The sequence below is a fragment of the Nymphaea colorata genome, chromosome 5 (genome assembly GCF_008831285.2).
Source record: "Nymphaea colorata isolate Beijing-Zhang1983 chromosome 5, ASM883128v2, whole genome shotgun sequence".
Classification (NCBI taxonomy): domain Eukaryota; kingdom Viridiplantae; phylum Streptophyta; class Magnoliopsida; order Nymphaeales; family Nymphaeaceae; genus Nymphaea; species Nymphaea colorata.
In genome coordinates this window covers 11,457,682-11,529,770 of record NC_045142.1, presented here as the reverse complement: position 1 = coordinate 11,529,770, position 72,089 = coordinate 11,457,682, and the positions used below count along the sequence as shown (strand labels likewise).

The 72,089-nt window shown below is 36.6% G+C and overlaps 2 protein-coding genes across 6 annotated transcripts in view; both read right to left on the bottom strand.

Annotated features, from left to right (window-relative positions):
- Window positions 1–21,278: 21,278 nt before the first annotated feature.
- Window positions 21,279–48,937, bottom strand: LOC116255182 (uncharacterized). 5 transcript variants are annotated; one of them, XM_031630964.2, is made up of 13 exons: window positions 48,819–48,937; window positions 45,162–45,300; window positions 41,867–42,048; window positions 40,808–41,755; window positions 36,831–36,908; window positions 35,992–36,319; window positions 35,683–35,882; window positions 25,886–25,962; window positions 23,127–23,228; window positions 22,836–23,025; window positions 22,645–22,757; window positions 22,453–22,560; window positions 21,279–21,516 (listed from the first exon to the last, which is right to left on the bottom strand). In XM_031630964.2, the coding sequence occupies exons 2-11, from the start codon at window positions 45,268–45,270 to the stop codon at window positions 22,668–22,670; spliced, it is 2,304 nt and encodes a 767-aa protein (XP_031486824.1). In that variant the 5' UTR covers window positions 45,271–45,300; window positions 48,819–48,937; the 3' UTR covers window positions 21,279–21,516; window positions 22,453–22,560; window positions 22,645–22,667. The 5 variants fall into 5 exon arrangements, with proteins under 5 accessions (XP_031486824.1, XP_031486826.1, XP_031486825.1 ...); XM_031630966.2 differs by having other exon boundaries at window positions 22,453–22,539; XM_031630965.1 differs by lacking the exon at window positions 48,819–48,937 and adding an exon at window positions 48,500–48,582.
- Window positions 48,938–69,681: 20,744 nt separating this feature from the next.
- The window catches only part of LOC116254840 (protein RETICULATA-RELATED 5, chloroplastic-like), an 11,379-nt gene continuing 8,971 nt past the window's right edge, over window positions 69,682–72,089 (bottom strand). Inside the window, exons 8-9 of the mRNA XM_031630447.2 lie at window positions 70,015–70,178; window positions 69,682–69,891 (exon numbers count right to left, since the gene is read on the bottom strand). Coding sequence (XP_031486307.1) covers window positions 69,840–69,891; window positions 70,015–70,178 — 216 coding nt within the window. The 3' untranslated portion in view covers window positions 69,682–69,839. The remainder of the gene's footprint in view (window positions 69,892–70,014; window positions 70,179–72,089) is intronic.

Genomic DNA, 72,089 nt, shown 5'->3' with positions numbered 1-72,089 from the left:
AGCTAAGGAAAATAAAAAATTTCAAGTGAGGAAACATGGGAGCTTCCTCTATGGTTGGCTCATGCTCAAGATAGAGGATTGTGGGGTATTTAGAGATATTTTGGAGCTAAAATTTGAAATTCGAATTCAAGATTTGAATTCAAGAAGGAAGAGTTTTGGAGCCAAAATTTAAAATTCGAATTCAAAATTTGAATTCAAAAGGGAAGAGTTTTAGTGCCAAAATTCAAAATTTGAATTTAAGATTTGAATTGAAGAGGGAAGAGTTTTAGAGCCAAAATTCAAAATTCGAATTTAAGATTTGAATCCAAGAGGGAAGAGCTTTGGAATTCTCGATTTGGATCTAAACTTGGATTTTGGATCTAATTCGGATTTGATAATTGGATTTTGAGTTTGAAATGCTAGATTTGGATCTAAACTTAGGTTTAGAAATTTATTTTGGATCGAATAGTCGCAAATTTGTTTTAAATTCAAATAATAAAATAATGGTTTTTTTTTTGAAAAATTTGGGGCGATAACAACAAGTCCTGAGAATGATCAATGTCTGGTATACTTACTTCAAAGGAGCTCACATCTTGAGAAGATTCTGGTGGTCGACCATGAAAGGGATCCTACCGACAAGTGTATACCAATGGAGGGTCCTGGAACCTATTCATAGTCAGAGTAGGGGAGGAAAAAATTGCAATAGGACTGGAGGGATAGGTAGAGGAATAGGACATGGCATCTCAGATGACACAGAAGTAGGACTAAAGTAGGACTGAGACTCGAAGAAAGTGACATCCATAATGATATACTCTTTGTGAGTTACCGGATCAAAGCACTTGTACCCTTTTTGGTTTTGAGGATAGCCAATGAACACACACTTAATGGCTTGAGAAGCAATTGGTACTTTGTTGCCAATGGAGGATGACTGTGAACGATTTGTCAAGCAACAAACCATGAATATGGCATCACCCCATAAATATGCAGGTACATGATTATGAAGCATTAGAGTATGAGCAACAGTTAGAAGTTGCCTATGTTTTCGTTCGGCAACTCCATTATGTTGTGAGGTATGAGAACATGTAAATTAGAGAGAGATACCATTTTTAGCATAAAAGGTCATTAATATAAATGATTTGAATTCAAGAGAATTATCAGTGCGAATACACTTAACCAGAGAACCAAACTGCATTTTATTTCAATAATCAAGTTTTTGAGAATAGGTACTACTTCAGACTTTTCTTTCAAAAGAAATGCCCAATTAACTCGAGAGTAATCATCGACAACAACCATAAAATACCGATAGCAACCCTGCTAGGACCACACACATCAACATGAAGAAGATCAAACAACCATTGACTTGATGGACTAAGACTCGAAGGAAAACTACTACGAGTATGCTTGCCAAGTTGATAGGCCTCACACTGAAATGACTCTGGGATTGAAAGATGAGGTAGGATGAAACGGAGCTTGGACCCTGAAGGATGACTGAATCTAAGATGCCACTGAAATGGTGTAGAATCTGATGTAGAAGAGGCAGCAGCAAGACCCATAGGGGCCGACATGATGTAGATGCCCCCTTTTTCATAGCCACCAATAATAGTCTTCTCAGTTTGCAAGTCTTGAAATGAGCATGCACCAGGGTAAAAAATAATGCGACAGTAAATCAATAGTCAACTGTTTAACAGAGAGCAAATGAGATGGAAACTCAGGAGCATATAAGACATGTGGAATGGTCATAAACTGAGAAAGCTTTACATCTCCATAACCCAATATAGGTGACATTCTACCATCTGCAATTTTGACATGACGTGGCTGAGAGAATCTATGCAACATACTAAAAAAACCAAGTCTATTGTAGAAATGTCTCGATGCTCCTGAGTTAATAATGCAAGAGATACCTGAATCAGGCGTGGATGTACCCGTAGAGAGAGCTTGATCAATCAAAGCAGTGGAACCTAAAGCCTGTGAGGCTTTGTGTGCCAAAAACTACTCATACCCAAATTTGTCAATGCTAACTATGACTGTAGATCCAAAGGTGAAGGGATTCCTAGTTCCTTTATAATCATTGCCACCATCTGGTTTGCTAGTCTCAGCCATAATGAATACAGCAAGGAGCACCAAAATAGTTTTACAGTAGTTTGAACACACAAAAGAACGTCCAACTTATAATCAGTCAATCAGGTAAGGGGCTGATCAATAACACAAAACTCAACAATATCACTCGCAGTCGCAACACCAATATCACTCGTCAAGCTGATCAGCAAAGTGAAAATCAACAATATCAGATGCAACACCATTGCCACATGCCAGTAATGTCACAGTGATGATTATGTGAACATCTTCTAAGTATATGTATACTTTTTCAATGTCTGACGTGAGCAGTAATATCATAAGTTGTGCACAGAATTAACAATAGCCAACAAAAGAATTATTTTCAGGCAACTCCATAATTTTCAACGTGACCTCAGACTTCAACGACATAAGAAAACAGTGATGTGCATCATTCCACGACTTCCACTACAAAAAAAAAAAGAAAAAATCAAACTTGCCTACACCAAATCTACCCAAGATGTGAGCAGACTTGCTCGCAGAAGTCTGCCCTAGAAAATAAGATGTGAGAGAGTGGAAAGGAAGTACCAATAGATTGGGTAGGTCCCCAAATGTTTATGTTGCAGTCAGTAGTCTTGAGAGAGAAACATCCTTCAGACATTAACCAACGTAGACTGCCACACTGCTGCGCATATAAGTTTATGTCGATGTCCACGGCTTCAATGTATCGACATCCAGATATTGATATTTTTTATCAGATCTGATATGATCCACATTCCAGAACTGATCTTGTCATCTCCCACAAAGAAATGATCAACGTGATCTGGCCTGTCTTCTTCAACAGTAGCAACTAAGAAACTTCTGATCCAATCCCTTGCAGTCTTCTACGTGCCAGATTAGAAAAAAAAATGTTCCATAGCAACTCCCACGTGCAACTTCCACGTAGTTGCTTATGCTGCACTACATCCACGTTGGGGACCTAACCACACATACCTCTCACGTGTGATTAGGTTCCCCTTCCACGCTGCTCCACTAGTTTTCGATCAGCAGAGAAGAGAGAAAGGAAGGGTAGAGAAAGAAAAGAAAAGAAATAGGAAGAGATAGGAGAAGAGGTCGCCGGAAAATCACATCAACCGTCGCTGGAGAAGGATGGAGATCACCGGCTCTGATACCATGTTGCAAAAGATGGAGAAAAGAGAGGGAACAAAAGAGAGAGAGAGAGAGAGAGAGAGAGAGAGAGAGAGAGAGAGAGAGAATAAACTTTCGTCCTAGGACTTTGTTTAAGTCCATAAATTGCCTTCTTCAGATGACACACTTTTATACACTTAAATGGAAATATGATAATATTATCAAATGTTCAGCCTAAGTCTAGACAAGTATGCGTGTTCCAAATCCTCTTATTGTAGTCCAACTTTGGGCATGTCAAACTACTAATTTAATAGAACTCAATATATCATGAACAATGCAAGCAAGAAGCGTAAACTCAACATTACTTATAAGGTCTATTTGGGTGCATGTAGAAATCTTGCAGGCTGGGAAACCAATTTAGGGGAATCTCTTAAGTACAAAATTGGCATGAATGATGGGAGGACATTCTATTACAATTAAACAAAGTATATGTAAATGGTCAACGTTCAAGGGAAAGTAGACACAAGGGAATACATATACTCTCTTGTTTTTATTTAATATTGATAACGTGTTCCTTTAAAAAATGGCTCTCAATGGTTTATATAACATAAATATGCTATTGTTGAGTTGCATACATAGGCTATGAAAATGTCAGTCCACCATTGGTGACTTGCATACATGAGCTATTGAAGCATCAGTCTACAATTGGTAACCTGCATACAAGGGCAACCAAATTAAACATCATTCTGATATTGGCAAGTTGCATGCACATGATAAAAAAAATGTCAGTCTAGTTATAGAATTTACAAATAATTTCCTATCAAATATCGGTGATGTGAAGTTGGTTCCATAACAAACACTATAAGACAAGGTAAACAAGAGAGTCTATGATTGGTGATATTACAAGAGTAAAGTGTTTTTATTTTATTTTAATATTGTTAATTTATTATTTGTTTAAATTTGGCAGCTATATTGTCAATGTTACGCGTTCTCAGCATTGTTATCAACAATTCTTTCCATCTGTCATCTTCTTTATTTATACATCTATTTCCTCAACCACAAGCCAGTTCTTTTGCCATCCCTTGGAGCTAACGACATTGGCAATAAAAGCATGTGTTTTTTCTTCATTGTATAAAAAGATACTTTATTAAGTATCTTCAATTCTTCCTAAGGTTCCTAGTTTTCATGCTGCAAATCAAACCCTAAGTTTCCTAGTTTTTATGTTGCAAAACAAACAATTCACTATTGGATGTTGATGAAGATGGAAAACCATGGCAGTGGCCTATGACCACAAAAGATATGTACACCAATGTCATCCAGCTAATAGAAAGAGAACTGAGCAACCTGGATCCATTAGTACTTGGTGCCAACTACTATAGCTTCTATAGAATACTATATTTTTGGTATTTTGTACAACAAGCACTCAACACATTGGCTAATGGATCATAATTTAAGCTGCAAATCACTGATCACTGTCGCAAATAGAGATACACAAGATATCCATTGCCTTGATACATAAATGCAAATATGTACTTTCAATACTTTGTGAATCATTATTTCACATATTAATCAATTGTTACACTTATATATTTTCTACAGCACGTATGATGTTGCCAACTTTATGGGAGTTGAAAGAGGACTTAAGTTTTGTACATGGTGAACTTCATGAATGAAATCATCACCAATGTCACCCATGACTTACACAACATTGTTTATAAGTCGTTACTGTTTTAGCTATCAATCACAGTCTCTATTAACTAATGACAATCTTATACTAATTTAGGTTTTTTTTTTTGCCAAGAAGTGGGAGTAAATCCTTGTCAATTTAGCTACCACTATGTACATGCCAGACTTCATTCAGTGTTATTGCAATTGATGAACTTTCATTGTCAAGTACATGCAATTCATTTTGTTGGATGAACCTTTGTGCTTTAGCCAAGGGATATGATTAGGTTTTAAGTACCATTCTATGAGGAGATCATCATTACCTTTACCAAACGGATGGAAAGAACATGGCTGCCAAGTTATGATAGGTTAGAGGGAGAAGTAGAGCATAAAAATGACATAGTGTTTCCATATGAGTGGTAGACATAAATGGTGTTTAAATGAAATATAAACTGTGGAAAATATATACATTTTAATATTATGTTTTAGCTTCCTCTTTATTGTGCAAAGAAATTGAAATTTTTTATACTAAAACGGGCTTAGCTAGTTCATCATATCTCCCCATTACATACTAGATGATGGGCAATACTTGAGCATGCTTGGGGTTGGATATCCTAGAAATAACCCTAAGGGTATGCTAGCCAAGGCTATTTTGGACTTTTATTTGTTATGCTAGACAAAGCCTTTTGTAAGTTGGGACCTATTAGGATTATGTGTGGGAGGACAGAACTATTGTTACTTGATCCAAGGCTTATGCAAGCAGATCTATGGCCCCAAGATATCTTGATCTACATATGCTAAGATATATCAAAGTCCATGCCCAAGAGTTCAACAAGATTGTGATCTAAGCGCCAACACAAGTAGGTGCAAATAAAAACATGCAATGCTTATGTGATTTTCGAGGATGACATTTGCAACAAATGGAGGCAATCAATAATCATAAGGACGAGAGTGGTTAAACAGCTACTTTGCAAATGCAAAACCTTCAAGAAAAAAAAAACATGATACAATCTATGGGTGGCTTGGTCATATGCACCATCACTTCTAAAAATGGAATGCATTCCTTGAGCTGCTCATATGGGAGGTTGCTTTCTTACAATGGCTGCCAATGTCCCTAATTTTCGAAAATCATTTCCAAGAACCAGCTCTCTAATTCAATTCTCATTCTAAACTAGATTAATGTTGATGATTCAAACATAAATAATATGCTAAAGACCAGGTGGAAATATCAAAATATGAGTAACGTATGCTAATTTGATGCTGAATGGAAATATAACCTAAAATGGATGTACTAAATAACCATATATTATGTTGGTTCTTCTACTAGAATTTTAGTAGACAAAAGAGCAAAGCTCACTTTAGTTTGTTTACCATGAAATCTGGAAAATTTCTTCACACTGACAAAATGACCAAAACCCATTAGCTTGGGAGAAAAGTAGAATATATGGAGAGGAATGAATAGTGAAACGTAGATGTGGTTATCAAAATCGGGAAGTCTCAAGATAAAAGGAGGGGAAAGGCATGGCTGGGTGTTTTTCAAGGTATTGAAATTGAAGAGCTCAACCCCATAAATGGTGTATTTATAGGCGGAAAACCTAATCTAACAATTATCAAATTGCAAAAAACCACATCTCTTAAAACTATTAAAACCTAAGTTCAATAGGTGAGTTTGATGCTTGAATGAGGGTTTTAAGTATTTAACATCAAAACTCATCTTCAATTGGAGTTTGTTTGAAATTAAATTTTTTGTTCATGTGAAAGTGACCACTCTACATTGCATCATAAAAAATGCACTGTTTGTGCTCCATTTTGATGAAATTTGAATTGAAGCTCGATGATACTCAATGCAACATCAACCGCTACCTAAAAGATGACTAAATGCATATGAAAAAAAAAGACATTTCATGTATTATTAAATTCTCTCATGCTTAGGTGTTGCTAGTCTTCGAATAACACTAACATTAAGAAAAGCAAACTAAATATACAAAAGTAAAAGAAAATCAACTCAGATGAAAAATGTAACTCCTAGAACTCTCATTTGGATGAGTCACAGTTGTATTGAGCATATGCAACAACCAATTAAACCTTTGGATTATTTAAGCAGAAAAGTTAGATTAAGGGTTTTCAAAGATTCCACCTGTAAACATTATTATTTAGTATGTAAATAATTTTTAAAAAATCAGTTAGTCAAAAAAAGAATCTTAACCAACACGTCAGCCATTTGCAATCATAAATAAAAATGAAAACTCATGCTGCCATAGTAATTGTTTTTTTTTTAACCTTTCAAAACACAATTATTTACCTGTCATTTGCATAGACTTTAACACATTTTATACTTATTTCTATTTCAAGTTTTCAATTTGTTTTCTTTTGGCCTGTAGTTTTATTATTAGACCTTGCAACCCATGTAACAAGCATTAAGTTAGTAACTTCCAGGTTGAACAATTTTAGGCCACCGAACACAGAGTGCCCCTCATACTTAATAAGACTAGATACTAGGCCATAGACTTCTATAGTATTGTATAGTCCCTGTTGTGTGTAATCTCACTAAATATTAGGCTTTATATTTGGTTATTATTGTGAGGTTCAACTAATGTCTCCCAAATCAGTTGGTTTTGAGGCATCAAGCATGGAACACATTTTTAGGTATAAATACATCTAACAATAGGCCACAAATAATAACTAGATTGATCTTTTGACCTCTCAGTTGCCCCTTTCCTATAGCAAAGACACTTTAGCTCATGCCATAACCTATTAGGTCATTATAGTAAGCTTCAACTGATGTCTCCCAAATCAGTTGGTTTTGAGGCATCAAGCATAGAACACTTTTTGGCTTATGCCCCTTGATATTGCTACGTCCACCTGCTGACCTTCATCCTCAACCTCCATAGTCAAGGCATCCGTTGGTGGCCTCGCTTCCTTCCACTCTGCGTTCTCCCCCTCCCCCTCCTTGAGCTGCTCTTTGGAGAATTTAGGAGCACTACGGTGCTTCTTGAAACCACTAATTTCTTTGCATTTTAGCAGATTCTTCTTATGCTTGATTTTGATGGGAATCCCCCCTTTCTCATGTTTCGGCTTGTCCAGGACACTCTACTCAGTCTTCCGGTTCCTGCTCGCTGAAAATCCTAGTGGGTGTGGGAGGCTGCTATCAATTTCACACCTCAGGGTGGAGTAACCTTTCTCTGTCATACCCTCCTCAATTGAGGTGAACTCATTTCGATTGGCCTGGACATCAGGTCACCCTGCTTGGGCCTATAAGAGTTGGGTTCAGACCGATCTAATATCCAAAATTCGAGTTTGGGCTCAACCTGATACCCAAAACCCAAGTTCTAATGCAATTAAAATAAAACAATTACCTTTAATATAAAATAAAATTTTAATAATAAAATGTATATCATTATTAAAATAAAAATAATATAAAAAACATATTAAATCGAATCGGGCTCCATCAAACCAGCCCGAGCCTGTTTTTTTGGGTCCCAAACCCAGCCCGCTTCGATTGCCTCCCCAAAAGCATCCTTATCTTGAAGAAGCTCAAACCTATTTTGAGAGGGTCCCATGCTTGCTCATTGATTCACCCATTTAGGCCTGTGTTTCGGAGTTTTGACAGTCTTCCAATTAGCAGATGGGGTTTGGGGATTACCTTCATTTTTACTATGTAAACAAGCATTGTCCAAATGAGTAGTCAACCTGCACTTTCAGCAATACTTGACCTTCGTCTTATATTCAACCGCTAATTCAAGGACGCGGCCTTCCTCCATTTCTAGTTCCAAGTTAGCCACTGGTTGAAATCCAAGTGGGATTTCTATTTTGATACCCACAAACCCATCGTGCGAGTGGGCATAAGTGAACACATCCACCTCAATGAAGGTTGCTCCAATCGATGCAGCAACATCCGTGAACATTCTCCTCAACCATAGTTCCACCAGTAACTCTATCAGCCTAATCCAAATGCGAACATGACTGGAAACATCCCACCATCGTCCTGGTTCCATTATCAACTGTAAATCCTCTTTCAACTTTACCTGAATGAGAGACATCCCCTTTCCAACCGAGGTGAAACACACATCCGCTGCCCCAGTCCAAAGCTTTTTCAGAGAGCCAAAAATAAAACTATAATCCAGTTGTTCCCCTGTGTCTGAATCTGTTTTTGCTTGCAATGTCTTTGATTTATGTTTTTCATTACTTGTAACAGAACACCCTCACCGGCCTCAAGTGCATATAAAGGATTCTGTGTATGGGGTGGTCGGCATTTGAATCTTGTAAGAGGCCTCAATCATCCTGTGTATGGGGTGGTCGGCATTTGAATCTTGTAAGAGGCCTCAATCATCCTATGCAAACAAACTTGAGATTTCTTTCCAAACCTCTTTGCTTACATCACTCTTGTGATCAATGCAATCTATGCCCATTGCTCCGCACACTCTTGAGCCCCTTTAGGCTTACAGTGAAGGTTTGATCAACAGGCTGCACGGACTGAAGAAAGTGAGCCCGTGACACCAGATGACCTTTCCCAAATCCTCCTGCGATGGTGGCTATGACCGAGAACTGAAATGGTTGAGTAATTGCTTGATAGGATGCTTTGCGGATGAATATCCTTTTCTTGCCATTGACGACCTGGATTTCTAGTGGTGGAAATTCCTCTTCGATCATCTCCAAGCGATCGTCTACCATGGCCACCCATCACCTGACCAGCATATTCAAGCCAGTCTTACGATCTCCCCCTTTGGCGATGCCTTCGAAATCCATGTTGGTCGCTTCCACATTGCATTCCTCACCGCCACCTCCATATCTATGGGATTCTCAGTGGCCCCCAACCTCCATAGCCATCGCCTCCTGGTGGTTGGATGTGCGTATCCACTTTGGTAAGGCCCAACGGCAAAACCTAGCGGAGCTTCTCACTCCTCAATGAATCTGTCGTAACGGCTACCATAAGTTTCTTCATTTGTATGACATTTGCTGTGATTTTTCCGTTGCAATCCAATACTCTTCATAATCATGTTTTTCCTTTTATTTCCCTCCATACAGCATGAGCATGCATGTTTTTGTGCCAAAATAGAATAAATTAGAAACATCATAATAAATTTACACATCACAAGATGCATAAGACCAGCACTGACAACAATATGACGAGGAGATCAGTCACTTGTTATAAGAAAATCATTTTTCTTGATGCTTGTCCAACATAGCTATTCTGCATCTCTTGCTAGGTGTTTGTCTAACATACATGTTAAATACTTTGACACTTGTATTCACAAATTTGTGCTGAAAATGCAAGATAAAAAGATGCACCTAGTATCCATCGTTGCATGCTGTTCTCATGTATATTCAATTACGTAGTATTCTTCAAGGCATGATCATTGAACTTTTCTACTTAGAGTTTTTGTTGCTTGTAGTCAAACTATGATTCAAGTTATTGCTACTTCAGTGGTCTAAAATCAATTAAACTTTACAGTTGTGTTGACCATTAAAAGCCCAGTGTTAAATACAAAAACCATTTGATACTAGTATTGAACAAACAAATTTTACAAGCATTGACGACTTTTTTTTACCTTAGACAAACTTGGTATGATGTTGGAACATGTGAACTTTGACAAATTATCAGGTGTTTTCTTTGAGATTCGCTTAGTGCCCTTTCACATTAAGGAGTTTTTCTAAAGCTATGTTGGAGGCAGTGAGTGACACCTACCCATCATTTAGATATGAGGTTGCATTCAACCTTAGCTTCTAAAAGTACTTTGGCTTTTGCATGGTCATATGAGTCGCTTGTTGGAGGCTGTCACACCCTAACCTTTTGACCTCCAAGAAAATTTATTTCAAAACATGTCGAGATGCAATGACACAACAATTAAAATGAAGCTATACAAATCAAAATGACAGTGGGGCAAATATTCCATTATGTACCAAAAGCAGTTCATATAAAATGACTTCACGTTTGTCAATAACACATGACAAAAATGCCTCTATAATCAAAACATAGATGTCTAAACAAAAACAAGAGATCAATGAGACAAAATGTCACACACCAACACAACTATAGACCCAAAATTTTTTCAATAGGATGTGAGTGGAGCCATCTGATCAACCTACTACCCCGAGTTTACCGAAACTTGGAAAATGTAAACAACAAAAGACTTACCCTTCATAGTATGACAACAAACTAGATAAATCCTAACCCTTTAAGGTAATAGCTCAAATATGAAATCTAATATATAAAGAAACATAATCACTATGATATTATTATATGTACATGCAGTCACATAATTTGTCATGATAGTCCCTCACATATTCCACAATATGTAGGGACCCCTCAATAGCCACATTCAACACACTTAATAGTCATATTGGATTCATGCACATTCACTTCATCACATTCATTTTACTTACATTCATTTGATTTATATTTGACCCAGTGAATTGATAACTTTTGTGGGTGCAAAGCACTTGTGCATGTACACCAGGGGTGGCCTACAGTCAGGAGACAACCTCCCTGGTAGCTCAAAACAATCCAGATCCATTCACACTGCAGCTATAGAGCAATCAACCATGGATGTATGAATTCAAAGAAAAGTTGCTTAGCCTTCCCTAGGACACTCAAGTTGGGAAGGCATGAGCCCAATGCTTCATGCACATCATACAATGATATCCTGAGGCCTTGCTCTGCCTGTTCTCTGAGCATGCAAGACCAATGGCAAGGGAAGAACGTATCCCAAACATATTGCTATAACCCACTAGCCTCCAATCAATTATTCTTTCTTAAATTATTATTATGAGAGCACATTCACAATAGGACCAGCTAGCACACGACGTTGACTTACTTCACAAGTGCACCCATACCTCAAATCACCTCCATAAGAGGGTCACACATTCAATCAATTACTTTTAACTAGCCATCATATTTTACTAGTAGTTCTACCCTTTAAGTCCAATCAATCGAACCACTATCCAATGGTAATGCAAACGAAAAACTCATAACATTCTCAATGGTCAAATCATAACAATCACTTCATCCGAAAACTTAGCCGAACCACGAAGAGTAGTCTTGATCTGTGATTAGCTCGTGGTTATCTTATGCAATTATCATGCTAAGATGCTCTCTAATGCACAATCGGGGTCGAGAAGATATTCGAATAGATACCCCACCTAATATATTTTAAACAATGATAATTCTTAACATGCATATGTGATTGTGTAATAATTTAAAAATAGTCAATCAATCGCACACATGCATTCATATGACATTAAACACATTGCACATATCACTCAAATAAAACACAATCATAGGATCGAACAGTCCTGAAAAACACACACTTGGGAACATAATACACACTACATATTTGGCTCTAGGTACGGACTTGCCTGGAATGCCACCATACCTATCGCACGTTACCATAAATATCAAAAAATCGCCTCGAGCTCTGAATCATGTCGCTCAAGGTCTACTGGACGTGCCCGGTTCACCTGCAAAAAGATGAAAGCAATAAGTTTTTCCATTCATTCCGCTCTAAAATCTATTTAGGTAAGAAGTAAGCACATGAGGTGTAGGTTCCCGTCTCAAGAGGGCGCCGAGAGGTAGAATCGGCCTGTAGAACCCTCCAACAAGTTTTTTTCTTTTTTTCAAGGTTATGACCAGTTGATTTAAACTCCAACACCTCGATTCAACCTATCAATAGCATGTTTCTCAACTTGCTTTCTTAGTTGAGACATCTCCTAGCAATCATGTTTCACCTTCACCATTTGTCAATTTGATGGCAACAACACTAACTCACTAGTAAGAGCATAAATTAACCAAACCAACATGAACAAACATTTTCGTCGTACCTCAACGTATGTCTGAACCTCAATAACTTACATCTTCTGTCATCCTTTCAAATCCTAATTTCCCATGCGAACCAACATAAGAATTCTTTTCCCACAAGCGGCTTAATATTCATATCAATGATAGCATGCATCAAGAGTTTGTGAAAACAGTGTTAGAGATAAGGTTGCCAATCCAACGTCCTTACCAATCTTGCAAGGTAAATCAAATTTTGAATTTCAAACCAAATATAGAAGAAATGCAATTGATGCTGAAAAGAGGAAAGCAACAAATGCTCCAACACATGAAGATGCCAAAATCTATTCCAAAGGGAAAGAAATTCAAATTTGTAATCAAGATCCAAGATTTTTGGATGTTGACAGACCAGCCTGAAATTTTTATTTAGTATTCTTTCCTCTCTCAAGATTTAGTGGTTGTAAGAGAGTATTCCCTTTTTTCAGAATTGTAGAGAAGGAAAGGCTTCATGGACGAAGGTCGAGTTTGACCGAACCACGTAATCTCTTGTGTACTCTATCTCTCGCTCTCCCTCTTTGTCTCTTGGGTGCAGAGGGAGAAACCGGCATTTTAGAAGTGCCGTAAAAAAAACACCGGCATTACATACGTGCCGGCGCTGCTATTAACGCTCGCCACATGGATTCCAAGCGTGAGTTTTGCTGGAACGCGTTTTTTTGATTGGCGTGAGTTTCGCCGGAGCGCGTTTTTGACTCGAGACGATTCAAAGGTCAAGCAAGGGCTCGTTGGAATCGTTTATATCTGAGGATCATTCCTACCAATTTTCAGATTTTTGGAGCATCCGTTGCTGAGATATTATTTTTACAAGTGGCGTGGGTTTTCAACAATCTACCATGACAACTGTCAATCCTCAATGAAATGCTATTGCAAGTCTCGTATCTGTCAAGTTGGACGAAAACAACTACCTTCTCTGGAAATCGCAACTCTGCAGTGTCATATATAGCTAGGACTTATTGAGGTATGTTGACGGCTCTTCTACTCCTCCACCGGAAAAACTGAATGCTAATTCCACAGAAATTAATCCGGAGTACATCAAATGGAAACGCTCCGACCAGCTTGCATTAAGCTGGATATTGTCTACTGTTAGTGAGCCTATACTCACTCAAATTATTTCTTATGACATGGCTCGGGAAGCCTGGGTGGCCCTGGCTAACGCCCATGCATCTCATTCAAATATTTGTATTCTTCAGTTAAAGAGGGATTTGCAAAATGCCAAAAAGAATGACAAAAAGTATGTTAGAATATCTCAACCACGTGAGGTTTTTGGTTGATTCTCTTCGAGCTGTGAATGAAATTGTTTCTGATTCAGATATGGTTTTGCATACTCTCAACGGTCTGTCGAGTGAGTATGAAAGTTATATTACTACAGTTACCATGTCCAAAATATTGCCCACCTTTTCTGAGTTACATGATCTCTTACTCAATCAAGAGCGTCTGACTTCAATTGCTTGCTCCTAAAATCTCTGCCCAAGTTGAGTCTTTAGCAACAGCCTTTTTCACTCAACGAGGAGGCTATGGTGGTCGAGGAAACTATGGCAGTCGTGGGGCTAATAGTGGCCGAAATGGTCGTGGTGGTCATAGCCGCGGAAGGAACTCTTACCCTGCTGGACGAAGCACTCCAGGGCAAAAGACTTCTGAAAATCAGCAGGTTATATGTCAATTTTGTGGGCATCGAAATCATACTGCACAGACATTTTATGACATACCAAAGGCTTTTATGGCCATGGCCTTGAATGGTGGCCGCGACAATGCTTGGTACCCTGATAGCGGTGCAACCCATCATGTGACTCATTGTGATGATTCCATGAAAGACAAAGTCGATTACCAAGGTGGAGAAGGTGTTCTTGTAGGCAATGGCGCTAAGGCTCCGATTTCTCATATTGGTAACATATTTCTCAATTCAATCTCTCGTTCTTTTCGGTTAAAGAATGCTATGCATGTGCCAACAATCAGTCAAAATCTTATATCTATCTCTCGTTTTACAAAAGACAACAATTGCTCGGTAGAGTTTGATGCTAATGGGTTTGTTGTTAGAGACTTGCAGACAGATGCAGCTCTTCACAAAGGAAAAACTAAGGATGGTCTATACGTATAGGCTGATCAAGACAACAAGGAATCCAAACGTACTCTTATTGTGCAACATTTTAGAAGTCTTCCAGCCAATCTTTGGCACCAACGGCTGGGTCACTCTCACTTGAAGACATTGAATTTGCTTAAGAAGAATAAATATGTGCCTTTGGATGATAGTAAATTTGATTTCTGCTCTAGTTGTGTTTTGGCTAAGATGCATCGACTGCCATTTGATTTCAGTTTAAGTAATAGCACTCATCCTCTTCAGTTACTTCATGCATATCTTTGGGGGCTTGCCCCAACGTGTTCTAGAGAAGGCTACAAATATTACCTCTTGATTGTGGATGATTTCTCTCGTTTTAATTGAATTTTTCCTCTTGTTAGAAAATCTAACACGTTATCATGCTTCCAAAATTTCAAGATGCTTGTGGAAAAACAATGGGAATATAAGATAAAAAATTTTCATAGCGATTCTGGTGGGAAGTTTCTAAGCAATGATTTCTCAATTTTTCTCACTACAAATGGGATAAAAAGATGGCTTTCTTGCCCCCACACGCCTCAACAAAATGGCATTGTGGAAAGAAAACATCGCCATGCTGTTGAAACAGGGTTAAGTATGATGATCCACGCCTCTCTCCCTCAACGTTTTTGGGTTTATTCATTTAGAACAGTCATTCACGTCATCAACCGATTGCCTAGTCCAGAACTCGAAAATAAATGTCCATTTGAAATTGTTTTCAATGCTACCCCTCAATTTGATTATTTTCGAGTTCTTGGATGTACATGCTATCCTTTTCTTGTGCCATATAGAGAGTCCAAACTCTCTCCAAAATCTAAAGCATGTGTCTTCCTTGGATATAAGACATGTCATAAGGGATATATATGTTTAGATCTAATCATTAACATGGTCTTTATTAGCAGACATGTTGTTTTCAACGAGACAAGTTTCTTATTTCAAGGATCTGGTTCTCCAACCACTGAAGAGGACGTTGGAAAATGGATTTCCAATCATCTTGACATACTTCCAGCTGAGACGCAAAAAGAAAACAACTCCCAGCAAACCAGATCTGGTTCAAATCGATCTCAATATGTATTATTACCCAGTCCTCATTCATGGGAAGAAGATCCAACTCCAAACAATCATTCGTTCAATTCAGTTGATGCAAGTCCTAATCGTGGGGTTCAAGAAAATGTTATTGATCAATCTCCTCCTTCTCTCACCATTGAAACTTCAAGCAAGACTCGTCCTATGATCAAGAGGTCTCAAGATGGAACTAGGCGACCCAAAACTTATATGGCTGCTACATCTCTGGAAGAAAGAGAACCAGAAAATCTTGAGGAGGCTTTAAAAGACATACGATGGATCGAGACCATGCAAAGTGAAATGGATGCACTTTACAAAAACCAAACATGGGACCTTGTCACACCACCTAAGGGAGTTAATCTAGTTGGATGTAAGTGGGTTTTCAAAATCAAATGATGCTCAGATGGGACTATCGCTCACTATAAGGCCAGACTTGTGGCCAAAGGTTATAGCCAGAGGGAAGGAATTGATTATTCGACACATATAGTCCAGTGATAAAACCCATCACTATACGAGCAGTCCTGGCTATCGTTGTGACCAAGGGTTGGAGTATTCACCAATTGGATGTCAACAATGTCTTTCTTCATGGGATTCTAAAGGAAGAAATTTTCATGACTCAACCACCAGCTTTTGAGAATACAGCAAAACCTCACCAAGTGTGTCATCTCAAGAAAGCACTTTATGGCTTAAAGCAAGCGCCCCGGGCCTGGTTTGAAAGACTCAAAGGATATCTTCTCCAAAATAGGTTTAGGGAGTCATTAGTTGACACCTCACTCTTTGTTAGAAAAACCCAAGATACAATCATCTTTCTACTTATATATGTAGATGATATAATTATTATAGGCAATAATCTTCAGGAGATTCAAATGATTATACATAGCTTTGGACAAGCGTTCTCCATAAAAGATCTTAGAAAATTACATTTCTTCCTAGGCATTGAAGTGTCACTTCAAAAAGACAAAATTGTTCTCTCGCAGTGAAAATATATCAGAGATATTTTGAAGCGAGCAAATATGGAGAATGCAAAATCTTGTGTCACGCTTGCTGCTCCAAATGTCCCTATATCCAAATTCGATGGGGAAAAATTGGAAAATGAAACTCAGTATCGTCAGATTGTAGGAGCACTTCAGTATGTCACTTAACACGCCCAGATATTACTTATGCAGTGAATAAAGCTTGTCAGTTCATGCACCAGCTGACTTCAACTCACTGGACTCATGTTAAAAGAATTTTATGATATCTCAAAGGCACCATACAACATGGTTTTGAGATATCAAAATCTAATTCTTTTACTTTATCTGCCTACTTTGATGCCGATTGGGCTGGGTGCCTGGATGATCGAAGATCCACTAGTGGCTATGTTACAAAAATTGGTCACAATATCATATCTTGGAAATCCACCAAATAACAGACAGTGGTAAAATCTAGCACAGAAGCAGAGTACAAGGCCATTGCAGGAGCTCTCTCAGAAGTCATATGGTTAAATAACTTGATGAAAGATCTGAGAATTCAGACTGAACAAAAACCAATTTTGTGGTGCGACAACATTGGAGCAACATATTTGGCGGCAAATCCAATTTTTCATGCACGAACAAAACATATAGAAATTGACTATCATTTCGTCAAAGAGAAGGTGGCACACAATGCAATTGAGATTAAATATGTTCAATCAGAAAAGCAATTAGCTGATATTTTCACTAAGCCGTTACCAGGGCCAAGATTTCATTATCTCAAGGAAATGTTAAACGTCCTTGAAGTGGAGGTTGGATCGAAGGGGCATGTTAGAGATAAGGTTGCCAATCCAACGTCCTTACCAATCTTGCAAGGTAAATCAAATTTTGAATTTCAAGCCAAATATACAAGAAATGCAATTGACGCTGAAAGATGAAAGCAACAAATGCTCCAACACATGAAGATGCCAAAATCTATTCTAAAGGGAAAGAAATTCAAATTTGTAATCAAGATCTAAGATTTTTGGATCTTGACAGACCAGCCTGAAATTTCTATTTAGTATTCTTTCCTCTCTCAAGATTTAGTGGTTGTAAGAGAGTATTCCCTTTTTTCAGAATTATAGAGAAGGAAAGGCTTCGTGGACGTAGGTCGAGTTTGACCGAACCACGTAATCTCTTGTGTGCTCTCTCTCTCTCGCTCTCCCTCTTTGTATCTCTCGTTCTAATTTTTACAAACAGTCCCATGTCTTCCCCACATTATAAAATCTCTTCCATGCTCTCTAACCGCTTCAAATATTAACCCATCATACTGAAAAGATAATTATACAATTTAAGGCAGAAATTTAGTAAAATTAGGCTTGTTTAGCCATACTCGCCCTTGTACAAAGTCTTAATTGTTGTAGCCTTGTAGGTATCCTCAGCAGCCACACCAAACTCTAGACCAATCACCAAACGGCTAAGATTATATGTTGTTGTCACCTTCAACACCCTCTATTTGCTGGTATGAAGGGAAGAACGTATTCTTTCAACTTCAAAATGCCAAACAGTCCTAAAGAGTGTAAGAACGAACAAGAGCAAGAGAGAGGTCTGACAAGAGAAAAGGGCATCCGGTTGAGAGGGAGAGGGTTTGGCTGAGCAGAGAGACTGGGTTTGAGAGTGAGGGAATAGGTGAGAGGCCAACCGAGGGTTCGACTAAGGAAGGCACACACACGGGGGAGAGAGATGGCGACAGAGAGAAACTGAGAGAGAGAGAGAGCGACAAAGGGCAAGAATGAGAGATGGTAAAAAAATAGACAAGAGCCGGGAGAGTGTGGGAGACTAGAGGGAGTCCGTGAAAGAGGGCGTGGTTGAGGGAGAACTCGAGGTAGATAGAGGGCGAGCATGAAAGAGGCCGAGAGATAGCTGGCAGGAGAGAGAGAGAGAGAGAGAGAGAGAGAGAGAGAGAGAGAGAGAGAGAGAGAAAGAGACTATGAGGGTGAGCTGCAAGAGAACTCGGGATAGAGAGGGAGAAGAACAGAGAACGACGAGAGCGAGAGGCAAAGAAAAAAGGAAAACAGGAAGAGAGAGGCGGCTACTTGTGTCGCGTCGCCTCTGTCCCTCTGCTGTCGTCAACCTCCACATGTTCCTTTGCTTCCACAGCTTCTTCTTCCACCTCTTGTTCTTTTGTGCCAACTCAAAACATAATGCTTTGTTTGGATGGAGAGAAAGGGAAGGAAAGAGATGGATGAAAAGGAAATAAAAGGAAATAAAAGGGAGAGAAGGGAATGAGAAAGTAATGGAAATGAAAGGAAAGGAAAGAGGTGATTATAACACGTGTTTAGATAGAAAGGAAATGAAATGATAGAATTTCTAATACTTTACAATAATACCCTTAACATTCAAAAATTTATCATTCAAATAAAAATATATTTAATTAGATTTCTTGATTCAATAAAAAAGGAACCACATTTAACACTCGACATTTCATTCTATAGTAATAAGTATGATAAAAATTTATATCAATCAAACAAATTTTCAGGTGCACTAATTGGATGACATAAAAATGACAAAAACTTGATTTTGGTAAAGGGACCGTTGTGAAATACCATCCAAGTCTTGAGCACTGTCAGGAAGAGAGAGAGAGAGAGACAGGCCCGACACCCGCTGGAGTCTTGACAAGTGGTGAGGAGGGAGAGAAAGAGCCATGCAAGGTCGGTTGATGTCTCTTTTGCGGGCGGATGGAAATGGTATACATAGTAAAAAGAAATAGGCTTTTCCTTTCCTTCCCAATCCCTCCAATTTTGGAGGAATTGGATTTACTTTAAATTGGAGCTCTCTTTCCTTTCCCTCCCTTTCCTTTCCCTCCCTTTGCAACCAAACAATTTTTTTTGTTTTCCTTTCCTTTTCCTTCTTTTTAATTAATCAACCAAATAAAAGATTGATTGTTGTTTCCCTCCCTTTCCCTCCAACCAAACAGGGCGTAAGAGACGGAGAGAGAGACGCCTCGTCGTCGGGCCTCTTCATGCGGGTGAAATTTGGGTCTGGTCTGGACCCTGATCCATACCCAACCTGCGCACCCAAAATTCGCACGTTAGAGAGGCAGTGAGTGACACCTCTTTATCAACAAGGCCTGACGTGGACGTTGATTAACATTTGTTCATGATAAGCGTTTTCTATTTCATGTTTTGCCAAACTCCATTTGTTTGCTGCAAGCTTCAAGTCGAATAAAGACGTCACATAGATGGGATAACCATAAAAATTTCCAAATTACAGGCATGATTTGGCTGATCCTTACAAGGCATGATGATAAAACGTGCTGGTTTGCCATTATTTGGACAACAGTCTCCATAGTACGGAAGGGTTTCAGCACGTTGGGTTGTTTTTCTCTAAAATGTTGCAAACTTGTGGTTCGTGGGCTTTCGGTGTATATATTATCATAAAACAATAATGGAAATTGTTATTGATAACTGATATAACTCAGTTTGGAATTCTCTAGTGTTATTGCAATATGTATTCAGTGTACAACAGATTCTTCTGATTCTAGTTAAGAAAGGACTGTCCCACCTTTCTCAAATTTCTGTCATGCAAGGGAATTGTCAAAACATTCTAACTGAGCTGGATTTTTATGTCATCTGTTAACACCTTCACTAATTTTTTGGGTATATTTTAATGCGTCTAAAGAGCATTTCGCCTTTAAAACAATTTTTAAAATTTTTGAATATTATCAGGTTACGCAGTGTTGTACAAAGTTGAGAGATGCAAAACATAAGTTGAGTATGTCTTTTCCAGCATTACCAAATGCTGGACTTCTGTTCAAATGGTTCTGATTGATCTTCAAATAAATGGAAGACATCATGAAAATGCTGTCTAGAGGCACACTGGACATTGCATTTTTAACTTCCCAGGCCATAGTATTCTCTGACACGTGCTCGACGAACACGGAATCCATCTATCAAGCGCTATCTTAGGGATTCAACATTGTCCATTTGATTTTCCCGTTTCGATTCATTTGGTACACAGGAAAAGTAAAATATACAGTATATTTTACATCTTGAAACATCTTTATGGATTTCGATGCAGTCACATGGGTATGGGTACGGTGAGGCAAGTACAAGTACGATGATTTCAAAAAACCTGGGTGGGTATGAGGGTGACATAGAGTGTATGTGTAAATAATACGTTATATATACAGTAATCCATAAAAATTCACAAAATTAAAAAAATAAAAGAAACTATAGAATGTGGAAGAGAGAAAAAAGAAGGGAAAAATCAAAATTAAAGTAAAAATTAAGATTGAAAATATAATTTTTTAGGCTTTGAAATGCAACCGCACCCACATGCCTATGTCGTTGTACGAGCGTACCGACAAATGTACTTAAGCAGATGACATGTACCTGCATGGCTTAGCACTAGTGCCATATCAGTTATTTCCACTTTCTCTTCGATGAAGGGCCAGACTTGTTCCAGTACTAGAAAGCATGGAAATCCAAGCGTGCATGTGTGCGTATGAGGGAGAAAGAGAGAGAGAATGCAAATACCAAAATAAAAAACCAACTATCATATAATTCTAGAGTAAATTTTTTAATACAAGTAATGGAAGAGGGAAATAGTCACATGAAGGGCCACTATCCCTAAATGGTTGCGGCAAAGAGACGCTCTTGTCGGCAAAATAGACACGTACTAGAATTGTACTGAATGCCTTCCAGTCTCCTCCTCGCCATGAGAACCTTGAATTCAACCGATCCAGGTCGAGCCAACACCATTCAATTACATTCCAGCATCTTAATATAAAGGATCATTGTGTCAGAAGGCAAGGACCTCATTAACTTTCAAGCAGGAAAAGCAATTTAAACAGGAATAGAGTTCCATAGTGCACAGCCGGGCCATCAAAGTTGGATTCTAGCATTAGCTGGACGTCAGATTCCAAACTCATTTTAGTATGCAAAGGAAAACACTGGAAACCCAAAAATTGTATTGGACAAACAGTGTGTTTTAAATCTTTTCATAGTCCAGGAAACAGATAACTAATCAATTTCGTGCAGATTACTCTCCTCCATGCAACTGATACCAAAGTATCCAAATAGCAGCAAGAATGAAGAATTTTGAAAACCTTCAATCTATGCCCCAGGATCCTGCTCCATGGCATGAAGGACCTCTAAAGGTATACTGTATACATAAACAAATGACAACTGGATGACTAAAGGATGCTCTGCACAAAGCTAATTTGTAGAATGGCCAGTACGTTGAGGCAGGACACAGCTGAAAATACAGGTAGACAACCATTTTCTTATGCTTTCAATACAATTACTTTAAAAGGGGATGCAGAACAGGAATCAAAATGGAGAATCCGATAGTCTAGTTTCATAAGAATCATAACCAATGTCACAACCCAGCTACACCTCTCCAAAGAGATAAGTTAGATACTAGAGTTCTACTTTTCATTCTTTAGGATTCAAAAAACCATTTTAGTCCAGCATCATTTCAGTCTCTGGAATGATTTTACTAATATAACTACTTCCAAGGACAACCTACTACTGCATTTAGAAGATCAACCTTTTTCTGATTGTTGCTTAGCCTAGCAAATCAACTATTTCCTACATCAGAAGCTTGAGTTTAACTCGAAAAACACGTCATGATCATTCGATGATTAACCTCAGATGATATGTGAAAGTGGTTCAAGGCATCTAGAAAACTAATCAAATGAACAAAAGACTTACCCAACCATGTCCAACTGTATTCATGTAGCAGTGAGCAGTGAGCACTGTTGTCTACAGGCCATCGCCATCAACTGAGTCTAACTAATCCTGCAGCATGTTCTGGCAGCTCTGAACAACTAATAGAGTTACAACAAGAGAAAAATGAATATGCCCCACATATCAAAGAAAACACTGTTGAGATATTAGATATACCATTCAGCTTAATTCTTAGCAATCTACAAAACAGCAGCTGTGTGAAGGCATCTTCTTCCTAAGGCCTTTGAACCAGTAATTTGCCAACCAGCTCCTTCTCTATAACACTCAGCCTACAATAGCATGACTTAAAATCAGAGATACATGAGATTGTGAAGCTAACAAGAATACAATAAATAATTGAAAGTTACAGTATCAGATATATCTTGGCCGTCATCTATAAACCCTCCCATAATATGCACAGAATCACCAAGAGTCACAGCTGCAGCATATCCTCTGCAACTATTCATTGGGTCAGCAAAAATCCAAGAGCCAATGCGAGGATCAAACATTTCCACACTTGACAAAAAACTTCTTCCATCATAACCACCTAATGCATACCTGAAAAAATTGGTTTGAGAATGTTAGCATAACAATGAAATGCTAAGTAACTGCACATAGAGAATGTTGCTATCGGGAAGTAAACAACAAAAATAGCTCACAGTTTTTCATTCAACACCACCAAGGAAGGGCATCCTCTTCTTGAAGACATAGACTCAAGCCTTGTCCATGAAGCTTCTCTATGGTCATATCTTTCAGTTGATCTGGCCACCAATTTGCAGATGATTGCAATCCATAGAACATCATATTCAGCATACATGGTTTCAAAATAATACAGATGTCATTCATATGAAAACAGACCAGCTCCGAGTCATGGTCATTCTGATATTAGTTTAAGGATTTTTCATCTGAGAAATCCTAAACGTATCCATCACGTCAAACCTCAAATCTCAATCATGTCAGGAAAGTCTCAACGTGCATAAAGTTGGAATGATTTCAGTAGATTAACCAATTTCATAGAAGTGTCAAACAATCAAAATAAATCAGGACACTATGATAAGTTGTTTTGCAGTACTTAGAAGTATCATTTGCATCTAGAGGGAGGAAGACAGTTGAACACTCCAAAGTCCAAAATTTAGTAAGCCAAACAAGACCAATGAATTTCCATGACTCTTGCCTCTACCTAAAGCATGTATCCCACCGATTTGTTGTGTCTAATGTAAAATACATGCCAGGCACCAAGATCAAAATGCCCTTAACACATCTGGATATAAACCCATCATAATGAACTGAGACCCATAACTAAAACACATAAAAATAAATATCAACACATCTTAACAGCCCCTCTCAAGTTGAGGATGTCTTCGAACCATGTTCATCCTGTCTTTAAGAAATCAAAATCCTTTATTGTCAAATATTTCAATAATTTGATACTATTTATCTTGTTTCTAGTTCTTGATATTCAATTGTTTGTCTGATAAAACACCGATTTTCAATATATTATCTTTTACCATGTTGTATAGGGTTCCACGAAATCTTAATGGCACTTTGATTGTCACAAAAGAGGACTGACTTCAGCAAGGCTTCCTCAAGTTCAGCCAAAAGATCTCCGACCCAAGATAACTTGACATAGCCAATGCCACAGCCCTATGATCTGCCTCAATATTTAATCTCACAATAACTTTTTGTTTCAAGTTGCTTGGTGGACAAGGCTTCATCCAATAAAGGCATAAAATCTAGATACCGATTGCCTTTTGTCTAGATTCAACTTAATTTGCATCTTAATACACCAATAATACTAAGATATCATGGTTTTGTTTCCTCGTCATAAATGCAACCATCCTTATGATGGCCACCAAATATCCTAAAATTCTCATAACAGCCTCCATGTGCATAGATGTGGGTAGTCCTTGGTTCATACATGAACAGAGATACTTGATTGACAGCATAGGCTATGTTTGATATAGTAAAGGTTAAATATTCAAGTACATTGGCTATATTTCATAACTCGTGGGATCTTCCTAGATTTCTTAACAATTTCACTCAATATTTGATGAATTGGAGCTAGAGTAGCCACATGTTTACATTGTTCAAACTTCAAACCCAAAACAGAAATCCAGCTGAAAGTGCAAGTTTCAAGCAAAGATATATTAGATTCAAATCTGCTAGTACGGCGGCAGCAGCAGCCACGAGTACAAATCTTGGAATAAAAGAACAGGATTTAGACAAAAAAAGGACATAACCCTAACTAAAGCTACAAAAAACATGATAAAATGCATAACTGCCCCCACTTATGACTCATTTATGAGGGTTAGAAGAGTAACTAACATATTACAATAAAGAGGACGAAAACAGTCTTTGGCTAGAATAAGGAGATACAAAACTTGTGTATTTTAAGTGTATCATGCCAAGTTTGCCAACAAATTTCCTGAACTTTGATGATGTCAAACTCCTTGAAAAGTGCAAACATATCAGCAACCTGATCCTTAGAACTTATGCACTCAAGAGATATTAATCCTTCTTCATATGCCTTTGTTGTAAAATGGCAATCAATTTCGATATGCTTTATTCTTTCAAAAGTTTTGGTTTTTTTTTTAACCAAAATGTGGGTATTGTGAACCCCTTCTTTTTTCATTACACTAAAAATTTAGAAGGCACTGGCTGCCATTACCCTCTTGACCCAAATCGCTCTAGGCTTGCTCCATGTCTTTGCCCAATACTGATACCCGAACCAATGACCATGCAACATAGACTGTACCCTATCCCTATGTTATGGGCTTGCCACATAGGCAGTGGCACATAAGTTGACTTAAGTGATGTATTCTATCCTATGTTATATGGACTCCCCAAATAGACCATGTCATAGCAATGGCTGTCAATTTTTTAATTTTCTACTCTAACTCAATTACATGTATGTATTTTATATACATGCACGCATGCAAACTTATTTTACACACACCAATGCATATACTCTGCCAGCACCTGAAGCAAGTATTTTCTGAAAAGTGCTGCAAGCGTACCCACACCTGCACTTGCTATCATATGATATAGTTATATCCAACAGCAAGCCATCTATGATCTATGAGAAGAGAGCAACCTTATTAAGAAAGAGATTTGGGAATGTTTCACAAGTTGTTAAATGTCAAAAGCAACTAAGTTTGTAACAATAAAACTTATCAAGAAAAAGAAACTTTATGCTACACAAGGACAAAATCCTCAGAACCTCAAGCATATGCAAGTCCATATGTTTCTTCTCTCCTGTTGAGGTTGAAGCAGAAATAAATAGAGATGCAAAACAAGATAATAGGCAGAACCCTAACAAAAAAAATGTTCATAGTGCTGGTGCTACAAGGACAAGGAAGCATCATTAGCAGAAGCCTTTCACAGAAACAGTCAATTAAATTGAAGAAGCAATGCATACCGCAGGTATTCTTTCCCATCATAGCCACCAACAACATAGACAGCACCACCTAGTTCTACAGCAGCATGAGAAAAACGCTTCCAGAACAAGAGAAAATTTTGTTATTCAGTGAAATGAATCTTCATAGTTTGTCTAAGTCACAACCAAACATTCACTCAGCAAAGCACAAGAAAAACTCACAATGCACAGAATATGGAAATATGTTACCAAACAGAAATTTTGCGAGAAGGATTACCTATGTACCAAAGATCAATCATAATACTGCAAACTGCCAAGTCAGATCAACCATAAGTAGAAAAGCTAATACGACCAAAACTTTGGCAACATTGTACAAGCAAAATCTGATAAACCAAACAGCCAAATATAAATGGAGAAACAGGATTCATGAAGTTAAAATGCATGCACAGCTAGGTGGAAAAGAGAAACATTTGACACCAAATATTGTAAGATCAGCTATATCAATATCATAACCAAGTGCCAAACATACACCTAGTTACGTATGCAAGGAAAAAATTGTCAAAGATGGATCCGATTTTTCTTTATATCTATGTAACACGGGTACTGCTCTGGAGCAGTACCCACACTGTACCTGTATAGGTACAAGTACGTACTCGGATACGCCCTGGGTACTCTGTTGACCGTACCGTTTCGGACTCGGTCAAAGTTGACCGAGTCCAAAAGCACCCATAGTTAGGGTTTAAGTTTTTAATGCGGTTTCCATTTTTCATGTTAAAAATATCGTAAACATTAAAAAGATAATGCAAGCCTTCGACGGTTCTGCGTCTTCACCTATAGCGACCGACGGTAGGAGGCAATTCTCCAGTGATTCTCCACTCCGGCGAACGGCGAATGGCAATTCTCCAAATTTATACGTCTGATGACAAATGTCGCTCCTCTGCTTCTTCCTCTCCTTCCGCAGCTCCGCCTTCTCCTTGGTCTTGTCCTTTAACCTCTCCCCTTTCTCTTCATCCTCACACTTATGCTTCTGCTGATCCGGTTTTGCTCACTCTTGCTCCCTGTCCTTATCCGGAAAAGAAGGGGTGGAGTTCCGAAGCAAATGGCGATTGGATGCGTTTCAAAGCGAAGGTATGTAAGTTCAAGGTCTGCGAGCTCTTTGTTTTGGTCTTGCTTGGTTTTTAGGGATGAGAGGAGGAGGCGACTGGATTTTTTAGTCAATGTTGTTATTCTATCTTGTGGCTGAGTGATGAGATCATGAGAGGGTTTTCCGATGCAGTGATTGGTTTCATCTGAAGGATCTCTCGTTTGTTTTGTTCTTATCTGGATCCTTTTGCGGTTGATTTCTGAAGATTTTGTGAAGATCGAGTTCCTTTCTTCATTTTTTGATCTTCTGTTTTCTCATATGTCTGAAGAGTGTGCGAGCGTCGTAGTTACCTCTGAATTTTTTGCTGGATTTCCTTTTTGTTTTTGGTTTTATGATCTTTGTGGATGTTCTTGTGGATTTTAATCTCATGCCTTCTATGTCGTTTTCCTCTCTTTACTTTGTTTCTTTTCAAGAGGAGGCAAAAAATATTTTTTCCTTTCTGAACTGTCATATATGAACAATATTCCGAGTTGTGTTTGATCTGAATTGACTGAGAGTTTAGAGTTTGTATGGATCATGATTTATGAATATGCTTTTATATTTGTAATTTATATATATATATATGTGTGTGTGTGTGTGTGTGTGTGTGGCCATACCCCCGCACTCAAGTTTTTTGAAAATGGTCCGTACCTGTACCAATACCGTTACCTATAACGGCATCCATACCCATATCTGTACCTATGTGACATAGCTGTATATGTAATTTTTTTTATAAGGGTTTCAATATAAAATTAAAAACTGTCCCTATTCTTGGAACACTGCTTCTCTGGGGAAAAAAATGATAATAATGTAGTACAAATGTGAACAAGGCAGTGTTGGAAACTTGGAGAGATGACAAGAATTCTCAAGGCCTTGAGGTACAGAGCCATTTGAATATTGTTGAATAATTTGACTAAAATTGTTCAGAAAGATTAATGATGAACAGATTGATGTGATTAAAATGGGACTTTAGGGAAGATTTTATTGACATTTAATAGGTCTGGGTGTCATAGTTAGAAGAGAATACCATAATCAGTCAGCAAAGGAGAAGGAGAAGATGCAGATATGGGTGAAGTCTTTCACAGTTCTTAATGTGGGGATTGTGACCTAATATCTTCCAATATATACGAGGGTCACAAACTATTTCAAGGCAGTTATACCGTGAAATATAAAACAACAATACACAAATACGCTTACAAACACACAGTGTATAATTCTGTATACAATACATTACCAGATCTGGGTCTGATGTGATTCTAATTCAATCCATCACAATGACTCATTAGACTCTCTCAAGTTGCATGCGAGGTTGAACCATGAACAACTTACCTTTTAGGAATAAAAATCTATTCCTTGTCAGCTCATTTGTCAATAAATCAGCAATCAGAATTTTGAAATGAAGTTCAATATCTTTATCTTCACACTTTTGTTGACTATCTTTGTCACACCCCAAATTTTCATTTTTTTTTTAGTGAACAATGGACCCCACAATTTGGCATGTGACAGATTTGATCAATGTTTTAAAATATAGTGACTCAAGACTCGATTCTCCCATCCTTGCTAATGACTCGGCATGTCAACTCGGTGACTTGGGTCACATTTTGTTAACTATTGTCTTAAAGGAAAACAAATATATAACTACTGAGTCATGGCTAAGTCAAGTCAAGCTTTAATTGTAAACAAGTCCCCTACTGGGTTGATCCAGTAGGGGCCGAGTCAACCCCAAATCAACTGACTGACTCAGTGAGGTTTAAAACACTGGATTAGATGACACTAAATCACATAACACAAACTACCATTCATTTTATTATACATAAAACATATGTACAGACACCTTTATACAGAGTAGACAACCAACCTTATTTGCATTTTTCTACAAGATTCACAAAGTCAAAAAGGAAAAATTTAAAGTTTAAACTACAGACAATGCATTGACACATGAAACACTTGCCACGTGGAATGTGAGTTACGCCTGCTGATCTACCCGCTACTGTGGCTTGTTGGATCCTGAAAAATAATCCACAGCAAAAGGCTAAGCCTTTGGAGTATCACGGATAACCTGCAAATTCAATAACCTCCTAGGTTGTGTGCATTTAGCAAGATTTAGTTTCACTACACTACCCTGAAACAAACAACTTTTCAATATCACATTAGAATTCTTAACACCTATCGCACATATATTGTAGCTTTCAATGCAAATACGTCACCTTGATACAAGTTGACATAATCATCAGCCATCATGATGATTTCATAATAAAACTGTGTTTTGAACATAATCACTAACCACAATACACTGAATCAATTACTCATTCGATCACAATGCACTCAATCATCCATTCATTTGATCACTACTCGGTTCATTCATTTAATTTTACAGCTTACATAGATAGGGTATACACAATGAGGCAATTGCCTGCTCACCCAGTCCAGCCTTGATGCAATCGGGGTACTATTTTGTAACAACTCAACCCACTCTTGGGCTCAAGCCCCTAGTTCAGCGGATCCCAAACCGCCCCCTAACAGTTTCAGCTCCAACCCCAAAAAAGCTAGGAACCAAGACAATCATCTATTTAATAACCCCCTTTATAAACCTTTTGAAGATCCCTCATAATCTTCAATACGAGACTAAATTTTTGGTGTGTTACAATCCACCCCCTTAAGGCACACGCGTCTGCGCATGTGGGACCCTAGGTCCGAGTGTTGAGCCGGTTCTGGTATGACTGTAACAACCTGACCCACTCTTGCCCCTAGTTTGGCGGATCCCAACCCGCCCCCTAGCAGTTTCGGCTCCAACCCCAAAAAGGCTAGGAACCAAGACAACCATCTATTTAATAATCATCTTTATAAGCCTTTGAAGATCCCTTACAATCTTTAATATGGGACTAAATTTTTGGGGTGTTACATGTTGTGTATGCACATTTAGTACCACTAATTCAGTCATACCAATTGTCATTCGGCCATCCTATTGTTAGAACACATTCAATGCCAATAATTCAATCATACACATTTTCATCCTCCTATGCTGGACCGCTTTACACACACTCGTATTGTATTGTAGGAGTGTATCACAAACTCGCCTAAGGGTTCAATAAGTCCACCCCTTAAGTTGAACAACCCAAATCGCGGTTAGATAATTTGTACTTTTTGAGGTGCTAGAATTTCAATTTAGGTGACCTTATCAGTTTCTTCAGTCTCACAATAGGATGGTTTTATATTTTTACTTTTATCATAGGCCATGTGGGCATAAATCACGTGTGCATACCATTGGTGACCTCTTGGTTTGGGAGAAACCCTATAATGCCCAAAACACTAAGGATCCTGACATTGTAGTAGTGAGATAACTTAAAGGGAGTCCATTCACAAGTAGAGATATTCGGCCTCTCTTAGGACACCTAGGTTGGTAAAGCAGAAACCATCCATTCTAATTCACAATAAGATACAATACCCTGAATCCTTGCACCACCTACCCTCCGAGTAGGCTACTCAGTAGAAAAGAGATGAGGTGCACCCATGCAGAGTGAGCTGTCCAACTACCCACCAGACTTTAATACATTATTTTTAACCGTTCAGCATAGAATAGATAATCAAATACTTATTCATGCCAGCACATCATGCTATAGAACACCCACACTATAATCACTTTCATTCACAATCGATCACTACACAATTCAATCATAATCAGACAGGGCCACAATGGTCAGACTACACCCACATTGCAAATTTTTCAGCTCTACACAAACAAACAATTCTATGTGTTTCAGTCACAGTCCTTCAAATATTCCAACCACCTCTTTTGTCTAATATTCAAATCTTTCTGAGAAAATATATAAACGATTATAGCTGGCTCCCACAGCCTAGCCTAACCCAATGTCAAGTTTCACGATACAGCAAACCGATGCGCGGTTCGACACTGATTTCAACACAGCCTAGACAATAAAGCCACGCAAATACTGTCGGCACAGTCCGTTTGTTGCGTATGCACGACACGCAAAATGAGAGAGTTCAAGGTTTCTAACGAAAATTCGGCAGAATCTCATTTACTGATCTAATTTTCCAAGAATTCGACTTGTCAGAATCGTGAAAAATAGCTGCAAAGTGCAGCCTAAGAGAAGCAACTTAAATTTCTACAGTAAACAATCTAAAATTTTACATGTAATCAGAAAAATTGCAATAACTTTCATTACACCTAATATTTTAGCAAAATCTTTGCTCCAGGTGATTACACCTCAAATTTCTCTCTCTACCCTCTCTTTCTCTCTCCTCTCTCTACTTTCTCTCTCTTTCTCCTCTTTTCCCTCTTCTCTCTCTTTCTCCTTCTCTCTCTCTTTCCCCTCTTTTCTCTTTTTCTCCTTGCCTCCCTCTTTTTCTTATCTCCCTCTTCTCCCTCATTGCATTCCAAAGGGCGCCGGCACCCCTATTTATAGCCAAAGTTTATTATTTTTATATTACTCATTATATCATATTTTATGTTAATCTATCTTGAGAAAGTTTAGAAAAATGATAATATATTTTGACGAAGTTTGTTCAATTAATTGGATTTAAATGATTAGTTTCAATTCCGGCTTAGCTTAGTGTCTAATCCTAGCTTAAAAGCTCTAATTTATCATTAATTGGTTGTTTACGCTCTTAAACTATCATTAGCTAAACTTAATCATGATTAGGATAATTTAATCTTGATTTTTTAATTACTAATCTACCCCTGGTCATGGCTAAAATTACAAGATTGCCACTAACCAAAGACCATAATACCCCGGTCTTACTGGGTCTTGGACTGTTTTAGCCTCCTAGTTTGACTATGAATTTCGTCACCATTGGACATCCATTTTCCGTCTAGTTGGAAACACGAGCAAGACTAGTCATATACTTTTATATGTATTATTATTTTCAAATCAGATGTAGTGCCTTAGCAATATACACACCAAAACACAGTAGGGTTCAAGAACTTTTAAGGCTAAAACAGTAACTCGTAAATTGTTTCCGATGCCAAGAAGCTACATGTTACATATTATGAGATTCTCAAAAATTTCATAACATTTATGAGAAAAACATGTAAAGGAAAAAACAAAAAAATCTCGCTATATCTGAAAATCTCAAGAAAATAAAAATATCGTATTTTTTTCCAAATTTTTGCAATTATTTCATTATTTTTTGAATATTTTCCTTTCAGATGAGTTTGATGGCTTCATTTCCATTTTCTAATTTTCATTTTTTGCTTATATAGTTAATTTTTTGATGTCTTCTTATTAGTTTCTCATTTGTTTTATTTTTCACCAAGTTTTATAATTTTTTAATTTTTTAAAATTAGCCAAAATTTTCTCGAGAAAAACAAATTCGCCGGAAAATACCCAAGAATGATCTTTGTGGCAATGGTAAAAACTAAATCACAGCATTAAACTACACTACGCTAGGCTTGTTAATGCAGTAAAAATTATAGTGAAACCTTCAATCCTTTGATGAGATGGCAACATTAAATTATACTATCTTTGATCATGGGTGTATCTTTGATCATGGGTGGTCTTCAAGGCAAATGAATGTAAAAAATGCACTCTTATATGAGAATATAAATTAACAACTTCACATGAAGCAGCCTCTAGATATGCAAGAGATCTAAAAACAAATATATGCAAATTAAAAATGCTATTTATGGAGAAAAACAACTATGGTGTTCTTTGTATTTGAAATTTTTCATTGTAGATACAAAAACATGGGTTGCCAATCCCTCTTAGGTCATTCATTACTCATTTACAAATGCTTACACATTATTCAAATTGAGCATAAACCTGTTTCTCAAATTGACTTTTCAAATTTCTCATTTACAAGTTTTTAAAGTTTTATATTCCTATTTTAGGAAATGACAGGATATACTTGGTATGTGTCTAGCTCTTCCACAGGTCAAAATATAGAGGAACGTGAGTTTGCAACAATTTCTAGTGACAACAACAATTTCTAGTGACAACACCTCTCCAACGGCTAAGAGATCAATGCAGAATCCGTCTATTGATGATTACATGGATATAGTTTTGGGACTTCCTACTCCATTTGAAATTGCATGTCACCAGCGACATACCTGCACCAAGGCTGTGTGGTTGAGGGAATGTCCCTATATCTTGGAGGAAGTAGACACGAGGAATGAGATGGTATGAGATGGAAGTGCCAAACAATGTTTAAAAACTAGCCAGCTAGATTCGCCTCCCTAACAAGTCAACCCTGTAGTTTGACTCGTTTTACTTTATTTTTCAATATTTTATTGCTTTTTATAGTTGATGCATGTTAAAATATAACGTCTGTTTGTTACTTAATTAAAGATACAAGTTCATTTTGTTAAAATCAAGCAATATTAATGAAATTAATTGAGTTTTCTTAATGTTTTTGCATTCGACATGCTAAATCGCAACAATATTTGCATTTGACATGTTAAATTGCAAAAATTCATGGAGGATGAACTTAGTTGTGACTTCAATTTATGTTAATCTGACTTTTTCTTTAATCATATAAGTGAATATATATATATATATATATATATATATATATATATATATATATATATATATATATATATATATATATATATATATATATATATATATATATATATATATATATATATTAAGTTAACATAACCTGGTCCGAGTCTCCCAGTCACAAATCGAGAACAGCTGAGTCAGTCCCAAGTCAGTGGGTTTTAAAGCATTGGCACCAAATACCATGTTATAATTATATGAGCTTTGTGCAAAATCAACATGTACTCATTTCGTTGAAGGCAGTAGAAGTTGATATAACTGATGATGATGAAGTATCTAATAGAAATGAAGGGACAACCTCTGCATCCTATCATGATGCTGGGAATATCAATTGACCCCCAGTCTACCTCTCAGAAAAGGAAGACACAATGACACATAACTAGACAGCAGAGTCAGAAAGCAACGAGTCTAGTAGATCATATTGTCCACCGTTAGTAATGTATAAGCAATTCATGGCTATGATGTCACCTCCATTTACTGACTGAAGTAGCCTAGATATCACAGGAGACTGTATCCATGGAGTGGACCACATTTTTGAATTTCTAAATGTGATGAAGGAAAGTACAGTACTTTATGGCACATTGGTGATGCCAAAAAGTGGTGGCAGTCAATTTGTGCCAACTGTTTTGTGAATCAATCACAAGTTCTGACCGCAACTCAAGGAGGCCTTCTTTAGCACATATTTTCCCACACATATAAGAGAGAAGAAAATGCAAAAATTTTTTTGAATTGCAATAAAACAATCTAAGCCCAGAGGAATACTAAATTTCATCATTTAGAACTATATCGGAGCCAGGCTCCATGATTGACAGCCGAGTTTTCTCTAGAAGAAGTGACCAGAGAGATCAATGGTTCATCATCCAACTCAAGAGGTTTATTCCTCTTGTCATTCTAAATATTCTAAACTTTTTTTCTTTTCCTATATGACTGCTCATTTGAACTTTTTATTTTTCTAAATTTATTTTTTGCCATTACAGATCCAAGAAAGGAACCAGATGTGACATCCAAGATGAAACCTTGAAGTGTGGATTTGTAGGATACCCAGATGATGAGAAAGGGTACAAGTGGTGCAATCCCATGAGTGGACGGAATGTAGCCCTCAATGAAATGAATTTTGATTCTTCACTTCAAGTGGTCCAATGGATTCTACAGCAGTTAAAGTTTACTATTCTTGGTTAAATTCAGAACTTTTTGCTAATTCTAATGATGGCTGTACTCCAAACTGCATGCATCAAGAAGAATGAACTGAGACAATGGTCAACCATTCTCAATTACAACAGAATATGAACTGTCATTGGTGCCAGATAGGTTCATGGGCATCTCTTACATGCATCTCTAATGAAAGGAAGACCATTTTTAATTCCTATTAAGAAACAAGATCACCACTCAAGTCTACCCACACTCTTGATGATAGATGGTCAAATTGTGCCTGACATCCAACTGGGATATGTCTAGTATAAAAAGACAATATGGTATCAACCTCTTTTCCAGGATGCAATATTATGAACTTAGGACATCATTGCTATTGTCTCCTTCCTTCAACATTTTCTTCCTTGAGTGGAATTGGTACCAGATATTTATTAACTTGGTGGGTATTGACAGTTCGATGTAGTTGCGAAAGGGGATTAGAGGTATATTCTTTGTTGAGTTGATCCGACAGGGGACTGACTAGGTCCTTGATTTCTTTATTTTCTCTTTTAAATGTCTTGTCCTCTTTAGTCATTAGCCACAAGGACATGGCTGACTGCTAGCACCAACATGACCATGATTAATTCACTAAACATGATCTGCTTGGTTTCTTCTTTATGATAAAAGATGTTACTTTTGTGCAGCATCAAATATCTCTTTTATGCAATGATGTGACCTATGCACCTTATAGCGCTAGCTATTATGTTTCAGGCTTTAAGCAATTGCCTCAATATGAAGTGAGCAAATTAACAAATAAAGTTCGACTTTATGACTTTTTGTGAGCCTTATGGATAAGCAAATCATAGACACTAAAGCTTCTCATGTGAAATTTTCTGCTTGTATCACTGCTCTAGGGATGACGAACAAACCAAAGAACTATGAAACAGATGCCAAAACACACAGATATTTACGTGGCTCAAAGAAAATACTCCTACATACATGGCCACACCTAGAACTAGAGAACAGATGACAAGTAAAGTTTTCAGATTTCCCATGTAAACATATACCTCATGAAGCATAGATCCAACCAGTATCCACTTCCCCAGAACTGGATCATACATCTCAACGTCAGAGAAAGAATCAATGCCATTGGAACCACCAAGTACAAAAAGCTTGTCTTTTAAAGAAGCAGCAGCAAGAGATCCTTTTTCGCAACTCAATGGAGAACACCTAGACCACTCCTTGTTGCTTGGATTGTAAAATTCAACTTCAGAAAGAGAATCAAGTAAATATAGTTGATATTTTATTCTAACCAAATTTAAGCAAATGTACTTTCTAGACAATAAGTATAAAGAAAAAAGGAAAGAATGATGTACCTGTATCATACCATGAACAGCCATCACCACCACCAATGGCATAAATACAACCATGAGAAGAAACTACACCTGCATATGAGCGAGGTGAGCTCATTGATGGAAGAGACAGCACACTGCCACATGTTGGTGCATATAAGTCCAATGTTGATAGCCATGATGTTCCATTATAACCTCCAACCAAGTATATGGCCTCCTCAATATATGAAGTGGTTGTATCATCTGGCACATCCTCTGGTAGATGATCAACAGCTTCTGTGGTCATGACCAGTTGAGATTCCAACTCCTTGACTTGCATCTTCAATTTTAGAATTTCTGCTTGTGACTGTACCTGAATCATTGAAACAGACAATATTGATCAATAGATAGGTTTAAGGTAGAAATCTGTAATAGGGCATATATGGTGCATTTTTCCAAATGGACACATAATAAATGGCTGCCAATGTTTATGAGTTGCAGAAATTGAAAATTTCCAGTTACATGGAACTATCTAAAATAAAAGGGTAACTATGCAACGCTCTAGCATCCACTGGTACAAGGAACCTAACATGTATCTACAACAATAGATGCAACAGAGTATTGAAATTTTAAAATAAGTCAGTAGATTTTTTAGAAGTGCTTTAAGATAAAACAAAAATGTTAACTTAAAAGGAAAGCTGAAAAGCTTTTTACTTCTAGTTATCTGATAACCTACTTTACTTGGTGGTGGTGTAACTGGTGTAAATATCCTGCTTTGGTTTCTCACTCCCATTTCATTTTATATTTCAATGATATTTTGACTTTTTAATATAAACCATCAACAGAAAACAAGTCACTTGTGCTGTCTATAAGTTAAGTAATACCTCTTTCTCCTCCAAAATGGTAATTTGCCTTCCTTGATCCAGTGACATGCTCCTTAGTATTTCAATGTCTTCTTTCAACTACAAGATACAATACAACATCAGGTAACAAGAAGGTAACTGGAAGAGCATAAAAAGGAACTATCTCCCAAATATGCACCATGTAGTAAAGTAGGTAGAATTATCGTTAGTGAGTAAATCCCATCAAACTTGTTAGTGTTAGTAAGTACCCCATCAAACTGATGATTGACCCCACAAAAAAAGCCATGGAGACTCTTAATTTTCCCCCACTCGTATGGCATAAATAGTCGCCAATCACTTCATTGCTACATGCCAGATAATTCCAACAAAGGTGTTGAGCACTTTTTGATAAATTTTGACTTATTTCTGAATTGTACAAATAATTATAGTTATGGCTTTACTTGATGTTGTCCTGACATTTCTGAATTATAACAGTAACTAGGTCATTCTACGGCCCTTTTAAGTTTAGATGGCAAATTTATATAATTTTTCTTCCAAAAATAATAGTTAGCAAAACTAAGCCCAAGTCATTGATATAACCCGCTGAATCACAAATTGATAATGAAAAAGTCAAGTTCTAAGTCAATGTGCTAATCGTAAGTATGTAGGTAGGGTCAGGTCATGAAAGATCAGGTCAGGTCCAAGACATATATCCTCAATCTTTATATATAACGGGGTGTTTGATTATTCTACATTTGAAATTTATGGATCTGATGTGGATTTGATAGGGAAAAAAAATCCTTGGTTCATCAAACTATGGATCTTATGCCGGACCTAAGATCCACACTTATTAAGATCCTTATTTTACTTCTTTGCATTGAAAAATTGTCATTTTTACTATCTGAAGCAGTAGGGTCTGATCTTAAACCCATGGTTCTTAAATTCAAAGGATCTCAAATCTGAGGTTATCAAACGCCCTCTAAGTGTTACAACAAAACCAGAGTGATTAGAATGGGAAAATTGTCAACCTTTAGTTTGCTTCTCCCTTAATGTCTTTTATTTCTGCTAAGGGGTGTATGAGTTAGGTGGTAACAGATAGATCCAAGGGCAATCTGGTATCAGCAAGGATGTCTGGAAGAGAGGCTTTGAATGGGCTGAAAATTTTCAAGAAACATGCAGATGAAGAACGACCAGGGGTTGCTGGAAGATTGGAGTCAAAGTCGATCAGCGAGTGCAAGCTAAGGCCTCTCCATGGAAGTTTCCTATGCCCCCTAAGGAGGGAATCGGAGTCCTTCGCCATACCAAAAAAGGGACCAGAGGACAGACATATCTTAATTAAATGGTTAAAGTCTGAGTAGATTTAAGAGAGAAAAAAGGGGTTGTGTTCCAGTGTGAGGAGAAGTTGATACTGAGGCACATGTACAGTAAATTGCCCACGTAATATGTAGTTGGTCAGTGAGAGGAAGGAAAAAGATGACCATAAAAAGGACAAATGTGAGGGTGAAGACGAGAGGAGGCTGATGGAGAAATGATGCCTGAAATATCTTCACATACCCTGGCTGGAGATAATGTAGCTCAGGTCATGAGACTTGAAGGTAAAATATAAGGGCGCTGACTTAACATACTGGTGGACATGGAGTCCGCTCACAACTTCATTTGTGACAAGACTGCCAGGACGTGTGGCTATGCAGTAGCTAACCAACTTGAATTCAGGGTCATGGTGGAAAATGGCAGCTCACTGATATGCAAAGATCAGTGCTTGCAAGAGATAGTTGAGATAAAGGGGCAGTACTTTCCGGTTGAATTGTGTACGTTGGCCATAGGTGGAGCATTGGTTTTGTGCATGGCAATGGTTCAAACAGCTGGAAAGTAAAGAATGGGACTTCATGTGTTTGAGGATGAAATGTAAGAGCAAGGAAGGAGAGGGCAGAATTCAGGTGACTGCCACCTAGGTCGTTTTTACCACAAAGGAACACCTGATAGGGCAGCTCAAGGTATGTTCTGAGAGTCTACATTTATTGATTATGACTCTTGACGTCAGGAGTGCTACAACAGAGCTGAATTCGACAGTGACATGGGCTGAAAGGCTGCAGCCAATTATTGCACAGTTTGCGGAGCATGTCTCAGGCACCCATGGGTTGGCATCAATGCACAAATTTGACCATCAGATTGAGATCAAGTAGGGAGCACAGCCTGTGAATCTGAAGCCTTATCGCTACAGCTATACTCAAAAGAAGGAAAATGAATAGTTAATTAAGGATATGTTACAAGAGGGAGTCATGCAACCAAGTAGAAGCTTGTATTCCTCGGCTGCATTATTGGTCAAAAAGGATAGAACTTGGTGATTTTGTATGGATTACCATGCTCTCAATGCTATTATAGTTATAATAGATATCCCATTCCTGTTATCAAAGAGTTGATAGATGAATTGCATAAGGCAGCTACATTTTCTAAGTTAAATTTGTGGGCAAATTAGCATCAAATTAGGATGGCACCCAAAGTTGCCCCTAAAACAGCATTTTGGACTCATGAGGCCATTATGAATTTAGGGTTATGCCCTTGGATTGATTAATGCACCAGCGACATTCCAGGCACTAGTGAATATGTTTTTCTTCAATGCCTGCACAGGTTTGTTCTGATCTTTTTTTTATGACATTTTGATATACGGCCAAGATGTGGTGGAGCATGGGGAACACTTAAGAAGAGTATTACAGGCCCTGCACTCTCGTATCCTATGTCAGGCACTTTTTCCACCTTTCCTTGCAGTTGTCTCACTTTTTCCTACCCATTTTACCATGTCCAAGCATAGCAAAGCAACAACCCCGTCTTCATATGCTTCGCCAACAAAGGAGCTCCCCCATCCCCAACACGCCGTCCGCAAAAGAAAAATGGCATTGTTGGAGTTACTAGTGGAATTGCAAATGACATGCCATATGTCTTGTGAGAGTCTGAATTCAAAATCCATCCATTTGAACAACAAGAACGTACTAAAATAAGGAACCACAGAGATCTGAAAGACACATACTAAATTTTTTAAAAAAAAATCATATTTTCAGCTAGTGTTACATATTGCAAAGATATAGTTTATAAAGTAGAAACACTAACTTGGATAAAAAGATATTGACTGTACCTACCAACTATCAGTACATTACGATAAGATATACTAAGTTTCTGATGTGAAATGTCAAAACAAAAGTGTAAATAGGCATAGCTAAAGTAAGGGAAATATTCTAAAATACACCGGAAGATTTGTCGCCGAACTTTTCAATATTGTTAAATTTGTACTGTGAATAAAAATAACATTCCACCAGTTAAACCCTATGTTATCACCAGCTTAAGCTTGGCTAATGAGATAAAAATGACTACAATACACTTCATATAAACAAATTTTTATGTTGATTAGTTCATATTAGCCTCCTTAATTACCAAATAAATATTAGGACATCATGTTTACTTTTATATCCAAATTAACTATTTTTATCGATCAAAAATAGTAAAATGAATTTTTTTAATTAATTCTAGAAAGTTAGACAAAATATTTCTGTTTATTTGCAAAAATAGATTCAACTGTATGTTCTTCTCTAAAGGCAAAATAGTAATTTTTTACAAACATAACACTTGTTGTTGGAAATAAACTTATGGACATGTTTAGTTAACCATGAAAGTTAGTTGTGTTACTGTGTTTATAACAATAAAAAAAAAAATAGGTGCATCTTTGGTCACTGCATATTCTTTAGTAGGTTGTTGAAAGTTGAAACTCCCAACATCAGAAAGGCCATGTGATACTGTGGCAAATGAACATGCAGACTGACTATTAACTAAACAGGAAATAGGTCATGTCTCAGTGAAATGCACACACGTAACTAAGCAGGAAAAGGTCATTCAGACTTGCTTGCATTCAATAATTGGTTCATGCAAAAATGCACGTACATGAGCAATTCAAAACATGCCAATATATGCACAATATACACATATGCATACACAACAGAAATTGAATCATGTTATTCAAATTTCATTACCTGAGTCAAAGAACGTTCATATTCAAATCCTAATAAACCATCTTTAGGTTTCTCCAAAAATTCTTTTGATTGAGTGCATGCATGTTCTTGCTGACTAATGCCCTCACTTGAGAACTCACCATCTTCATTCTTCAAACTGTTTGTGGAAGGTGAAAAGTGACTATTGACCAACTGCTTCAATTTATTTAGAGTCTCTCTTTCTTCTGTCCTTCCATTTAATTTGTTCTCAACGATTTGCTTTTGTTGGCTTGGAGAACCTGTACTTGTGGACTCATACTTGACGGCCCCACCAGCAAATGAGTCATACTCTGGTAGACTTTTTGCTGAGTCACTTTCACATAAAGTACTTCGCTGAGCACAGCTTACTATTGAGAACTCACCATCTTCATTCTTCAAACTGTTTGTGGAAGGTGAAAAATGACTATTGACCAACTGCTTCAATTTATTTAGAATCTCTCTTTCTTCTGCCCTTCCATTTAATTGGTTCTCAATGATTTGCTTTTGTTGGCTTGGAGAACCTGTACTTGTGGACTCATACTTGACAGCGCCACCAGCAAATGAATCATACTCTGGTAGACTTTTTGCTGAGTCACTTTCACATAGAGTACTTCGCTGAACATGAGCACAGCTTAACTCTTTTGTTTCCTGAACCATACTGAATGATGAGGTTGCCAACGAATTTATTTCAGCAAGTTCACGGCTCACCTTATCATCATGGCTAACATTATTCATCAATCCATTTATCTGAAGCCATGTATTTCTAGGAAAAATAGTGGGAGGAGTGGTCTTTGTTGTCGCAGATTTCTTAAATAATGAGATCAAACTATCAACTTGAGCATGATCCAATTTGAAGTAAAACTTTGTAGGGGAGTAATAATTTTTACTCAGAATGCCCCTGAATTGACTTTCTGAAAGTGGATGACATTCTAGCCGCACACGTATGTGAACCTTGGGATCAAGGAAAGACCAATGTCAAAGAGTGCCAACTAGTCAAGGAAACAGAGGATGCTAGATCAAAGGCCCAAAAGGCAAATACTATAAAAAAAGTACCAAATTTACCTGAGCAGGGTATTTTGTCTTTTCAATTCCACCATCAGTCCAAGCATACGGATCAATGTTCATCCGTCCAGGGCCTGCAGCCTCATAAATGCCATGTAAGATTCTTTCATTGTAACTGAATAAGAATAAAGGCAGTCCTGTTTGAATGTTTCTCACATACAAGAAATGAGATGCTGGTAAACCTGCAGCATTATCACCAGTATCAGAGCTGCTTATCAAACTGTGCAACAATATGTCTATAATGAGGAAGGACTGTATAAACAAGCTGTAAATATGACAGAAAATGTCACAAAACTCTCACAAAGACACTAAGGCCAGGAAACAAGCATGAAATAATCTCTATTGGAAATTCAAAAACCTGTTAAAAACAACATTGCGATCAACCAAGGTAGTGCTCTATCTGTTCACCAATGAAGGATCAAACAAATGAGAGACAGATAAAGAGAGCTAAACAACACCTAGTTCCAGCTTGGTCAGTCATTCTTTTATCAAGCTGAGCTCAACCTAACATAAAAATTACAACAAAGTATATATATAATTATATATATATATATATATATAATTATATATATATATAAGCTGGGAAATTATGTATATTAAGATTTTTAAGTAAACCAGAAATGCACCATTCACAATTTCCGTCATGATCAATCAATCCAAGTTCGATTTAATGAATCCAAATTGGCTACATTGATCTAACATTTAACAAAGTAAAGAGAAACGAAGTTTCATTTCATAATCCAAGTTCCCAACAAATGTGTTTTCATTGATCTAATTCATCAATATCATCCAAATTGGAAGGAATCACTGGCTCCACAAAATCTATATTAGAAGTATTCAGATCATGTGCTCCCATTAAAGTTAAGCTCCTCTAGATTTACATCCCAATGCTTAGCCGAACCAGAACTGCAATTCAATATGACTTAACATTTAATTGGAAAGCAAGTAAACAAGAAATCAACTATTGAATAAGATTTCTACATATCAAAGATTAAAAATAAAAAGGTACTTGTAATCATTACAACTTCGAGATTGTAGTCGTAGGTTGGAGTGAATATAAATTAGATCCTCCTCTCTCTTACTGGTGAGTTTGGTTCTCTTAATGTTGTGAATTTGAGCATATGTGCTCTAGTTTTTTTCACAACAGGATGATGTGGTAGATAACACAATAATTTCAATGCAATGTGTTGGAGATTTAGTGTCTCTGAACCACAAGTTGCCTGCCAATTAAGAGGATCTTCATCCTCCCTTGCAATAAGAGTTATCAATGAATCAAAATTTTCATTTGAAAACTTCTCAAACTAACTGCTTACCATCTTCAACATATGATGATCACCATAGACTCTTCCCAAGCATACCAGCCTATGCTTTGGTATTTATGGATCTCGATGAGGAGGGACACAATCAACACCTCCTTTCAACCACTTTTGTGTATAATATTGAAGATTTAGAGAGTGTCTCATGCAAAGAAAATTACTATTATTTTTGTTTCATCTTTTCACCAGACCTTCATGCACATGATTAAAGAAATCTGAGTCATCAAGAGTTCCATCCTTTTTCTCATGTTTATATATTATACTACGAATTCCTTCAATCAGGATATCCCACACTTCATTAACTTTGTGCAGCATGGGACCATCTTCATCAACCTTTTTTAGAATCTGCCATATAGGCATTGTAAATTGAAGGAAATATGTAATGTTGCCTCACCTTTTATCATCTAAAATGCACCTTTTAACTGCTTATGTCTTCTCATCATCATCACTATGATAAAATTCTCAATCATTGTTAGTCACCGTCATGTTAATGCACCCTTAACTTGCTTAAATCTTTTCAACATCCCAATGCAAGAGGCAAAACATGTCTCAGCAACCTTCAACAATCTCAAATTAGGATGTTTATTGAATAAAGCGAGAGCATCATGATAAGTGATAACTTACATTAAAATTTCAGATAAATTTTAACATCATGCTCAAGTTCTCCAATCCATGAACATAGGCTATATGCTTTTGGGTGGTCTTCTTTTGAGGGTTTACAGATGTTTTTTAGTGCAAGATTTAAGCTATGTGCTACACAAGTCGTCCAGAAAATATGACTATATTTGGGTCACTTGATAAATTTATACTTGCACTGCTGCAAACTGGCACATTATCAATAATAATCTGCACTATATTTACCTGAGAAAAACCTTGCGAGATTTTTCCAAAAACGACATTTATGACAATGGTTCATATGCTCAAATTAAAGCACATTTGTTGCAGATTTGTGGCCAAGGAATCAAAACGTGCCAAAAGATTGACAAAGACACAATGAAAGAATTGAAGAAAGCGCATGAGAGACAACTGAATTGAAGAAAAGTTGGGAAAAATAAGTCAACTTTCTATTCTTTTGACTTTTGGAGAAAGTGATGATACGTGGAACAAGGCAAAAATGGGCTTGGAAGCAATAAAAAAAATTGAAGGATCATTTTGAAATATGAACAGAGCAGAAATGGATAAAAGAACAGCTAGATTCTTTCATGCAAGTTCAGTTCTGTTTATTGTAACGACAAGTCCTTGTTGGAAAGATGTAGATACATCATTAGCTAATTGCAATCTAGTTGGTTATGTGCCTCTCAACTCAGAGAAATTGAGAATACCACCTCTTGCAGATGAAGAGTTAACCGTTGAAAACTTATTAGAGAAAAAAATTGCATGGAATGAACACAAAGTTTCTATCATTTCTGATGGGTGGAGGAATATATAGAGGTGACCATTAATAAATTTTATATCTTATTTACTTAATGTCCAATGTTTTTAAAGTGTATGCATCTGAGGAGTATAAAGATGGATAATATTTGGAAAAGTTGTTCATAGAAGTGATCAAAGAAGTTCATTCTCTTTGTTGTTATACTCGACACAGAATACTTTGTCAGCTATGATGCTTTTGTCAACAAGTTCTTTCTACATGTTCCGATGATTTCTCTTTGGAATGGCATGGCTCAGATAAGCATTCCTTCATTCTCTATGATGTTCTATTCGCCAAAAAATACTTTTGTGAGCTATAATGCCTTTGTTAACAAGCATGAACTCCTGTACTTAGCAGCAAGAGGATCCAAGAATTGCTTAACGAACTAAAATAGACCATTAGAATAAGTTGTCAGTAAAAAAGAAAAAAAAACTTTTTATTTTCCTAAATAACTACTTGTTTAAGTGAATGCACAACAAGGAGTTTAAACCAAAAGAATCAGTATAATTCAGGATTTTTTTGATTGATGGAGATAGAGAGAGACAGAGACAGAGACAGAGAGAGAGACCAAAAAGTTGCTTAGAAAGACACTCTTTCATCATATGCTTTTTGCAGCCAAATATAACTCCACCAAGGTCTCCTTTCTTCAAGTTTCTTGAGAACAAATCTGAACCCATACTTCATACAATGGAAGAAATGCTCTGTTCCTACATATCACAAAAGACTCTGGTCAGCTCCTATTTACTTCAACAAAGGAAGCGATCGTTCAAGTAGGACCATACACTTCCATCTTGGTCAAAGCAAGCACATCTTGTGAAAATATGAAAGCATATAAAGTATAGTCACATATATCGTTCTCGGGTTTTTATCGACCAGGTTTTTTTTTTTTCTTTTGTGAGGGAAAAAATTTGGAAATTTGTTAAACATAAAAAATCAAAATGTTAGGGAAAAATACAATAAATGAGAAACTAATAAGAAGACATAAAAAACATGTAGTTAAAATGATAAAGTAATAAGCATTGCATTGCATCTGAGAGGTCACATTCAATACCTAAACAAGAGGAAATAAAACAATGAAAAAAAGTTGATGAAAAACTGAAAATTGAATAAAAATATGAAAAAATTACAATAAAATATCGATAAATTGATTTTTGGCTTTTTTTCCAAATATTGCAACTTTTCCCTTTTTCCTTTTTTCATTTTTTTCATTAATATCACGATATTTTTGAAAATATTGCACTATCTGTGGCTATGATATAAAATCAATGCAACAGGTCTTTTCAAGAGAAGAATCTCCGGGAGTCGGTTTTTCATATCCTTTTCATTCACTTTGTGGACTTAATTAAGTATTTGATTACATTCCATTGCCTGCAAGGTTTGTCCATATAGATTACACTTAAACTCTGTGGGGCTTGATCACTTCATTCTATTTTTTCCCTTCAGAGGATTCATAGAATGAAAAAATGTTGCAGGGAACATTTTTCAGACTGGAAATCAGGTGAAACATTTCAATAGAAATAGTCAGACCCCTTCAGGGCCAACTAGTTTTCTGAGGTTTCACCTTTTGCAGCTGAAGTGCTTTGAGAAACTTAACTTGGTTTCTTTTCAGGGTGTTCGAGCAGGTGAAATTTCACATTTTGAGTACATCCTGAAATTTTGTTACTGCTAATCAAGTGCCTCCTAACATCTAAGTCTTTGTAAACTGGCTAATTTTTCTCAGATGTTAGGGTTTACTAAATTAAGGCCATTTATTTCAATCTCATTCATAACAAAGACAGCTACATCCTATTCTCATGTACACTGAAGCAAACATCCACATCAGAGGAGGTGACAGCACCAACATATTAAACTAAACATTTTATATTTTCATGGACAGGATCAAATATTTTTCTATGGAGAATCAATTTATCTTTTCTTTTATGAAAAATCCTTCCAAGGATAGATGTGTAACAAAAGCCCCTAAAGGTAACATAACTTTCTTAAGGTAATAAATTCATTGGTCTTGATTCGCTTTTCAATCTCTAAAACATCATCAAGAAAATGCAATCATTCATCTGCATTCTCCTTTTACTTGGTTGTAAAGCCTTCGTAACTTTGATGAGTTTCCTTAATTCATATAGCCTTTTTTTCTTTCAGGTGTAAGCAAGCAGGACATGAAAATTTGATATAATATAATATATACATATATATATATATATATATATATATTAGGTTATTATTAGGTACCTTCTAACTTTAAAGAGATGAACAGTCGATGGCTGAGATTACACCAAAATACGGCATTGAAAAATTGAAAGTCCAATACAATGGGCATTATAAATAAACAATAAGGAATGGATCAGACGGCTTATTTAGATTGAACAAAAAACACATCATCCTACATTTTCCTCAAGGGTCTAATATGGGACCAAGAAAATTATTTCATAAGGAGCAGATCCTTCATTCCCCCTTCCCCCTCCTACACAGCACATACACATGACACATTCCATTTTACGCAATGTAGATTTGGCACGCTTTTTCCAGTAACATTGACCATTTCTTTGTTGTTGACATAAAAATCCACCCCAAAACCAATAAGTGCTTCATACAGCAAGCAGCAAGATGCTCATACCTTGCTTCAGTTCGATATTTAGAAGGGAAATGAACTAAGACAATAAGAAAACTCATATATATATTGTCACTAAATTTTATTAAATTCTTAGATATGTAACTACTTTCAAAGCATAGTCACAAGTACCATGTACGTATATATATATATATATATATATATATATAGTCACTAAATTTTCTTAAATTCTTAGATATGTAACTACTTTCAAGCATAGTCACAACAGCAAGGGTCTTCTCAAGTGTAATACAGAAGAGTTGTTTTTTTCGAGAAAAAATTTGGCAAATTGTAAAACAATGTAAAAAAAGAACTTAGAAGTAAAATGCAAAAATTAAAATGTGGTAGTAAAACATGTGAAAAATACAAAAATATAGGAAAAGATATAAAATATAAAAACAGGTGAAATCACATTAAAAAATGACCAAAATGTAGAACGCAAAAAAAAACGTGTTTTTTTCGCATTTTTTTGTTTGGCATTTTTTTTCAACTTCTTGTTCTTTCACGAATTTTTATATTCTTATATCTCTTCCCATTTCCTTGCGTTTTTCACATGTTTTTTAGAAAATGGGGTTTTTGCCTTTTTTTCGGCTGACTACTTCTCACGTTTTTAACGTAACCCAAAGCCTAAGAGTTGAACATAGCTCAGATAACAACTGCAACTGTGTGATCTGAAACAATTTAGGTGTCGGTAAATCCAAACACGCCCTTCAGTTTGGTACTCCAAAAGACCTGAGAACGAAGACACAAGGCAATATGAGACTTAAATATTTTTAGCACTTGATATGGCACCAAAACCATGGGATGAATACTTGTGCTTTATATTTTTGTCATTTTTTAAATTTTAATACATAAACATTTAAAGTCGAAGATTTTGTCTTGGTCAAGGGTGAGTAGTTGCAACAGGGCCACAGGGGTCTATGGGGCTCTTGTGGGAATCTCTACTCAAGCAAATCAATGTTTTGTCTTTTCTCTCACTACTAGAAACTTTGGCACCATAGCTTTTGATATCAGAACAGTATTAATTTGGAAGGGATCCAAGTAAACCTCATTTATTATCGACCGCAGAAATTTACGTCACTGAGGTTTATTCCCAAGAAACGGGTAGAAATGGCTAAATGATCTGAATTTCACGTAGACGTAGGAATAAATGCATTCGCAAATAGTATAACAATCAAACACCACTCCAGCATAACTGAAAATTTTGAAACTTCCCAACTTCGAAAGCCCGGCAACTGAAAAAGAGAATGCTGGGACCACGAAAATCAGAACGCCTTGCAGAACTCGGAAGAAATCAGTACCACAAATCACCACTCTTCCAGAAAGAGAAAAGAAACTGATCAAATGAATTGCCAAAAATCGGTATCGGGCCCCTTCGTCCTGCAATCCTTATGTTGCCTTGATCGGCAATAATTTTCAGTGACTTGTGCGTCCCACAAGAAAGCGCTTCCCGTAATCGAAAAGCAGGAAGACAGAAAAACGAAGAAACTAAAATTCCAACAACAGAGGTACGAGAACGGTAAAAGGATGTAGATTGATTGGATAAGAGCGATCAAACGAATGAGAACGAAAGGAAAGAATTTAGAGAAAGAGAGAATGAAAGAGATAGAAGTGTGACACCTGAAGACGACGTCGACAGAAGCTTCTCGTGTCGAGGGAATGGGGCACCTCGGGGCGAAGGAAAGACGAGAACCAACAACGGAAGACACGGGGAAAAGTTTCAACGGCGGTGATTTCGAATCCTATTTCCTCGGAAAGTAAATCTTTGGCGCCAATTTTGTGATTTCTTGGAGACCGAGTCTGCGAGTGGGACGATACCTTACCATATTGAACCGATTTTGGTACGTCTGCTGACCCGATCCGAGTCGATATCCACAAGTCATTGCGAATTGCGATTAGTGGTGCCAAAGGATCGTGTTTGATTTGGAGAATTGGACATGACTCAAGCTAGCTCTGCGGACTCTGGACATGGAAAGATCAGATCTTGTTGTTATTAGGCCGTGTTTGGTTACAACAGATCTCAGGTTCACGGTTTTGAAGTCCGACCCTCCTCCCCCAAACCTTTTCAAACATCGAAACGTTGGGAGTGTGGATGCTGATTCCAGTTATCATGGATTACAAATCCGAGGGATTTGAGATCCATGAGGAATCAAACGCATACATGAATAAGATTTTGCTTCCTTTTCATATATTTTTCATGTTTCAGTCTCAAGAAAAGAAAAAAAAAATCATGAAATTGAATTTCCATGTAAAATGAAGTCCCATGGTGGTAGGAAAGGTTGCGTAAAAATAGCAGCTACCAAGAAAATTATCGTTTAATGACATTGAGCTCCACTAATTTTATCGGTTATTTGATACAAAGTATGTTTAAAAAAAAAAGAATTAAAAAAGGTGCAATGCAAACACAAACTTATAATAAGAAAAAAATAGAGAACATTTTATGCCAGCAAGAGGTCGTTTGGTAACAGAGACAGTTTGTCATTGTTTCAAATCTAGTGCTTCATGAATCTTTGCTAATCTTTGGCAAACGTATAGATTAGAAAACAAGTGGAAAAAAATTGATAACTTTCTGTTATGGCAACGCCCTTGCCACGGTATGTGAATCTTAATAGCTTCTCTCACTGCTTCATGCCACCTAGATTTTGAAAACTGTTAATTTTTTCCCCAAATTGCAACGGTGCCTACTTTTTTTTTTATCAAGTTTTGATTGTTTTGACTTGGAACATTGCTTCCATGGCATGTTAGTGATGGGGGCGTTTTTTACTTTAAAAATCATTAACAAATTTCAGAAAGGCAGCCTAATTAGAGATGATAATTTCTCATTTTAGGAAAAACTATAACTGCTCTTCCTTTTGTTTGACACTGCAAGGATGAGAATGAATAAGTAGCAAGATTTTGTGCCAATTTGGTTTTTTGAAAATGGGCTGGTTTTTTTTTCAATTTACAGTGGTGCCTAACGGTTTTTTCTTAAAAATAAAATTATTATTATTATAAATGATTGCAAAACACCACATGTTGGAGATGATGGCTTTTTTCACTTTCAAAAAAAAAAAAAACTAATCAAGAAAATTTAAAACAGGCCATGCTTACCACATAATATAATGTCAATTTACAAGTTATAACTCTCAAGATCATTCCAATAGATCGTCTCTTTCTTACCTAACCAAATCTCTCACATTGACTGCCATTAGCAACAAGCAGTATCTCTCAAATGCTAGGTATCACAGCTCACCTTCTGCTCCTTACACCTTTAACACTTGAAAGATCCCAATGATCTCCCGCAACATCACTCCTCAAGATCAGCTGCCTTCTTTTGACCCACGAACATCGAAGGATCCACATTTCTAAACTTCTTATAAGTGATCCCTGTCTCTCTTATAGGGTCAATGCCATAGTTGCTCCTGATTGAGCCTCAGTATGCAATTGTCATAGATGAATGACTGATCTGGTGGTTCTGTTTATGAACTATGGCTGCCAAGGTCTACAAAACATTCATAAAATGAGAATTATAGTAACTTTTTTAGATTTTTTTTTGTGAGATTTTCCTTTTTATAGTTTTTTTTATTGAACTTACTATAGACATTATTTTGTTCGTTAGTAATAAAATTATGTTTTGAATTTCTTCTCAGTTTGTTTAGTTCCTTGTATTTCGATCTGAACTCACCACTTTGTGGAAGGTGTTATAAATTTTATTATTTGGTGTGGTTTTCACTTGATTTTTGTGCAAATAATGATTCAAAAATACATATGTTTGAAACTACATTATTCACCCTTAAAACCCCCTAAGATTTTTGCTAGACAAGAAATAGTTATTGGTGGTACAAGATCTAGGATTCAAGATTCATCTAGTTTTGTGCAAAATAATGATTCAAAAATACATATGTTTGAAACTACATTATTCACCCTTAAAAACCCTAAGATTTTGGCTAGACAAGAAATAGTTTTTGGATGCACATATGATCTAGGCTTCAGGGTACATCTAGTTTTGTCTTGTCTTGCATATCAGGTCATCAAATGCATGTTCACCAATGGCAACAAAGGAAAGATGCATTGGTTAATAATGCCGCCCAAATGTTGGAAAATTCACTACATCTGAAGCAAAGGTGGTGTAAATAGACCATGAGGATCACGTGGTAAAAATTATTCTCTCTATTATATAGGTTCATGCCAACCAAAGTCATGATAATGACCTCAACAATGCCTACCACACACTCAGTACACTAGCCTAGGATAGTTCTAGCAACTTTTCTTGAGATAAAATCATATACACCGTTGCATAATCTTCGATAACACGCTAAACATCCAAAATCATGAAAACCATGGTTTCTCATACTGAATATAATGAAGCTCTTCTAACAATGAATTGCACGCAGACCACATGGTAAAAATTATTCTCTCTATTATATAGGTTCATGCCAACCAAAGTCATGATAATGACCTCAACAATGCCTACCACACACTCAGTACTCTAGCCTAGGATAGTTCTAGCAACTTTTCCTGAGATAAAATCATATACACCATTGCATAATCTTCGGTAACATGATAAACATCCAAAATCATGAAAACCATGGTTTCTCATACTGAATATAATGAAGCTCTTCTAACAATGAATTGCGCGCAGACCACGTGGTAAAAATTATTCTCTCTATTATATAGGTTCATGCCAACCGAAGTCATGATAATGACCTCAACAATGCCTACCACACTCAGTACGCTAGCCTAGGATAGTTCTAGCAACTTTTCCTGAGATAAAATCATATACACCATTGCATAATCTTCGATAACATGCTAAACATCCAAAATCATGAAAACCATGGTTTCTCATACTGAATATAATGAAGCTTTTCTTACAATGAATTGCACGCAAGGTTTCTAATGTTCCAAGCAAGGAATCACATTCACGACATGAATTGGGGACCTTGTTGGACTTCTATGAACTGGGATGGTTATGTACAAATGGCCATAGGGGACAAAAGTAGTAGAAATTGAGGACATACCAGTCTCTTGACCCCTTTTGTGCCACCTGTTTAACCCCCTAGGATCCCCCTAAACATGAACATTGTTGCATTAGGTGAACTACAATACATGACTGAATAACCAAAAATTTTAGATAGCATTGCTTCAATACTTTTACGTTTTCTACCTGCATAGCCCTGCTTGTGCTTCCTCAACTTACATTTCACCTTCTTTGAATCTGGCATATTAATGACATTTAAAAAGGACTTTTTTGGTTTATTCATGCTATCAACTAGTAGGGTCTTAGCTTTATCGTGTTTACCTAATTTAACTCATCCTTCATAGATGATCTCCCATAGAGAATTATGGGATCTTCTGGTTCAAGGTCAATGACTAGATCATGGGGTAAAATTTAGAGGAACTTCAATTCTATTCTCACTAAGGCTAGCTTAAGTATCAACTACAAGTAGGCACCAATCTCTACTATGTCACTGTTTAGGGTTTTGTTAACTCATGTAAAGGCTTGCATGTTTCAACATATCTATAAAAAGTTTTAGACAATATTGTCACTGGCATATTGTATCGTATATCAACTGGGCCGACCGATATGTTGTATCGTAACATCATAAATGTACCGTAACATCCCATAGAATTAATTTTTAATTCAAAAACTGTAAAAAATAAAAAAAAATAGCAAAAAATTCACAACAGTCAAGAAAATTGTATTTTATTAAAAAAAGAAACTCATCACACAGTTTATCACATATAAGTTATAATTAATTAACCATCAGTCATCACATATTCACATGATTATCATCAATAAATGTGTTAATCTAATCATCATCTTCATCTTCCTTATCATTGTCTTCAAAAATTGCTCTACTGGCTTCAAATGGAATATTAGTATCCACATTATGTGGTTTTCCTTCAACAAACTCTTCTAATCCTTCAAGGTTATTACAAAAATCAAGATCATCTTCATCAAGCACAGCAAATGGTTCTTCCTCGAGTTCAACCCAAGAATCCAACACATCTAAATGATCTAGGCTGATAAGATCAAATTGAGTATGATGATGCCTCCCCAATGATGTTGCATCTAATTGCCTATAAAATTTGACAAGATAACAAATTAACCAATTGGTAAGAGCTTAAAATGCCTAATTACATATTATAAAATATAAGTTGAAATTTATTAAAACTTTGCATAACAAATGTATTGAATTTACTTTTCTCTCAACTTTATATTTTATTTGACAAAAAAAAGGTCATTCAGCCTTTTATGTTCTAGCCTATTTATTTTCTTGTGGTGGATTTGTTCAAATACACTCAACTTTCTTTCATATCCAGTGGCACTACATGTTTGGCTGAGGATTCTAATTGCTAACTTCTTGGGATGTGGGTATTCAAGCCCAAACCTATCCTACCACATATCCAAACAACAAAATGAAAAGTAATGTTATAAAAAAGTAAAACACCAAGTAAATTTAAATAACAAACAAAACTCAAGAAACATATAATAATAACACATAGTTCATGTTTCTAAGATCTAAATGCAAGGATGTCCTACATCGAATTACTGTATCTCTTCTTGTGATACCAAAACAAGTATCCTCCTTGTATATCTCTGAATGGATAGCATCTGGTTGTGTATGATCAATGACTAATACATCAATGTAGTCCAAGACGTCATATTTGATCTCATTATTTTTTCTAAAAGTGGTAAGATATCTAATTGAAAGATTTAGGTAGTAGGCTGTTGTATGAAGTGGAACGATAAAGGTTTTCAAACCACCTTTAATCTAAGGGTCAAGAATTTGATAAGGAAAGTCAAGAAAGCTTATGGAATAATAATAATAATAATAATAATAATAATAATAATAATAATAATAATAAAATAATTAATAATAATAATAATTATTAAATAAATAAATAAAAGAAATGGTTCCAACCAGCCCAACTCAAATCAGGAGAAAGGTGTCTTGTGTCAATTTTGGAACAAGAAGAACTACACTGCTCTGAATGGTTTAACCAAGCATTTCGGCTGCAACAAGTTCAACAATGAAATTGCTAATTTCCATTATCAATAGTAGTTCATTTACTGGTGCATTAACTCGTGTGACATTAGATCTAGGTATTCTCTATATCTTGTCTAAATATTATAGATCTAAAAAAGGCATGGTAGGTAATGGACAAAATTTAGATATAACCATGAGGGATCAGCCACCATCCACAATGGTTGTGCCAGAAATTAAGGAAACTCTAAATGTAGGTTAGTCAATTAACTGTGATATGGCTTATGTTTGTGGATTTTTGTTTAATGGGTTCTTGTGAAGGACAAAAGGACTCAACAAGTAGTGGCTTTGAGGACCATACAACATGGTAACTATGGATTGAAGAATGAAAAGACTAGTTTAGGAGTTGAAGGAGATCATGAAGCACTTTTCTCAATTAGGTCTCAAGCAGTCAATAAATGGGAATAGCATTAGCATTTGGGTCACATCGACTAGTAGGTAGTAAATTTTCTTGCATAAATGTGCTATTCATGTAATAGACCATCTAATAGCAATTTTATTTTCTTTAGTTTGCAATGAGCAAAAAAATATGTTATTTGCCATATTTACAAGCTGAAGATCACTGAAATGAATTTCTTGTTTGTGTTAACTATGACTAATGGGGACTGACCCTAGTAATTTCATCTTAACAATTTAGGCACTACACGGTTTTTGTTGATGAGGCAATGAGTTTTATTGGTTCTATCCTATAAAATGTAAATAAAATTTATTCAAAATCTTCGTTCTTTACCATAGATTTACTTAAAAGGGATTTGACAGGATGAAAAAAAAATTAAATGGATGATGGGGTGAGTTTAACAACAATGATCTTGCAAACTATTTACAAGAACATGAAATTCAACACTTAACAACATGTATAGAAACTCCTCAAAGCAGTATGCTGAATGATGGTGTCATAGATCCATAGTTGAGCTTGGGCTAGCCATCATGTTCCATGCTGACATTTCTACAAAATTTTGCGCCTAGGCATTTTCCATAGCTGTTTGGTTGATCAAACCGAACATGAAAAGTCCATTTCAACTTGTGTTCAAGATAAATCCTAACTATAGCTGCATGAGAGCTTTTGGGGGTCATTGCTTTATATATTATGCTAAGAATAAGCTTGAATCCAAAATGCTTCCATGTGTATTCATGGGTTATAGTTCAGTGTACAAAGGGTACAAATGTTTGTACTCCCCAAAAACATGGTATTTTATGAATTAAAGTTCTCATTCTAGCAACCAGGAAAGTTATTTTTCTCATCCTTAAGTTCCAAACAAGGTGTTACCTTTCATGATTGGTATGAAGTTGATACATCTACTAATTTTCAAACCGAAAACATGTCATTAAATGATTTGCAAAATCATGAAAATTCAACTAAAATCCATTGCCATAATGTTGATGCATCACCTCTTGTTATAACAGTCATAAATCAACATGATTTTGAAAATCAAATACAACCAGATTTAGGAGACAAAGGAATGAATAACAAAGTGGTGGAACCAGAGTCACAACCAACTTCAAGTTCTAGAACTTCTAATGCCCACCAAATGATTCCTCGTACAAAATATGGAATTACTAAACCAAATCCAAAATATTTCATCTCTCTTAATGTACCTATTGAACTAGGAATAATGTTCGCATCCCCAAAAATCCATTTGGTTTTTGGAGTGCTCCAGAAAATTAAGATTTTATTTTAAAATGAGAGAGGAAGGAATTCGCCCGTCGGTACGAGGATTGACCGTTTTCGGTGCCTTTACCAGTAGTAATCAATTTAAGAGTTATGTTTATTCTTGATGCATTTCGTCTTGGCTTAAACATTTTTTTCATTCTAAATGCGGTGTTATGTTTGAGAAAATGTTAAAGATTTGATGTTTTAAATTTTTTGAAAAAGTACTTGAAGAATCACTTAAGAGTGTAAAACATTTTGATTTAAGAAAATATTGAATTGAGAGATCTTTACGAATACCATTTAGAAAATTTGAGAAATCATTTTTTTGAAATGCATTTAGTGTTCTCTTAAGAGTTTAAGTAGGTTTGAGGTTTTGCTCTAATTTGGTTACTATTTACTTAAAGCTCCGTTTCATCTTGGTTAAGTTCTTTTAGGGAGGTGTTTGTAATCATAAGTGATGTTAAATGAATGTGAATGCATGAATGCATTGATCTTATATGATTAGAAGAGAATAATTTATTCATACCATAACATTTATTTAAAAGCATTTCTATGATCACATACATCTAAATTTCTTATTTTTTTTATTTATAAGATTGTCATAAATATTGTTATCAAAAGAGAAAAGTTTTTGAAAATGAAATGGGATTGTAGACCATGCATGATTTCAATATTGGGTCATCACTTGATTTTTTGTCTTGGAGAAGTCAACAAATAGGGAATAAAAATCTTAGATTTGTGGAGAAAAATATCCAAAAGAATGAAAAGATGAGATACTCCCATAAAAAGAAAAAGAGAGAGAGAAAGAGATTTCAATGATCACTAAATGAAAGAGTTCAAAAGAGGGGGTGATACATATCTTTATATGTATGTATATATACATACGTGTATATATGTATATGTATACATATATGTACATGTATGTATAAGAAAACTTTTGAAAATGAAGTATTAACTTAAATAGAGAGGAAAAAGAAGTTCTGAAAAGAGAGAGAGAGGAAAAAACACACATATACGTGTACATACTATCATACATACACATATATGAAAGTTTATAAAAAGACGATATTGATTTGAAAAGAAAGAGAGATTTTTAGAGGAAAAGAAATATATATATATATATGCATTCATGTGTATATGAAAATTTGTAAAATAAAATGTGAAAACATAGAGAAAAAATGATAAAAGCATCATCATGTGCACATATACGTATATAACATGTATATATGTATGTATCTTCATGAGATTAAAAATCAAGAAATGACTTAAAATATCCAACTTTAATTTTTATGTGACCGAAGAGGAACTTGTGCTCATGCAAGAGCTTTAGCTAAGTCTCCAAAGCCGCATTAAAGAGGGTTCTTGCTTAAAATGTTTTGAAAAATATAATTTCAAATATTTTTATATATGAACATAAAACATAATTACTTTATTTCTTACAAGGGAATATATCTCTTCCACCATTGGGTATGAAAGAAAATCAAACAACATATTAAAACACTCATTAGGGTTCCTAATTGGGTGACTAAGAAGAAAACTAAATGTAAGAATAACATGAAGAATCGAAGATGCATTTTTAACATGTACAGATTTGTGAATGACTTTTCTGGGTTGGACAAACCCCAACTTCCAAATTAACATAATAATAGAGAAGAATCTCAACCCAAACACTCATTCTCACCGTTCATTCATATAAAAAAAACAATCAACTAAGCATGCATGACAAAACAACATTCAAGACAAGAAAAAAACATGCTTCAATCATAAAATAAAATCTTCTTCCCATTCTTATAGGGAAAACAATAAACTAAACATGCATAACAAAGCAACATTCAAGAAAGAACGAAACATGTTTCAATCATAAAATAAAATTTTATTCCACCTTCACATGTTTCTGGTGCACTCAAGAATAGCTCATGATTATGAAGAAGAGGTTTGAGAGCTATCTTATATGGCCATGGGGAGGTGAAGAAGACTACATACCTCTAATAAAATGACGAATGGGTCTCCTTATTTGTATGATCCTAAGGTCGCCTTGGGTGGAACTCCAAGATGATGAAGATATACCTCCAAGAGATCTTTTTGTGATCCCTTGAAGAGTTGGATCTTAGAGAAGCTTGTTTGAAGGTTAGAGAAGAAGAAGAAAAGAAGAAAGAGAGAGAAAGAGCTAAGAGAAAGCTCTAAATCTTCAAGTGAGAGCACTAGAGGTTTCCCCAAGAGTTAGCTCATACCCAATAGGGGAGATTGTAGGGGCATTTATAGAGAGTTTTGGTGTCAAAACTCAAAATTCATTTTTTAAAAAAATTTGTCAAGATTTTTATGCGAATTTCAAATCTTTTTGAATTATTTTCAATTTTTTTTTTTATAGATTTTGATTAATTGGGATTAACAACTAGCCTGCAAACACCCTTTTGGGGTGTGGGCAGGGCTAATGCCCACCTAAAAAGGTTCAAAATCACCCTCCAATGGTTGGTTATTGAAGAAAAATGGGGCATGCGCAGTGGGCATGCCCCAGTTCAGGCGTTGTTGCATGCCAGGCACAACAGTGCCCAACGCTCAGGAATACACGCACAGCAGAGCGCAACGTGCTACTGCACGCTGCAACGATCGCAACAAGCAATCGCCTCACGCGATCGTCCCCGCACGCATTGCGAGACATGCAAAACTAAAGTTTTCTTTATTATTATTTAAAATGATATGAAATAAATGAGGGCTTTTTGTATAAAAAGCATAGAATCTTTTTTTAATTTATTTAAAAAGGTGTATAAAATTGGTTTTTGTTACAAATGGATGGTCGACTCCGTTTTAAGTGACTCTGGACTCATTTTAAATCTGAATTGGGTCTAATTGGTCATCGACTCATTCTAGCATGCGACTTAGGCTTAAAAACATTTTTTGGCGTGAAAATGAAACCTAAAACAAAGGGAAGGTCCGTGCATGGTCGTGCAGTGCTCATAAATTCAAATTTTGTTGTCTTGATTTCAGTTTTGGGTTTTGAGTTTAAAATAATGAATTCAGGTCCAGACTTGGATTTTGGATATTGTTTGGATTCGAGAGTTGGATTTTGGATTTAAATCTTGCGTCTAAAATAGAGTTTTGAATGCAGTCTTTTCAAAAACATTTGGGGTGATAACAAATAGTCAAAGAAGCATTACAATATCAACGATGGTTTCAAGCAATGAAAGAAGAAACTTTTGTCTTCCAACAGGGAAAAAAACCTAGTCACTTATTCCTATAACTGCTAACATGAATGTGATATCTACCAAGTAGGTGGCTCGTGGATTCAATCAAATGCCTTGAAAAAGTTTTCTATAGACATTCATTTTTTGAAAAGATTTTCTATAGACATTCTCATTTATGATAAAGCCTGCCACAATTTAGATTGTTTTAACTATTGTCATAACTCAATGGTGGGACATTAGGGAATTGGATGTAAAGAATGCCTTCAAACATGAGGGTTTATGTGAAACAACATACATTAAACAACTGCAAAGATTTGAATAGCCCACACATCCCAACCACATGTGCAGACTTCATAAACTCTTTATGGTCTATGGCAAGCTCCATGAGCATGGTATGATAGGTTCTAACTTTTCTTGATTTCTAATGAATTCTTCTCAACCATATTGGGTTTCTTCTCTTTACACTTGTCATGACAACAAAATATTATAATTTTATTGCTGCATGTCAATGACAACATATTAATATGCAGTAATAGTTCTTTTATTCATGATTTCATTCAAGTGCTAAAGAAAGAATTTTTAGTGAAGGACTTGGGCAGCCTCCCTCATTTCCTTGGGAGAGAAGTTGTGAAAACTGAGCATGCAAACTTCTTGAATAAAAAACATTATGCCTTCAACTTGTTGGAACAAACTATATATGATCCATTGCAGCATAGTGGGAGGAGGACTTTAATATCTAACATTTACAAGACCCAAATCTCATTTGGTGTTAATTTTGTAAGCTAATGCATGCAAAATCTTACAACCAGTCATTTTGCGTTAGTTAAAAGGATCATGTGGTATATACATGGTACCATTAATTTTGGATATAGTATTTCTTCACAAAGTGAACTTTGTATTTGTGTATTTTCATATTCAAATTGGGCAGGTTGTTAGGATAACCACAAATCTACAACTGGATTTAGTACATTTCTAGGAACCAATTGTATTCATTGACAACAAATAAACAAGCTACCATTGCACATTCTACCATTGTGGCTTAATTTCAATTTATGGCATACGTAGCTGCAGAGTTAACATGGATTTCGTATATTCTTAAAGATCTTGGGTTTCATATTTTAGATCCACCAGTTGTATATTGCAATAATATGTCGACTCTTCAAGTTACAATCAAGCATCTGTTTCATTCCATAATAAAACATATTGAAATAGGCATTCATTTTCTCCATTAAATGGTTGTTGCCTATGCATTAACTACTCACTATGTCCCCTCTTCCCAATAGGTTGCAAACATATTTGCTAAAGCTTTATCAAGGACCACCTGTAACTATCTGAGAGGCAAACTAGGCATCTCAAACCCACCCACCTAGTTTGAGGGAGCATGATAATAAAGTAATGGCTTCAACACACACTCAATGCATTCAACAAGGTATCGAAGAAGATAAGGATAATGTTGAATGGATAATGAAGGACTACCATGAAGCCAATAATATGGGACACAACGCCAATTATAAAGATGAGATCCAAGGAAAGAAATCAAATAAAGATTTACACAACAATTCTAGTTGTAATAAAAATTCTAATATAGACTATATCACAGACAGTAATTTTATCGATAACATAGCTTTGAGTGAGTAATAAGAATAAATACAAAGGCCGCACTTACTTTCCAACAAAAGATTGGTAGTTGAGTTTTGCTGTCATGGATGTAGGTAATACACTCAATAAACCATGCAAATTTGAATCCCATTTTCTCTTTTTACTTTCAAACATTGTTAAAATGTTGTCTAATTCCTTGCTACAAGGGTTCTATCACTAACTTCCATGCTTTCTTCCATAGGATAATCTCCAATTCCTTAATGGTAAGCCACTTGTAGAAAAGAGTAACCTAGCTGTCTCGGTGAGATAAAACTTCATGTCCTTTATATCCTTCCTTAAAGCCCTCATGATAAACAAGGGTGGACGAGAAGAATGATAGATACGGTGGAAGATAACGCAATGGCTCGTTATCTCAAATGGTGATTCTTTACAAAATGTATCGTAATATATAAGGATAGACACTGAGTGTCGATATCTTCTCCAATGAAAGTTACAACAATAAAATTAGCTTCCAAAACATAATATAATTAAAAGACAAGCTCTTCAATTACAAGATATAGATATGATCTAGCTATGCAACCTTTAACACTCCTCCTCAAGTTGAAGCTCTTAGATCTATTAGGCCCAACTTGCATCTTAATTTGTAGAATGGATGAAAATGTTGACAATTTCTTCCTTCAAATCGATGTACTTGGTGCATATTTCTCCAGCTTGAATGTTCTCCCGAACAACATAATAATCTATCTCTATGTACTTTGTTCTTTCATGAAACACATGGTTTGCAACTATACAGATAGTTGCTTGATTGTCACAAAGCATCTCCATTGGTTGACTTTGTTTAATGCCAAGATCATGAAGAATGTATTTTATCCATGTCATTTTATCATAAGCTGAAGTCATTGCTCTATATTATACTTCTACTGAAGATTTTTTGATACAACTGTTTGCTTCTTCACTTTCCATGAAACTGTGCTATCTCTAATGAAAACACAGAAACTTGATGTAGAACTTCTTGTCATAGGGTATGATGCTCAATCTGAGTCATAAAAAGCTTTAATTTCGATATCATTTGGAAAAATAAAAAAAATCCATAACTTGGTGTGGACTTTACTTGGTGAAGAATACAGAAAGTCATCTCCAAGTGTCTGGTTCTTGGCTGAGCCATAAATTGAATTAAAATGTAGACACTATCCAAAATGTCCGCTCTAGTAATGGTGAGATAGACAAGGCATCCAATGAGTTTTTTGAATAATGTGGGATCTTTAAGAGGTTGTCCTCTTTCATTATCTAACTTCAAATGTTGCTCCTTAGGTGTATCAATAGCCTTCACACCACTATAACCGGATTCGTTAAAAATGTCCATCACATATTTATTTTGGGATAGAAAGATTTCCTTTTTTTATCTAGCCACTTCAATGTCCAAAAAATACTTTAACTCACCTTGGTCCGTTAATTGAAATTTCACATTGATATTTTTCAATTCTCCAATAGCTTGATTGTTATCTCATGCATTAATGATGCCATCAACCTATACAATTATGAATAGATTTTCATGTTGGTTGACCCTTGAGAGAAACTGAAATCTTTAGGGCATCAGTGAGTTTAAAAAAACCAGTTTGTTGTAATTGCTTCAATCTGTATAAAAATTTCTTTAGCTGACATACCATGTTGCTTACCTCCTATTGGCTAAAACAAAGTGGGAGAATCATATAGACTTGTTTGTGTAGATCCCATGTAAAAGGGCATTGTTGACATCCACCTAAAAGATATGTAAACCTTTGATAGCAGCAATGGACAAAAGACATCAAATAGTAGTGATCTTGGCAACAAGAGAAAAAGCCTCTGTATAGTCTACTCCTTCAATTTTGAGTATATCCCTTAGCAACGAGGCAAGCTTTATACCTTTCTATGAATCTATCGGCATGATATTTAATTTTATAAACCCCACAACATCCAATAGGTTGATTTTCAGGTAGAAGAGATACAATTTCCCAAGTAGAGATTATCTTTGGTTCTCATATTTCAGCAGCCATAATGTCTTACCTTTCTTGATGTTGCATGGCTTCATGAAAGGTGGCAGGTTCATGGTGGCTAAGTACGGAGGCAATAAAAGCTTGATGATGGGTAGAAAATTTATCAAGATGGAGGAAGTGATGTAAGGATACTTGGCTCTTTGGAAGCCAACAACAAGTTGGATGATGTGGATTGAGTAGACAAAAGGCATTGGTAATCTTTGAGGTGAGAGGAAACCATGCACTGCCTGGTAGAACATCTTAGAGGAGGTGCATTATCGGTAGTAAGAGATGGTGAAATGATGGGGCCAAGTATTGGTAGTTCATTTGGTGGTGGCATGTGGGTACCGGGTGAAAAGAAGAGAGGTGGTGAGGTCTTTTGAGGGGTATGGTACTCAAATGATTCTTATGAGAGTAGAGGTAACATAATTTAACTATTGTTGGTCAAGGAAACTCATTTTCAATACATTTTACATCACAACTAGTAAAAATTTCATGAGTTTCAAGGTCATAAACTTTATAAGCACTTTGGCAAAAGGGATACCCTATGAAAATGCAATGCTTTGCCCTAGCATCAAATTTATGAGTTTTGCCGATATTGTAAGTGTAGCAATGACAACCGAAACTTTGAATGTGGTCCTATTTTGGAGCACACCCATGTAAAACTTTATAAGGAGTTTCACCATATAGGGGCTGAGTAGGAAGCCTATTGAGTAAATACACGGCGGTAAGGACACACTCACCCCAAAGACATAATGGTAAGTTGGCTTGAAAACATAGGGCATAGGTGATGTTGAGATGATTTTTATGTTTACGTTCGACGACACCATTCTGTTGGGGGGTCACAACGCAATAATGTTATCTTTCTATGTCTTTGTAAGAAAAGGCTCATCATTTGAACAAAATTCAGTTTCATTGTCACTTCAATTTTTTTTAATGGTAGTTTGAAATTGATTTTCCACCATAATGACAAAATCTTGAATGTGACAACAAGTTTCAGATTTATAATGCTTGAGATACTCCCATGGACATCAAGAGAAATCATTGTTAATTGTAAAAAAATAATGCATACCTGATAGAGAAGTTGTTTTAAGCCTTCCCAAACATCACACTGAATCAATTGAAAGACATGAGTAGTGGATATAGAACTATTAGGAAATGGTAATTGAGTCTGCTTTAGCAAGATGACATATTGAGCAATGTTCATCATTAATGGGAAAACTAAGAGAACTAAAAAAAGTTTCTAACCACAAAATGGATGGGTGGCCAAGTTCCAATGCAATTTTGCTGGGGTCTAGGGTCCCTTCCCTTGTTACTACGAAAAGAGTGCAAAAATCTAAACAATTAGTCATAGATACCCTTCAAATCAGGCCTACAAAAGACAAATAGGTATCCAAAAGAACATAAACAAAAGAAATAGGCTAAAAGACTAGACTCTCCAGCTTCTAAACGAATTTAATGGGATATCTTCATGAAGAAAAGCAATAGTTTCAATTGTCAGATTATTGTCCCTAAAATACTAAGCACTTCTGTGCACCATATACCACATCTGCCTCCTCTTCTATTGAAAAGCGATCTGTTTGATATTTTCAGATTGATTTGCCAATGAGACGGAGCTACAACCAAGCAGATAGTGTCCATAGATTCAGCAAGTTGACAGACACAATATTTCAAGAAAGAAATTGCATCCCATTTATTTCATATTTCCACAAACTAGACATCAACTAAAATATTCTGGCCATCATTTCTTGTCCTATTGAATACAATTTCTGGGTTTTACCATCAACCCTGCATATTGTTTGAACAATAATCATAGGCTGCCTAAAGGCCAAGGGTCTGGACGAAAACCTATCTTCAACCACAAGTTTACCTCAGCTTGGTGCTTAGACAACCAGCCAACATTACTAAAGATATGATAGATATCCTCCCAAAGGCCCTTAGTTAAAGCACTCTTAGCAGTCCTTCCTTCATGCCTACAACAATTCATGTTCTTCCAAAGCATCCAAACCATTATGGATAAACAAAGGACCTGACACTACTTAATCAAGGGAAGCCTAAACTTGATATACTTTCAAGAAAGAACATCATCCTTGAGCAGGCGTAATTGATACAATGAATTTATCTGCAATGAAATTGTGCATGTGTCGTGCAAAGCTACAATCAAAGAATAGATAGTGGGATGATTTTGTACTTCTCTCATAAGTATAGCATCTGCTAGATATTGGAATTCCAAATCTTCAGTTAGGAATCTACCTTCCATAGCTCAAAATGCACACCACTTAGCAATGTGAATAGCTTTGCAAAGCCAAATTCCTTTAGCTGACATTTCAACTTCCCTCCTCTCTCTAATACAATCATAAATATCTCCAACTTTTAAAGAGGTAGCATCCAATGAAACCCACCAGAGAGAATCTTTACTTGTAATGTCAATCACATGCTGAGTCCACCTTAAGACAGCAGTTCTACCTTTGACTATTCCATAGTTATGAATAGTTCTTTCGACTGACTAATTAAGAAAAAAGTCATCTCTGCTACTTCTACGAGAGCCACTTAGGACCATCAATAGACCCCAACCCCAATTATCCAACCAGAATCTTACTCGTCTACCATCTCCCACCTGCCATCTAATATTGAACCCAACTTCATCCCATCCCCAAACAATTCCCTTCCAACTCCAAGACATAGATGTCTTGTTTTTAATGGTCTGCAAACTATCACCTCTAATATATTTCCTCTTAACCAGTTGAGACCATAGACAATCTAAGATGGGTGTCCAAGTCAAACATGCTGTAAATGGGACTCATTTGGTGTTGCAGCAGCAGTGAACGGTGTCTCTCTCTCAAAGATGCATAATCCATGCTTTAGTCTACCTTTCCCACTCGTCCTCCCTGAGCGACGGTCATGAATGAAACAAGATTGATTATCAAAGGCAACAAGACAATTATTTTCTGTAATAATATTTGAAATAGATATTAGATTAAAGGAGGACAGTGGAGCACAAAGAACATGAGATACCATAAGGTGTGGGTTGAGATGAATCTCATCGACATGAGTGACATGTGCATTATTACCATCTGGGAGCTTGACAAGATTAGATGTGGTAGGACTAGGATTGGAATGGGTCAACAAGGAATTGACAATATGGTGAGTAGCCCCCGTATCAATGATACACATTTGAGAGGATATAGAACAAACAAGAGGGAATGAGAGATTACTTAAAAGGTTGACTTTAGGATTTTTATTATTCATAAACTCCATGAATTGACGATAAAGGACATGCGTGAAGATGGCAGGCGAGTCTTGTGAGTCTTGTGGCTTGTGGTTGGGGGTATTTGCCAATGATTTATCAGTCATGATAGCGTTCGCTTGTGGATGTTGATGCGGCACACTAGAAGAATATCCCCTCCTTGGAAAACCGATCAGATGAAAGCAGCATGCTTTGACATTACCAAGGCACCACAATGCTCACATTTGCGCCTCATCCTACTCCTGGCCTTGTTCATGTCCTCATGATTTGGCTCTTGCCTTTTTACAACAGCAGATATGCTCTCGGATTGAATAATGAAGTTCACGCTGCCATTCTTCTTGGATTAATAAGGAATAAGCTTTAGAAATTGATGAAGTAGGTTCCATAAGAAGTATTTGCTGTGAGTAGCTGCATAACTTTCATTCAAAGAGGTTAAAAGCTGAGTCAATTGATCATGTTGCTGAATGTCAGTAACCTTTGTCATCGCTCCACAATCGCAAGACAGCAATGTAACGAAAGAATCATATTCATCCCACAAAGCCTTAATTTGGGTAAAATATGTACCAAGGGAAGATTGATCCTGCTTACAATTGATGGTTTATTGCTAGATTTGATAAAGTTGTGGGGTATTGGATTGAGAAAACTTGTTTTTTAAGTCTTCCCAGACATCGGCTGCATTATTAGCATAGACCACAGTGGTTGACAATGATATGTGAAGAGAGTTAAGAAACCATGACAAACCATATTATTGCATCTTTGCCAAGAGATAACTAAATACGGTGGAGCAGTAGGCTTTTTGATGAAACCATCTACAAACCCAAATTGTTCTTGGCAGATAAAGCCACTATCATGGCATGTCTCCAGACTTCATAATTATCTCTAGTCAATTGTTGAGAAAAGAGAGACGTACCCGGACTGTCAGAGTGGTGTAAATAATACAGATCATTACCATCTTGAGAAAAGAATTCAGATGTTCCATGCTGGTTGTTTGATGCCGTCATGGTTGTGCTTAGATCACCATAAGCTCTGATACCATGATAAACATTGTGGAAGAGAAGAATGATAGATACTGTGGAAGAGAAAGCAATAGCTCGTTATCTCACATTGGTGATTCTTTACAAAATGTATGGTAATATATAAGGATAGACACCGTGCCGATATCCTCTCCAAGGAAAGTTACCACAATAAAATCAGTTTTCAAAACAGAATACATTTATGAGATAAGCTCCTCGATTAACGAGATATAGATCTGATCTAGATATTACGACTGGAAAAGTGTCTTAGACATAACCGTTGATACCTCAAGCCAACAATGATGCAAGAGAACTCCATTCAACCTCTCATTACACCTCCAATAAAACATCTAGTAGCCGTCCATGCAAATGCTGCTGCAACTCCTCCCAATCCTATAATGGAACCATTACTTTGGGTCTACCCATAACTCTAATTTTGAGACCTTCCATTCGAATATTCTTCCTTGGATTCTTGAGAGAGCAGATCTATCAAGGACATCAATGAGGAACGTTTCACCAGAAGGACATGGGTCTGCACAATAGAGTTTACCATCAAACCATTTTCTGTTTCTTGCCTTGCCATGAAGGATTCCATCATTGTCCATCGCACCAAAGGTGGGAGGAGGGGGGGCCACAAACAGAGGATGTCAGATTGGCATCACAATTGGGGAGAGGTGGTTCGTTGAACCATTGAATAGTACTAAGAAAACTCATGGGTGTTTCAAAGAATGATCATGTCATTTCGTTTGAATTTGAACCAATTTCATTGTGCAATATGAACTACAAGATCATATCCAATATGATGGTCCCAAGAGTGCATCTTATTTTCATCCCAGTCTATGCCTAATGAAGGTGCTTTCTTGTTGAATAGATAAGTTCAAAACTATAATATTATCTGGTTCATGCATATCTTGACAATTTTTTAGTTGTCCAATAGTTTGTTGGTAGTTTGGTCTCTTCAAGGCATATGATCTTGTGTGTTGGGAACTTCTTGTCAAGCATTAACTCGCATTGGATCAGCTTCTTTTTCATCGGCAATAATGGTACCAAGGATGAACAGCTCAAAAATTCCAGAGGCTTGAGGCAATGGGATGTTCTATTTCCTTGTCTTTTATTATCATCAGGGAAGTGTTTTCTGGGTGGTTGCAATGCAAGACTGACCAAAAGTGGCAGATTACTCCCGGATGTTTTGCTAAAACAGCAACCTTTCATTTTTTGAACCACACAAGATGATTTTACAGATTTTATTGGTCAGCAAGTGGATGATAGTAAAAACCTTTGTTCTTTACTTCAATGTTGGGGAGTGAAGGAAGCAATGTGTTAAATTCTTTAACTGAATTTGGTCATTTACCAACGATGCATTTGGGTCCTTCACCCTTTGTGAGGAAGTCCAATGATACTCATCAGGATTTGATTTTTAAAAAGACCCGCAATTGTGATGTGCCATTGAGGACATTGACAAACATGGTTCATTTAGTCGATGAACTTTTATTGGGAAGGGAACAATAAAAAAGTTGGCTATCATATGAAGACGATGGGACAAGAGAGTTTCGTGTGTTAGTGCTAGCCAGAAATGGGAAGCTGTTGATCAATCTGCTGAGTAATATGTTGAGTTGTCTTCCAAAGTTCAGTGGAAGGGTAGGGATTTCTGCTGCACCTCGATCGCTCAATGGGCGAGGTGGTTGCATTGATGGAGACCTGTTTCATAAGAAGGTTTTTGGAGTCCAGCAGTGGACGCAATTGATATCCTGAAAAGTGATATCTCCTCTGCTAAGCAGCGGTCGACTTCTTAAGCTATAGAAATCTGTATTTTCTACCATTATCCTTTGGTTTTTCTTGTGCATTTTTTGTTCTCTGTGAATAAATGAAAGGAGCATAACTCCCAGCCGCTTTGCGCCGGGATCATGACCTGACCTCAAACGCACTTTGCCGTCCCGGATATAACTGAAACTCTGACAGACCATATACATCAGAAAAATCATTTCTGCATGAATAAAATGCATCCGACGATAGCTCCATGGATTTACCTAGGTGCTCAGACATAACAACTTTGATGGAAGCCAAAAGTTTGATGCACAGGGTATGTCTCTCAACATGACCCAGGCAGCATTTGCTGAATCCAAGCTTGTCAACCAAAACATAAGAAAAAGAGAAAAAAACTTTCTTCTTTGATCCATTACACATGACACATCCATTTGCATGCGTATACACACAAGAGCTAGGATTTTTTTTCAGAGGCAGGCCAAACAGTTCAACCTCTGTATCGAGGTGGGGCCAAACTGAACCCGAATACAAACAATACATAATGCAACTAAAAATTTTTAATTTTTTCAATGTATTTTTTTTCAATTCGTTGGGGTGGGACCATCGTCTAGGCGGACCCTCCCCTCCCTCCGCCCCTGCGCACACACACACACACACACACACACACACACACACACACAGAGAGAGAGAGAGAGAGAGAGAGAGAGAGAGAGAGAGAGAGAGAGAGAGAACTGCCGTCACATAGCCGCTTTGCTGTTCATCAGACTTCAATAGACAGCTCATTCACCAATTTCCTTTCCAGAATTTAGGTTAAAACCAGGTCTACCTTGAGGAGCTATTCCTAATTGTCCTCCTGGACCTGTACACATGATTACTCTATGCATGGAAATCTGAAATTTCTTCCTGCGTTAAAAGCAGGAAAAATGAATATTATTTACATTATAATTCAAAGAAGATGCAGCAACGCACAACGCATCTGCAACCTAATTTACTAGGAGAGCAATCCGAGTAGCTTGCTTATTCTAAGATGTACTAAAACTGTAAAGGAGCCCACCGGCCTCAGAGTTCAAATGCTACAAACGCTTGGATTATGTAAACATGTACAGTGAAATCAACCCTAACATGAATCGATTTTCATTCTTCTGCTATTTTATCTCAATGCAATGGACATTTATCATTTTCTGCAAGGCTTCATGCCTAAAACAATGATAAATAAAAAAACATTAATGAATATAAAAGTTTTGTGAATAATGGGAAGCCCTTGCCATGCTGTTTTCTCATTCCAATAGACTACAATTTTGTGAAGTAAAGATACATTACAGTGTGGAACCATCGCTAGGTTGATTGTTCGAGGAGTTCATGGTGCCTGCCACAGGGGCTTCACCATCCACTGTTGAGTGCGTAGGAACTTCAGGGGGCAATTTTGAAGGAGCTTTGCTTGTGCGAGTCTGCAACCCTGTGAATCTTGCAAGGTCGACCCATTGCTGTGAACATAAAAAACGAAGTCAAAAACAGGAAGTCAGGAAACATAGAGTATCTGTGCTAGGACATATTTAGCATTGTTTTGCATTTCAACTATCAAGCGGTAAATTTGTTTGGGCAGGAGTTCAATCAAGGTAACAAGGGATAACAGCATCCTGTATTGAGGATTAGGCTAAAACAATTCCATCAACTTACTGGCCAGCCCCCGTCAAAGATATACCAATACTATAAAACCATGGTTTAGATAATGTTTGCTGAAATTGGCACAGATCTGTCAGCAGCTTTTTACGTCAATTCATAACATGTCCCTTACTAGCATTACACAGGCAACAAAGCTGATAGCAAATTAGCACTTCTCAACTAGCTTCATGCACAAGGCAATAGCACAATTGTTTGGCTATGCTGAAAACTGAAAGTAAATATTACCTTTTGTTATACTCTATATTGAGTGTGCAAATCAGGGTTTATTATATACCAAGATTGACTTCTTACTAGAACCTCAACATCTTGAAATGTTTGAACCAACTAAAAAGCTACTGAAAATAAGAAGCTCCTGTGGTTTACCCTTTGATATACATCAAACCGTAGAAGGAACAATTTTTATTCAAGTTGTCCGGCTAAGTCATTTCCAATTTTGACAACGGAAGATGCACCAACATGCTGCAAAATGGGCATCACCAAATATGTACAAGCCCTTTCACTACTATGATCAAAAGTCTTTCCCACGTCAGGTCCTAAAAGAGCTGACATACATGACTAAATTTTTTGTTAGAAAACTGACAAGACAATAGAATTACAAGAAAATTTGGAAGCAGAAAAACAAGGGCTTGGTAGCTTCTTTCCAAGCATAAGTGCATCAACAGTTAGTAAAATAAATACTTGTTAGGGAAAACTGAATATCAGAAAATTATCCCTTTTATCTATCTCGTGTAGCTTGAGTCAATTGGCATGTCCTAATGAATGAATTCAATGAGAAAATTATTTAAATAAGTACCGTGGGGAAACAACAATAAAAAATGATTCTCAAGGCATAGTCTCTCTAATTTCTAAAACCAAATTCTTGCGAGGACTGGGAATATTTTGGAACACATACTGACTGTAATCTTATGTGCAAACACTAGTGCATATAATGAAGAAATCAAGAAAAGCTTGCTTTGCACGAGGGAGCTTGCAATCCTGGCCATGTCTCGGAGACAATAACGATCCTGAGAAGATGAAGACTGTCTAAAAATCCCAGTTCGTGAGTGAGCAATCTCTCCTATCTTCTTGCTTCTACATATTTCCAAATAATTTCGGGAGTTCTAGATACATTTACTCCAATAATAAGTTCCGACCTCTCTTAAACATGCCCAGTTGCATTTTGTAACCTGTTTTATCTTATGCTCTATGAGACTCATAAGCAGTGCAAAGAGGGTAATAAGACATTGGCCTTTACAGCATCTTGGGAGAAACGTCCTATAGTAGGTCAAACAAATGTTATCAAGATTTATTTCTGAATCAAATGCATAGAAGGAAGATTCAATCAATGGGCTGAACTGAATCAGAGATAGAATTGTTTCCAAATCCACAAATTTTTTTAATAAAGAAATAAAAAGTAAAGTGAGAAAACAATGAATATATAAGAAAATAGATTCTGACACATGGCACTACAGAAATGGATGATGGATCATGTTGCACTGATTTGATTCAAATAGGTTGATTCAAACTAATTTGACAACACCAGATCAAATATCTCCAGTTTCTGATTCTCATTTCCGCTCTCTTTAGCACATGCCGCAACGTGAATTTCAGTAACTCCAATTAATCTCATGGACCTCATAACTTCATGCCGCATTCACTCATAAACTGATTCTTAGTCCTGCCAAATATCTTATTCTCTTTGAAATCATTTTTCTTTGTCTGAAGAATGCAAG

What these genes read in the sequence shown, in the direction of transcription:
- LOC116255182 (XM_031630964.2), bottom strand. Translation starts at nt 45,270, where the DNA reads ATGGGTTCAGATTTGTTCTCAAGAAACTTGAAGAAAGGAGACCTTGGT. An exon ending in ATGAACGTTCTTTGACTCAG is followed by an intron (nt 36,909 to 40,807) that starts GTAATGAAATTT and finishes TGTATCTTGTAG; the next exon opens with TTGAAAGAAGACATTGAAAT. An exon ending in GTGGTGTTGAATGAAAAACT is followed by an intron (nt 23,026 to 23,126) that starts GTGAGCTATTTT and finishes CAATTTTTTCAG; the next exon opens with GTATGCATTAGGTGGTTATG.